The sequence below is a fragment of the Nyctereutes procyonoides genome, unplaced genomic scaffold (genome assembly GCF_905146905.1).
Source record: "Nyctereutes procyonoides isolate TBG_1078 unplaced genomic scaffold, NYPRO_anot_genome, whole genome shotgun sequence".
Classification (NCBI taxonomy): Eukaryota; Metazoa; Chordata; class Mammalia; order Carnivora; family Canidae; genus Nyctereutes; species Nyctereutes procyonoides.
The window spans coordinates 64,480,018-64,548,609 of NW_026575135.1; the positions used below are offsets into that span (position 1 = coordinate 64,480,018).

Sequence of the window (68,592 nt, forward strand, 5' to 3'; positions counted from 1 at the left end):
CCAGGTAACAAAAAAATGATTTCAATTGATTCTGGCAAAAGCTTTCCAAGAGTTTGTTTCCCTTAAAACAATTTGATCACTCTCATTCTCATAGGATGCTAAAGCACAAAGTCCCATATGTACTTAATGCAATATTCAAAAGATCCTTGGGGTTTTTTTTCCGCAGCTCTGACTATACCTCTTGAGCTTACCTGTCACTGAAGACAATCAGTGCTGTGAGGATTGAAAATGAAGTCCATGATGCAATTGCTCTGAATATTACAAACTAAGAAGTTGAAATTTTCATCATGCCTGGGGGAAAGAAAACTTAATATGCAGGAGCTAATTAATATGAAAACAACTAACTGAATTAAGAGTTCTCTGTGGCTGACTTGCTAAAATAAAGCAGGTTATAGGGATCCCTGGGTGGCGCAGCGGTTTGGCGCCTGCCTTTGGCCCGGGGCGCGATCCTGGAGACCCGGGATCGAATCCCACGTCGGGCTCCCGGTGCATGGAGCCTGCTTCTCCCTCTGCCTGTGTCTTTGCCTCTCTCTCTCTCTGTGACTATCATAAATAAAAATTTAAAAAAAAAATAAAGCAGGTTATATACAGGAAAGAACCAAAATCAATCCCATTCTTCTCGTGCCCTAATTATCAAATCTTCACATGCACATAGAGCCTAACTGTTGGGTGTGGTCTGCAATCACCTGTGCTACCATGTTATGCCATCAAGTAGTTGGTACAATTCTATAGGTCAGATATACTTTACAGCTGCTACAAATTATTAGAGCTTCGATGCCTCTGGCATCCAGATGTTCACAGAACGAGGTCAGTCTTACCAAGGGAACAAACCCCTGTGGCCACGTTGTTTTAAAATCTGCATTCACCCATGCAGTTGGTGAGCACTAAGAAACCTAGATTTGGCGACACCTGAGTGGATTAGTGGTTGAGTGTCTGCCTCCGGCTCAGGGTGTAGTCCCAGAGTCTGGGGATCGAGCCCTGCACCAGGCTCCCCTCGAGAAGTCTGCTTCTCCCTCTGCCTGTGTCTCTGCCTCTCACTCTCTGTGTCTCTCATGAATAAATAAAATCTTAAAAAAAGAAAGAAAAGAAAAGAAAAGGAAAAGAAGGAAGGAAGGAAGGAAGGAAGGAAGGAAGGAAGGAAGGAAGGAAGGAAGGAAGGGAAACCTAGATTTCTAGAAGAATGAAATTTCCTCCCAGAGAACAGCTATCGGCTCAGCAAACAAATGTCTCACTTCAGTCAAGGAGGTACACCAAAGCCAGGGTAAACCGCCCTTTCTAGAGCCATGTCAGTCAGTTCAGGAATTCAAAATCCAGAGAAATGTTTTAAGTAGAAATCAATTTGCTTCTCCAGCTTTACTGAGGACCACAGGTGAAGCATCTACTGAATGACAAAATATTTTGCTATCACTTCCAATTTAATTTGTGTTGGGTCACATGCTAGGGGCAGGGAGGTAAGGAAGCCAGGGAGATGGCTCGAAAGTACAAGTCCAGTTAGGGAAAAAAAGAGTAGCACCTGGGGATTAAAAACCATATCAAGTTGGCCAGGAACAGGAGGGAGTGCAAGGTCTGGCCACAGACTAGGGAAGAGAGAGACATCACAGGATCACATGACAGATATTTTGAGGGCGAAGACGAGTAGTAGGCACATAACTCCTACCAACCTTTCATGGCCCCACCTAACTCTGAAATACAGTCCAGCCATGTGAGTAAATAGAAGATATAAGTGGATTTTAGAAAATTGGATTTCATGAACACAAGACAGTCTTTGACACATCAGTCTTGAATTTAAAATTTTTTTACAGCTATCCATCCATCACAGCTTCATACAAATCCAACACTCCTCCAAAAGTTTTATGTTCCACCACAGTCCAGCTTCTGGACACAAACACTAATCTCTCGTTTGGCGAATAACCTCATCTTGTGATTTCTCTTTACTGTTATCCTATGGGCTATCCAATTTTCATGTTGCTTTTAATATTCTTTTTTTAAAATATTTTATTTATTTATTTATCCATTTTAGAGAGAGGGAGAGAGAGCACAAGCAGGGGGAGTGGCAGAGGGAAAGGGAGAAGTAGGCTCCCTTCCGAGCAGGGAGCCTGATGCAGGACTCGATCCCAGGACCTTGGGATTTTAACCTGAGCCCAAGCCAGACACTTAACCAACTGAGCCACCCAGCAGTCCTGTTTTTAAGATTCTAACAGAAGTTTTGCTTCTCTGAATAGATAATATGCCACTAATCTGCCACTTATAGGCAGGGAGTATGATGGATCTTTAGCTCAGAAACATGTAAACACATACACACACACACACACACACACACACACACATTTCCTCTGTCCCTTACTCAGATTAGGTATTTTACAGGAAAATGGAGAGTGAGGGCATGCAGATCAGGATGTATAAAACTAATCTATCATTGCTAAATCATATTCGGCTTGCAAATGCAAAGGTCAGTGTTTGGGGTGCCTGGGTGGCTCAGTGTTTGAGCATCTGCCTTTGGCTCAGGGTGTGATCTTGGGTTCCTGGGATCAAGTCCCACACTTGGGCTCCCTGCATGAAGCCTGCTTATCCCTCTGCCTGTGTCTCTGCCTCTCTCTGTGTGTCTCTCATGAATAAATAAATAATTAAAAAAAAAGATCAGTGTTTAGAAAGCTAAAGCTACAATGGATATCAACCATGGTCTATCTCCCCAGTGGACTTTATGATAATGGAATATAGGCATGAAGTGATTTCTTTCATTAGCAAATAGGAAGTTCCACATCAAATGGTGGTATTTAAGAAGATGGTGAGCAGATTGGGAAGTGGCAAAATGACTCAAAGCCCAAAGAAAGCTGAGCCTGCAGAGGAGGATACTGATGAGAAGTCTTGAGAACTCTGCAAAGCCCTCAGGACCTGGAGGTGCCAGGTACCTTGGGAGGCAGAGCCAAGGACAGAACCGTATAAGGACCCTAGATGCCCCTTCCACCCTGTGCCAGGTTAATTCCCTCCCCATTGTTTAAAGAGAAGAGAAAAACATCTTCTCTAGAGAAATCGAGTCTCTGATGATTTGGGACTTAAAGACGTCAGGTTTGGCAGAGTGAGAGAAAGCTACTATGTTGAGAACAGGGATTTAATGAATGTGTATTGTTAACGAAAAAATTATTCTTTTCATTCTTGTTAAAGACAGTAAAGCAGACTTTATCTAGGGAGACCAGACTATTCCAATGCAATTTTGTAAAAAGGAGAGAGACATTCAATACAATCTTATATTTGTATGAACTTCTTAGTTTCTGTCATAGTAACCTGATAATTCTTCTTTCAGTTTTTCCATAAAACCACTTACATTGTGTTCAAGGGGGCATGAAAAGAAAATCCTGTTTCTTATTTAGTTGCCATATTAATATGTTAAATCACTTTTTGTTGAATAATAGACCCCTTACTCACACTAACTTGGCAAACAAAGGAATTTACTGGATCACTAGAATTAAAAATTTATATCTGACTTGAATCCAGGGCTCAACCTATGTCAGCAAAACAAGGCTCTACCCTTCTCTTTGCCCTGTTCCCTAATGGGATGGCTTATTGGCAAGTTCCACGAAGAGGCAAGAGGGCTAATCCACACCTTTCATGTTCAAGTCTAGCAGAAAATAAAGAGCATATTTCACAGAAAGCTCAACTCACAACCCAAAAACTTCACTTTGATTGGCCCCCTTAGATGTCTTTCTGCAAAATGAACATGATATCTTGGGAAATGAGGGTCTCATTTTTCATGTGTAGACTTCTACCTGGACACTTGACCAATGAATGGGGAATCCAGTTCCCCAAAGGAAAACTGGGGTACTTTTTCCAGTAGTGTGGGGATGGATGTTGGACAAAACAAAAATAGTATGTATCTATTACAGCTTTGAATATATTCAAAAATCTATTGTTCTCTTGTCTCCAAAGAGCAAAATTCCCAGAAAAGGACTTCCCCTCCAGCCAACTTAATGTTTCTCTTGGTAAAGAGACCCTGAGAACTAACAAATCATCTCTTTTTTTAGATTTGTGATCAAATCACACACAAATGTACATTTTCAAGTTCTATCACTTGGAGCCTTTAGAGTCCTTGCTCAATGTCTATACTGGTTTGTAGTTATGAATGAGACCAATGGTAATTGTGCTGATAACTTGATTTTCTTCCCCCAGAGCATATGCATTTCTACCTGAAGCTTTGCCCTGAATATCATCACATTCCACCCTTAGCTTTGAAGATAAAATTAAAGCTTTTTTTTTTCATATCCACGCCCCCTGGGCTGCCAGCCATAATCAGCCTCAGCAGGAAGCTGGGTATTATGGAAAGCTATGTTGTGTATCTTTGAAATCAAGCAGGAGAGCAGCCCCATGTAGGCCTCCTACATACTCCAGTAAATGGCTAAAGTGATGTGGTTTTCGGTTTCCAAATAAAGAAATTAGTTTTCAAAAATTGGCACAAGATTCTGCCATTTCTGTTATTTGTGTGAGATAAACCAGTCTTGTCATGTTCATCAACAAATTTGCCTCTGGAGCAAACCCCTGTGGTTGCCACCCATGAAGACCTGATGGGGCCTTCAGGGCTTTATTTTTACAGAAACAATCCATGCTCTGCCATTTCATTTGAAGCTCAGAGAAACCAGCATAACTTTTCTATTTTTCAAGCCTCACATTTTCTTCTCCCAATGACAATGCATCACACTTGTTTATTGAGTACCTACTAAGCTTAGCAGATCCCTGTCCTTAAGGGGATCATAGTCTGGTAAAGAGTCTGATTAGGTTACATGGTGATTTAGAAATGTACTCTGGAATCTTAGGAACCACCTCTGAAGTGTATAGCTAACTTCTTAGATAAAAATTTCTCTTTGATATTAATCACCAAAAATATTCTTATGTGTTCATGGCTATGTGGTGACAATGAGTTCTAAGGGATATATCTAACTATACATATATATGGTTTCTAGTAAGGAGATATCTATCTCTCCCTTGATATGACACATAGATACAGATATAGAAATACACTTGTTTCTCCTTAGTAGAAAATTTTTTTCTCCTGTTGAACAAACCTTGCTCTTTGGTCTCTCCAAATAATAATTATAATAATAATTTACAAATTTAAAAAATAAAAATCATTTTTAAACCTCCTTTGGGTATAAACGGTTTGATAACTCTTTCTGTATCTCTAGCTGCTATTCTCAAGCCCTCATAATTTTCTCCTGATAAGAGTAGATTGGGGTTGAACAGGAAAGAACATGAGAAGCAAGAGAGGCACCTGGATGGCTCAGTCAGTTAAGCGTCTACCCTCAGCTCATGATCTCAAGGTCCTGGGATCTGATCCCAAATAGGGCTCCTTGTTCAGTGGGGAGTCTGCTTTTCCCTTTGCTCTGCCCCTCCCTCTTGCTTGTGCTTTCTCATTTTCTCTCTCAAATAAATTAATAAAATCTTTTTTTTAAAAAAAAAAGAGAAGAAAAGCAAGATTTCTTTTTCATTTTTGTCTCTCAGCCATTTCTTGAATAGGATTTCCCATGTGCAGCATGGAGCTAGCAGCTAAAGAGAAGTAACTTGTGGAGAAACATATTTAAGGGCTAATTAACTTGTATAACACAAATAAATCCAAGACAAGAAGAGACCTTTAGGACTATAAATCATAGCGTTTTCCTCCTATTAAGGATCCAAGTATAACAAATAAAAATTGGGATGTATTTTCCCAGGGTTTAAAAGTACCAGAGAAGAATTTTCCACTTGCTTTTGGAACTTGCTCTTGGGCACAGCATCAGATTTCTCCCTTGATGTTATAAGGCAAAAATACCCCAGCAGAATCAAAACCACAAGTATCTCTAATGTCCTAGCCCTAACGGCTTTTAGTCTTCTCACAAAAGCATTTTAACCCTATAAACAAAATAATTATCTGAAGCTTGCTGTCTATAATCCTTTGCAAGGTTTTTAAAATACTTCCAAATGTGATATAACCTAACTAAAGAAACAATAGTTCAGATTAGGATGTGAGGCTGCAACAGTAACTATATACCCACCGCTGGTTATTTAACACCAAAGAATTGGTCTGGAGAAGGCTGATATTAGAGGAAATTAAATTACAAGATACATTCGTTAGACAAATCTACTTGCACTAGATTTTGGAAAAAGAGTATCTGAATGATGAAAACATCATCTGCTACCATCTGTTCTGCCAAGCCCAAAAGTCTTCTCTCAATATTAGGGTCAGCTGTATATTTATCAACTTGCATGCACTCTGAAAGGATAAACCAAAACACAGGGAATAGACCGTTTAAACCGGGACTTTATGTTACAGAACAGGGAAACCATGTAAGTCTTTGAAGATCGACCCTGAAGATAGAATTTAAAACTCTCAGTGGCTTCTAGAAGGCTAAGGAAATCCTAGGAAATCTAGTTCTAATAAATGAGAAAATAGAAATAGCCATTGAAATGCACCTAAAACAACAAAACATCCAACTTTGTAAGACAAAAGCTGATAAAAACGTAAGGAGAAAGAGATGAATCCATGATTATAGCTGGAGACTTCTACATCCCTTCACTGTAAATGGATAGATCAAGCAGGCAGAAAATCAAAATATAGCTGAATTCCACAACACCATCAACCAAATGTATCTAACAAACATCTATAGACCACTTCATTTAACAGTAGAATATATGTCTTAAGCTCATGTGGAATATACACCAAGACAGACCATATTCTGGGCCCTAAAACACAACATGACAAATTTAAAACAATAGAAATCATAATGTTTGTTCTCAGACCACAGTGAAACTAAATGAGGAATCAAGAACAAATAAATAGCTATAAAATCCCCAAATACTTGGGAGATTAAACAACACACTTCTAAATAATGCATAGGTCAAAAAAATCCCAAGAGAACTTTTTAAAATATTTTGAACAAAATGAAAGTGAGAACAGATTAAAACTTGTGGGATGCAGCAAAAACTGAGCATAGGGGGAAATTTATAGCATTGGATGTGTAATTAGAAAAGAAGAAATATCTGAAATCAATCACCTAAGCTTCTACCTTAAGAAACTAGGAAAAGAAGATCAAATATAATCCAAAGTAAGCAGAAAAAAAAGAAATAGTAAAAATCAGAGAAATTAAAAACAGAAAATTGGGACACCTGGGTGGCTTAGCAGTTGAGAGTCTGCCTTTTGCTCAGGGCATGATCCCAGGGTCCAGGATCCAGTCCTACATCAGGCTCCCTGTGGGGAGCCTACTTCTCCCTCTGCCTATGTCTCTGCCCCTCTCTCTCTGTGTGTCTCTCATGAATAAATAAATAAATCTTTTTTTTAATAAATAAATCTTAAAAAAAATAAAAATAAAAACAGAAAATCAACAAAGTCAACAAAACCAAAATCTGATTCTTTGAAAACATAAAATTTAAAAGGTTCTAGTCAGATCAATGAGAGAGAGAGAGAGAGAGAGAGAGAAAGAGAGGACAAACTATTGAGATCAGAAATGGAGGACAGAACACCGTCAATGCATATCCCATGGAGATTAGAAGGATAGTGAAGGAATACCATGAGCAACTCTATGCCTACACAGTTGAGAAGGATCTGGATGAAACAGACCAATTCCTGGAAAAAAAATCTCTGAAAACTCACACAAAGAGAAATAGATAATCTGAATAAGCCTATATTTACTTTTAAAATTGAATCAATAATTAATTAACTCTCAAAACAAAAAACTCCAGACCCAGATGTTTTTACTGATTAACTCTACCATTTAAGGAAGAAATTATACCAATTCTCCACAATATCTTTTAGAAGATTAAAGCAGGGGGAATATTTCCTAACTCATTCTATCAGGCCAGCATTATGCTATTATCACACATAACGGTGAGAAACTAAAATCTTTCCTGCTAAGGTTAGGAACAAGATAGGAGGTTTCCACTCAATACTCCCTTTCAACATTTGCCAGAAATTCTAGCTAATGCAATGAGCCAAGAAAAGGAAATAAAATGAGTACAGATGGAAAAGGAGAAACTAAAACTGTCTTCATTTTTGCAGATGACATGACTGTCTAATATGTGAAAAAAAATCAGAAAAAAATCCAAAAACTTCTGAAACTAATAAGTGATCAGAGGTAGGTTGTCCATACCTATTAGAAAGGCCAGCCTCCAGAACACTGACAACATCAAATGCTGACTCCCGTCAACAATGTAGAGCAACACAAAGTCTTGTTCATTGTTAGTTGGAGTGCAAAATGGTGCAGCTACTTTGGAAGATAGTTTGGTGATTTTATATAAAGTAAACATACTGTTAAAACAAATGAATAAATGAACAAACAAAAAGTGGAATCCTATAAATACAGAGAACAAACTGATGGTTGCCAGAGAGAAGGGGGTATGGAGATGGACAGAATGTGTGAAGAGGAGTGGGAGAATGAAGTCACAGGAATTAAAGGTAGAACATAGAAAATACAGTCAATGATATTGTAATGATGTTGTATGGTGACAGATGGTAGACACACTTGTGGTGAGCACAGCATAATCTATAGAGATATTGAATCACACTATGTTATACACCTGATACTAATGTAATCTTGTGTGTCAACTAGACTCAAATAAAAAAAATTAAAAAGCAAACAAGAAAAACTAAACATTTTCTTGCCATACAACCTAGCAATTGCTCTCCTTGGTATTTACCCAAAGAAGTTGAAAAGTCCACATAAAAAGCTGCATACGGATGTACACAGTAGCTTTAATTGCCAACACTTGTTATCAACCAAGGTATACCTCAATGCGTAAATGGATGAATATCTGTGGTACATCCAGACACTGGAATACTATTCAGTTCTAAGATACAATGGGCTCTCAAGCCATGAAAAGGCATGGAAGAAACTTAAATGCATAGTGCTGAACCAAAGAAGCCAATCTGAAAGACTACACATTATATGATTTCTACTCTATTACATTAGAATACATAAAAGTATGGAGACAGTAAAAAGGTCAATAGTTTTCCAGGGATTAGGGTCAAGAAAGGGATGAAAAGGCAGAGCAGAGAAGATTTGGGGGGCAGGGAAATTATACTACAGAGGTAGATATATGTCATTATACATCTGTCCAAACTCATAGAATATAGGACACCAAGAATAAACCAATGACTGTCGACTTGAGCCATAATAATGTTTCGATGTAGGCTCATCAATTATAACAAATATGCCACTCTGGTGTGGGGAGTTGATACTGTGCTTACATGGGGGCAGAAGAGATATGTGAACTCCCTACTTTCTGCTCAGTTTTGCTATGAACCTGAAACCATTCTAAAAAATAAAGTCTAATTTTAAAGGAGAAAACAAAAGACTTATATCAAGGCTATTTTGCACAGTGCTTGCCCTCCTCCTGTCGTGTAGCTGACAATAAAGAGCAAGAATCTCTTCCATGCCTTGGCAAAGTCTCATACTCCATTCTGAGTCTGGTATCCACTTCTGACATTTTATCCTTTGTGCTTTTAATGTGGGGAAATATATCTGAAAGTTCCTTTAGTGTGAAGCTTTTGGCTGACATCATTTACTCTGTGACATCTTCATCCTTTTGTCTTGACCCCTTTCCACAGGTACTGATTGTGCCTTTACTAAGTAGCTTTGGTTGCATATTTACTCTCACTGTGCCTGCAGATTCAACATTCAGAGGCAGCTATTCTATAGTGGTTCCTTCATATTCTGTGAGAATTGCACCTCCAAAGAACCACTTTCTGTTCCCTTGTGACACGTGTGTCTTTTTTGTCTCTCCCTCCCACTCAAGATTATCCAGTTTTGTGATCTGTGATGTGGATGTTCAAGAGGAGGACAAAGAAGCAGCAGAATGACATGTTTGCTGTCTGGGTATCTGTGTGTGAACTGAATAACGTGCATGGGGACCAAGCAATGCCTGACTGAGAAGGAAGTAACTGCTGATCATGACGCACATCTGTTATCTGTATGGTAATTTTAGTTCTGAGGAATTAGCTATGAAGTTTGTACTTCATGTATTTTCTCACCCTTAATATATGGTGGTAACTGAAATGTGAATTGTGTTGCCCTGGAACTGAGATTATTTAACTAAATAGTGGTAACTGAAATTTGTGCAGAGGCGTGCAATGCAGAGCAAAAACTGCCTGTATAGCATGCATTTGGTAATATTTTATTGTAAGAAAAAGATAATGTAGAGGAATGTAAGGTAGGATGAGAAATACTGTTCTTATTATAATGAAGTCTTTGCCAAAGCAGAACATGAAAGTGAGATGTCAGAAAGGACCAGACAGTGGATTGGACTTTGTGTAACTTAAAAAATTCTACATGGCAAAAAGTAATCTAAACAGAGTTACATACAGATACAGTGAAACGTGGGAACACCTGCACCCCAATGTTTATAGCCAAACTGTGGAAGGAGCCTTGGTGTCCATCGAAGGATGAATGGATAAAGATGTGGTCTATGTATACAGTGGGATATTACTCAGCCATTAGAAACGACGAATACCCAACATTTACTCCGACATGGATGGAACTGGAGGGTATTATGCTCAGTGAAGTAAGTCAATCGGAGAAGGACAAACATTATACGGTCTCATTCATTTGGGGAATATAAAAAATAGTGAAAGGGATAAAGGGAAGGGAGAGAAAATGAGTGAAAATAGCAGTGAGGGTGATAGAACATGAGAGACTCCTAACTCTGAGAAATGAACAAGGGGTAGTGGAAGGGGAGGTGGGTGGGGAAGTGGGGGGTGACTGGGTGACAGGCACTGAGGGGGGCACTTGATGGGATGAGCACTGGGTGTTATGCTATATGTTGGCAAAATGAACTCTAATATAGATAAATATATATATATATATATATATATATATATATATATATATATATATATAGAGAGAGAGAGAGAGAGAGAGAGAGAGGGAGAGCATTTCTCAATGGATTCAGGTGCTACCTGAAATTAACATTTCAACCAGATTATTATTTCTAGGTCTTACTACCAGCAATTTCTGAAACTTAAATCTTCTCTAGTTTCTGCACTGATTCATTTCCTCATTTCTCTCTTCTGCTTTGAGTTCATGCTTGTCAACTTAGTCCTTTTCCTAAACACAGTTTATAATAAGGTAACACAGCAAAGTGATTAAAGTCTAGAGGGTCTGGTTTTAAATCCTGGGTTTTGCTACCAACTTACTGTGTGACTTGGACAAGCTATATAACCTTTCTGGTTTCCCCCAAAAAGTGGATATTATGAATAATACCTATAGGGTTGCTATTATGAGGATTAAGTGAGTTAATATTTGCTAAGTACTTGTCATAGTGTAAGCACTACAAATACGTTTGTTAACAATGATAAATGCAAAATCCAAGCATGTAACTTTCTCAACGTTCTGTCATAAGTTTTTTAAGGGGAACAGAAAGATATTTCTATCCAGAAAAATATTTTTGAGTGATTGTCCATGTGGTTAACTTAGGTATTAGCCAGTGTTTCCAAATTTCTGTATGACAGCCTTGATTAGTCTAATGGAAAACTAGAAACTGAAATTCTGTTTTAAAGCCTTTACCTCAAGGCCCTTCACTGCCATCTCTTTATGCATAAACTTACATTCGTCCTCCACATTATGAAAATCTACTTCTAACTCTCTGATGTCAAGCTCAGCATGGATTTAACAAAAAGACACTACATCAGAGAGAAAGTTTTTCAGGCTTGGTTTTGTCTTGTTTTGTTTGGTTGCCCTCCTTGCACCTGTAGCCTCAGACAAAATCAGGAGATCCACATCATGGCTCTAATTCTTAGCACCTGTTTCATTCTGCCAGCCTCAGTTCTCCTAATCTGGAAGGGATATCTGAGGACACCACTGTCTTGGGACTCCTAAAAAGAACATTTCCAGCTCTGTCTCAGGTGAGGTGTCAACTGCTGCTGGAAGCCTGGTTACATCACATGACCCTGGGATCTTAGCAGTGATTGGGTCAGGAAGAGCCTGCACAGGCTCATCACACTCAGGTAGTTTCTAGATCTCTAAAATGAATATATTTAGGACTAGAGAGATATGCATACATGAGTCTGAACCACTGAAATTTTTCACAAGCTAACTTTTAGTTCTTGAGAAATATATGTAGGGAAAATGTCCTGCATATTACTAACTGGAATTGTAGCCCAACATGCCATATAAAATGTTTAATCTTGTAAAATGTATGGGCCCTTTGGTGAACTCTCACTTAAGGCCCAAACCAGTATTTGGTATAATATGGAAAGGGGACTATTTGGATCATAATTACCTGGAGTGCTGGTTGAAATCCAGATTGTTGTTTCTCCCAAGAGCAACAAACTTAGGATAGTTGAGCCAAAATTATGCATTTTTCATAATTAGTGATTAGTGACCATTTCTGGCCTAACCTAAAAGCAGTTTGAATGGCCTCTTTAGCTCCCTTTCTCTTAGAATCATGCCTTACTTTGATCTTGTATCTTCCAAACTCAGAAGGGGAGGGGCAGAGGTTTCTAGGAAAGGAAAGGACTTGTCCACGCAGTAAACACTACTGAGTTTGAAAATAAAATAGTTTAGGGCACCTGAGTGGCTCCGTCCATGAAGCATTGCCTTCAGTCAGGTCATGATCTTGGGGTCCTGGGATTGAGTCCCGAACCAGGCTCCTTGCTCAGCAGGGAGCCTGCTTCTCCCTTTCCCTCTGCCTACCATGTTCTCTCTCTCTCTGTCAAATAAATAAATCTTAAAAATAGAAAATAAAATTATTAATGAGCGAGGGAGCAGTGCAAGGATTTAAAAAAGAGGGAAACAATTCAAATTTTGGGAAAAATCATTTAAAATGCATGAGAAAATAGTAGATGAAATATCAAGCAAACTAAAACAGAGCTTGATTTTAAACAAGGAATAGTAAAGACAAGTAGCAGTGCTCTACTGACAGAGTAGAAAAGATAATCCTACCGCATTATTTTCCCCAGGACTAAGCAATACTTAGTCAATACAGGCTGTTGGTTTTCAGCCCTTAGAGCCAAGCTGTGGATAAAACACAGAACGCTTTGCTACAATTGTATGGAAACATGTGAATACTAACAGCACAAACAAAAGCAAACATGTTATTGATAAAAAGTGAGTCAAGTGAGTTAGTTATGCAAGGGGAAAGGCAAGGCAGAGGAGCCATGGCACACAGGCTCATGCATAGAGAAAAATCACGAGATTAGGGCGAAGGTAGGTAACACAAGAAATAAATAATTGTTCATATTTCTTGAGCTGTCCTGTCTGTTAGACACTAAAGGCTGAAGTACGTTGCTATTTGCATTATCATAAGCAACCCCACAAGATAGGTTGTGATTCTAATTCAAGTGGTGCATCATCAGAACCACAGCTTTTAGCCCTTTGCTACCCCTTCCTTCACCAATAAACCCAGCGCAGTTACATGAAGGTACAACAGGGAAGCAGCAAATGAATTGAATGCGATGTTTGGAAAGGAAGAGGGAGGGAAAACAGTGGGAGTGGAGTTTATCTTCCTCCATCATGTTAGAGTGGTAAAAACATGGTCTGAAATGAGTATGTCATGATACAGCAGGATAAGCATAACGTTTAGAATTATGGGGGTGACATCAAAGTAGCAAGAAACTGACTCTGGAGAGGGGACCTTGAGGGGAAGGGCTGCATTTCCCTATCATTCAAGTTGCTATTAGGCTCGTGTATTATTTGCATAAAAATAAAATGTCTCCTTAGAAATTGCTTCTACTGTGTAAGTGCATCAAAACATGATATTCAAAATCATCTTTACCTCTACCACATGTTTGTTAAATATTTGCCTTATTCAGGGCATTGCTTTTAGCTTGAAGGCTTAAAAAAAAAAAAGTCAAGAAGTACGAAGTTTTAAAAGTTGTCCCTGGTAACATTAGCAGACAGGGCTGAGAGAGGGTGCAGGACTATTAGAAGCAAACTGGATTTCAACCCTGCTTCTGAGAGGCAGTTCTGCCTACAAAGGGTAGGCAGTTCTTTGCAGCCAGGGAGCAGGAACTTTGATCCTCTGGGACTGTAATAAACAACTTAGAGTAAATGGATCGGGCAGAGGGTGCCCGGAGGGGTCCAGCAGCCTCTGTGCCCTGGTGTTCTTTGTTTTTACGGGGCTGATCTCAGCCCTGTTCCATGGGATCTCCTTTTTGAAAGGCCTGCTGAAGGCAAGGCAAGCACTACTGGCCTAAGGAGCTCATTAGCATGCACATATATGTACATGCCCGATCCCCATCCTCTCTCTCTCTGTATATCCTCTTCCTTATCTACCTACCTACCTACCTACCTACCTACCTATCCTCTGTGGATCTACCCTTATTTATAGAATAACAACAACATGGGTTATAAGTTACTTATTTTAGCCTTCCAAAACTCTTGCAACGTAAATAGGCCACGGAGAAAGCACTGAGTCCACGGAGACTCTTGAAGGTTGGTCTACCATTTGTCACCGCACAGCCAGTAAATGGTGCAGAGTATTCAACCCACGTCTTCTCTTTCCTCCCTTTGCTGACCCTATGCCAGCCACCCACATTAGTTTGTAACTGCTCCCTGAGGGTGTCCGGTACCCTTCTTATGGGTCTTTGCAGTGATTATTCCAACTATTTACAACGCTTTTCCCTCAGATATTTGATTCGTTCCCTCCCTCTAGCCTGATCAAATCCCACTTTCTAGTGAGGCTTATCCTGTCCACTGTTAAAATCGAAAGCTGCGCTCCTCTCTGCCTACAGCCTCAATGCTCCGTATGCTACTTGGTTTTCCACAGGGGTTGTGAGTGACTAACCTACCAGATCGTCGACACGGATGTATGTTTCTCCCCTCCAACTAGAATGCAAGCCCCACAAAGTCAGCAATTTTGCCTCTATTAAGTCTAGTGGAGATCCAGAAAAGTTTAGGGTCAGCCAGAACCGGGAATAATAACACAGGTGATCTGATATTTTGGTGATTTAGATCAGAGCTGGGCTGCTTATCGAAAGGGATCTGTTCTACTGCGCTTAAGCGGCACAATAAGTTCTAAATAAACTGACATTCCTAACACTTCCAGAGCAGGCATGCATGTACTCTTTTTCCACTTGTTTCTCCGGGCTCAAATCTGTCTCCTCTGGGTGAAGTGGGAATGTGTAAGAAAGATTGGCCTAAGTCTAACCTAAGAAGGCACCCAAGAAAACATTTAAACATTCTTAAAAACTAAAATCACAGGGTGGTTTCCTTGCACCCATCAAGGGTTATTCAACCTCTACTGAGGTCAGAGTCGGGGGAGAGGAGAGCGAAGCACAGAGGGTAGAGGCAAGGACGAGTCACCTCATCTCTCCCTCCTTTGGACCTTCCTTCCTCCTGGATTCCCATCCCTTACACTCAAAATGCACATTTCAGGGGTCTGTGCGTGCAGCCAGAACCTGTGGCTACTTCCACATTCCAGTCACTGAGATGCAGAAACCTTGGCATAAAGTCTGGTTCAACCCACCACACTCACATCGGTTAATTCTTTCTCTACTGCCGAGACAAAAAGACACACGAGCAAAGGCAGATTAGTAAGAACAAAGTTTTATAGATGTAGAAGTATATCTACGTAATCTGGGACAGATAAGTGCCCATTGAGGCTCTGATACAGCAAAACCCATTTACTGTTCCATATAATATGTGGAGGAGTATCTGTTCCGTTTATGTTGAGATTCATGACAAAAGGAAGGAACCAGTGGGTGGCGGTTTCTAGACAGGTTATGAAGGTAGCCTAGCCACGCCCAGAGCACAGAACAGTGGACCAAGAACTTGCACACACAGTGCTGGCTCACCAAAGTCAGAGGGGTGCCCTGACTAGGGGCAGGTCCACGTGTTCCGAGAGTAGAGAGTTCTCTCTAAGATGCATGGTGGTATCCCCCATGGCACCACCAGTGCTGTGGCTTGGGGGGGTTCTGTGTGCTCTGTAGGAATGGGGGACCACTATTTGGTCCAGTCACAGCAGGTATGGTGCTGTTCCCCGTAGCACCAGTTGCCTTAGAGACAGGTAGGCCCCCAGGGTTCCGAGGGCGGTTGCTGATACAGAGGGCTGCCATCATAGACACGATGAGGGTTTCATCTGTGTTTGCATCAGGTGGGCCCCCATTATGCTGACATAAAGCAGGAATTCCAGGTCTTCCAGTCTTGGGAGTGATGTTGTTCCCTTCCTTCACACCACTCACACGCTGGGCAGGTGGGCCCCGCGTGCCTGGCAGGAAGGTAGAACTAGAAGTGCATCGAAGCACTGATATCTCGGTGCTGGTGCTTGCAACTACAGCTGAGGTCGTGTGGCCAGGCAAGGCCCTGGTGCTCTTTAAGACAGTAGTGGTTGCAGGGACTGTAGGCCCAACAAAGGCCTTTGGGCAAGTAGTGGTAGAAGGGACTGCAGGCCCCACAAAGGTCTGTGGGCCTGTGGTGTTAACCGTGAGGGGTGGGCCACGGGGGACTGTAGTCCCCACAAAGGTCTGTTGGCCTGTAGTGGTAGCAGGGACTGCAGGCCCCACAAAGGTCTGTGGGCAAGTAGTGGTTGCAGGGACTGTAGGCCCCACAAAGGTCTGTGGGCAAGTAGTGGTTGCAGGGACTGTAGGCCCCACAAAGGTCTGTGGGCAAGTAGTGGTTGCAGGGACTGTAGGCCCCACAAAGGTCTGTGGGCAAGTAGTGGTTGCAGGGACTGTAGGCCCCACAAAGGTCTGTTGGCCTGTAGTGGTAGCAGGGACTGCAGGCCCCACAAAGGTCTGTTGGCCTGTAGTGGTAGCAGGGACTGCAGGCCCCACAAAGGTCTGTGGGCAAGTAGTGGTTGCAGGGACTGTAGGCCCCACAAAGGTCTGTGGGCAAGTAGTGGTTGCAGGGACTGTAGGCCCCACAAAGGTCTGTGGGCAAGTAGTGATTGCAGGGACTGCAGGCCCCACAAAGGTCTGTGGGCAAGTAGTGGTAGCAGGGACTGCAGGCCCCACAAAGGTTTGTGGGGCTGTGGTGTTAACCGTGAGGGGTGGGCCACGGGGACTGTAGTCCCCACAAAGGTCTGTTGGCCTGTAGTGGTAGCAGGGACTGTAGTCCCCACAAAGGTCTGTTGGCCTGTAGTGGTAGCAGGGACTGCAGGCCCCACAAAGGTCTGTTGGCCTGTAGTGGTAGCAGGGACTGCAGGCCCCACAAAGGTCTGTGGGCAAGTAGTGGTTGCAGGGACTGTAGGCCCCACAAAGGTCTGTGGGCAAGTAGTGGTTGCAGGGACTGTAGGCCCCACAAAGGTCTGTGGGCAAGTAGTGGTTGCAGGGACTGCAGGCCCCACAAAGGTCTGTGGGCAAGTAGTGGTAGCAGGGACTGCAGGCCCCACAAAGGTTTGTGGGCTGTGGTGTTAACCGTGAGGGGTGGCCACGGGGACTGTAGTCCCCACAAAGGTCTGTTGGCCTGTAGTGGTAGCAGGGACTGTAGGCCCCACAAAGGTCTGTGGGCAAGTAGTGGTTGCAGGGACTGTAGGCCCCACAAAGGTCTGTGGGCAAGTAGTGGTTGCAGGGACTGTAGGCCCCACAAAGGTCTGTGGGCAAGTAGTGGTTGCAGGGACTGTAGGCCCCACAAAGGTCTGTGGGCAAGTAGTGGTAGCAGGGACTGTAGGCCCCACAAAGGTCTGTTGGCCTGTAGTGGTAGCAGGGACTGCAGGCCCCACAAAGGTCTGTGGCAAGTAGTGGTTGCAGGGACTGTAGGCCCCACAAAGGTCTGTGGGCAAGTAGTGGTAGCAGGGACTGTAGGCCCCACAAAGGTCTGTTGGCCTGTACTGGTAGCAGGGACTGCAGGCCCCACAAAGGTCTGTGGGCAAGTAGTGGTTGCAGGGACTGTAGGCCCCACAAAGGTCTGTGGGCAAGTAGTGGTTGCAGGGACTGCAGGCCCCACAAAGGTCTGTGGGCAAGTAGTGGTTGCAGGGACTGCAGGCCCCACAAAGGTCTGTGGGCAAGTAGGGTGGGCCACTGGGACTACAGACCACACAAAGGTCTGTGGGCCTGTGGTGTTAACCGTGAGGGGTGGGCCACTGGGGACTACAGACCACACAAAGGTCTGTGGGCCTGTGGTGTTAACCGTGAGGGGTGGGCCACTGGGGACTACAGACCACACAAAGCTCTGTGTTCCCGTCATTGTAGCTGTGAGTGATGAGCTAGTGTTCCCAGTCGGACCTCGAAAGCCAGTGGTGGTAGAGTGAGGAGTGTGGAGAATACCTGGCTGGTTACCAAAGGCCGTCTGCTTGTTGACATTGGTGCCAAAAGGAGAGCCCGCGAAAGCTGCCTGCATTGTGCTGCCTCCGGGTGGGTGAGTTATAGGAGGGGCCAGGCCGACAGCCTGTGTTGGGGCTACTGTTTTCCCTAACAGGTAGGAATTGTTAGGCTGTTGCCCACTGTGACCTCCAATTGTGGGCTGAGAGGCCATTCCTGCGTTAGAGTGCTTCGGAACGGGGGTCTGTATGCTGGCTGACTTTTGAGGTAAATTGGTAGAGCCGTGGGCCAAGGCAGTGCTGCTCGAAGGTGGTGTGTTGCCAGAACCAGGAAGTGCCTTGTAAAATGACAAATGGTTCTTCTGGGACCCAGGGTGGGAGTGAAAGACGACAGCCCGGGAGGGAGATGTGGTATCCATGGCATCGGGGTCAGAGTGAGCGTTGAGGTTTGCAGAGGTGCTGCCTACTGGAGTGGTGGTGGCTCCAGAACTGAGGTTGGGCAAGCCAGTGGCGATAGGAGCACTGGGAAGAAAAGCTGTTTGCTGCCTCCCAGCCAGAGTCCCATGTGTGGGCTGAGGGGTGACCTGGAGGCCGAAGAGTTGATGAAGAAGTGGGGTGGGGCCGGGGGCCACCGATGTCGGTGGACTGGTGGATGCTGCGACTTTCGCAGGGCATCTCTGCGTCGTACTGCCACGGCCCCGCGAAAACGGAGGACAGCTCATCCTGCAGTGCGGGGACGTGCTGAAGATGACAGCCCGGGAAGGAGGCGTAGTGTCCATGTCCACGACACCAGGGTTTGAAATAGGCTTGGGGGTCAGAGTAGATGACTTTGCTGCGATGGTAGAAGACGTCGGCTTAGAGGTGCCAGGCTGGACTACACCGACGGAGCTATCTGTGCAGTGGCCTGGACGAGGGGTTGTCCGGGAGAGCGGGGGAGAGTCCACACACATAGGGGCTGGGGATTCTTTCGTGCAGGAGGCTGGGTGTAAGGGGGTTGAGGTGTTAGGAGGTGGGGGGCGGTCAGAGGCAGGTGCTGCAGCGCTGCCTGGTGGAAGAGGGCCTCCCCGAGGGGGAGTTTCCCCAGTGGGACTGGAAGTAAGCGGAGGAAGAGAATCAGCAGGAACAGCAAGAGGAGGAGATTTAGGACCTCCGTGTCCTGTTTCCGGGCCACCCTGTTGTGTTGGGGAAGACGGAGGGACAGATAGGATCGGGGGCCCGGCAGAAGGCTCGGCCGCGGCGGTGGGAGGCACAGGGACCTGGGCAGCGGGAGCGGCCAGGGGCGCGGAGCCTGCGGTGTCCCAGGCCAGCGGGGGGCAGGCAGGGGCAGGCTGAGCGGCCCGGCAGTCGGCCAAGGTCTTTGTTCTGCCCTTCAAGGCCCTGTTCCTCGGACGCTCGGTGTTCTGCACGGTGCCTAGGTCCTTGTCAACAGCAACGCAAGGAAGCTTAGGGGGTGGGGGCACGTCCCCTCGATCCCACAGCAGCGGTAGTGGCGGCGGCAATGGCAGACAGAGGGGCATGCCCAGTTTCCTTTTGTTTCGCCCGCTGCTGGCAGGTGCTGGCGGGCCACGGCTCCGGGGTGAGACGCCTGAGGGCTCCTCAGCCTGCGGGTCCTTCCTCGATGCGTCCCGCACGCTCTGGACGGGCTGATGGTTTTCAGTCGCCGCCTCCTCCGCGGATGTCTCCTGCGGCAAGGGGCAGCATGGGCGTGGGCCCGGGAGCACCGCCGCATCCCTGTCGGCCTTCCCGAGGCCATCTCCCGCGGGACCGCATGAAGAGGTGGCCGCACGGCCTTCCGAGGAGGACACCGGAGACATCTGGGTGCTGTGCCACGAGCTCTCTCCTGAGGGGACGAGGCGTCGGTCCAGAGGTGCAGGGCTGGCTCGGTGGAGGCTGAGAACGCCACTGGTCTCCGGGCGCTCGCATGTCCCCTGTGTATCCCCGCGGCTGTGGGGGCGGCCACTCCCACCATCCGGCCCTTTGGCCTCTGCAGGAGCCTCCCTCTGTCCTGCGGGGTGCTCTGGGACCTCCTCCTCCATGCCCTGTGGGATCGAAGCGGGGAGGGGCGGGCATGGTACCTGACTCGCAGCCCTGGCTACCTGCGCAGGTAGTGAATGCAGGAGAGCGACCTTGCGCACGGGAGGAGGGATCCTCGCAGTCCTCGAGGGCCGGAGCACCAGGGAACTGCGCGCAGGCAGCGCACGGCCACCCGGAGGGCTCCTCCAGCTCACCGCGGGGAGGAGGCCCAGAGGGGGGCCCGCGGCCTGGGGGAGCGGATGCCGCCTCCCGGGCTCCCCGTGGCAGCGAGCTGGTACAGGCCTGCGAGCCCGCTGGAACGGCCTGCGCCCAGAGCAGGCGGCAGGTGCAGGAGCGGCAGGGTGGTCGCGGCCAGCATGGGCGGTGTCACAGGCAGGAGTGACCAGCGGGCGACTCCGGCGGGGCAGGGGCCGGCGGCGGGGAGGGCGAAGAAACTTGGAAAATAAATGGCCCATTCAGGGCTAGCTGTGCGCCAGGGTCGGAGGTTGGAGCGGAAGGCCTTGGACAGGGTCTCCAAGGCGTCTGACTCCTCTCCAGGTCAAGCACACACTGAGCCTCTGAGCGGTGCACCCACGTGCACGTGCTAAGGGGTCACAAAGCCGCCCACGGGGGCCTGTGCAGCCCCGCCCACCAGCGGGGGGGGGAGGGGGGAGGGACAGGGGGAGGGGCGGGGGAGGGGGCGGGGCCCACCTTCCAGAGGCGGAGGCCATACAGCCCCACCATGGTTGCCTCAGGTGGGGGGGGGGGGGCGGGGCCTGGGACTGCAGAGGCCCGGGGCACTCAGACCCCAGGGTGTCGTGGCCAGCCCTGCCCCGGGGAGGCCCTGCGGGGCCAGCTCAGGAGCCTCCCAATGCTTAGAGGGCGAGGGTGGCCTGCTTCGCGGAGGGCCTGCCCTGCTGACCTGCCAGACCTGCTGCCCTGCTGTCACGTGAGGCCTCGGCCCTGATGCCCTTCGAGGCCTGCAACCCTGCTGCACTGCTGCCCTGCGAAACCTGCTGCCCTGCTGCCCTGCCGCCCTGCCAGGCCTGCTGCCCTGCTGCCCAGAGATGCCTGCTGCCCTGCTGCCCTGCTGCCATGTGAGGCCTGCACCCTGCTGCCCTGCGAGGCCTGTAGCCCTGCTCCATGTGAGGCCTCTGCCCTGCTGCCCTGCGAGCCCTGCAGCCCTGCTGCCCTGCGAGGCCTGCAGTGCTGCTGCCCTGAGACACCTGCTGCCCTGCTGCGCTGAGAGGCCTGAAAACATGCTGCCCTGTGAGCCCTGCAGCCCTGCTGACCTGAGAACCCTGATGCCGTGCTGCCCTGTGAGGACTCAGCCCTGCTGCCCTTCTGCCCGGCGATGCCTGCAGCCCTGCTGCCCTGCGAGCCCTGCAGCCCTGCTGCCCTGTGAGGCCTCAGCCCTGGTGCCCTGCTGCCATATGAGGCCTGCTGCCTGCTGCCCTGCAAGGCGTGCAGCCCCGATGCCCTGAGACGCCTGTTGCCCTGCTGCCCTGCGAGTCCTGCTGCCCTGGGAGCCCTGCTGCCATGCTGCCCTGTGATGCCTGAAGCCCTGCTGCCCTGAGATGCCTGCAGCCCTGCTGCCCTGCTTCCATGTGAGGCCTCTGCCCTGCTGCCCTGCGAGGCCTGCAGCCCTGCTGCCCTGAGACACCTGTTGCCCTGCTGCCGTGTTAGGCCTACAGCCCTGCTGGCCGACTTCCATGTGAGGCCTGCTGGCCAGCTGCCCCGCGAGGCCTACAGCCCTGCTGCCCAGCGAGTCCTGCAGCCTTGCTGCCCTGAGACGCCTGGTGTCCTGCTGCCCTGCTGCCCTGCATGGCCTGCAGCCCTGCTGCCCTGAGATGCCTGCTGCCCTTCTGCCCTGCAGCCCTGGGAATCAGGCTGCCCTGCTCCCCTGCGATTCCTGCAGCCTTGCTACCCTGAGAAGCCTGAAAACATGCTGCCCTGTGAGCCCTACAGCCCTGCAGCCCTGCTGCCTTGAGAGGCCTGCTGCCCTGCTGCCTTAGGAGGCCTACAGCGGTGTTCCCCTGAGTCGCCTGCTGCCCTGCTGCCCTGTGAGACCTGCAGCCCTGTAGCCCTGCTGCCCTGGGAGACCTGTTGACCTGCTGCCATGGGAGGCCTCTGTCCTGCTGCCCTGTGAGGCCTGCAACCCAGCCGCCCTGAGTGGCCTGCTTCCCTGCTGCCGTGCGAGGCCTGGAGGCTGCTGCCCTGCAGCCCTGTGAGGCCTCTGCCCTACTGCCCTGCGAGGCCTGCAGCCCTGCTGTCCTGCGAGGCCAGCAGCCCTACTGCAATGCGAAGCCTGCTGCCCTGCTGCCCTGCTCCCCTGTTGCCCTGGGAGGCCTACGGCGCTGTTAACCTGAGACGCCTGCTGCCCAACTGCCCTGTGAGGCCTGCTGCCATGCTGCCTTGCGAGGCCTGTTGCCCTGCTGCACTCGAGACCTCTAGCCCTGCTGCCCTGCTGTCCTGAGATGCTTGCTGCCCTGCTGCCCTGTGAGGCCTGCAACCCTGCTGTCCGGCGAGCCCTTCAGCCCTGCTGCCCTGAGAGGCTTGCTACCCTGCTGCCCTGAGAGGCCTGCAGCCCTGCTGCCATGTGAGACCTGTTGCCCTGCTGCCACGTGAGGCCTCTGCCCTGCTGCCCTGCGAGGCCTGCAGCCCTCCTGCCCTGCTGCAATGTGAGGCTTGCTGCCCTGCTGCCCTGCGAGGCCGGCTGCCCTGCTGACCTGAGATGCCTGCAGCCCTGCTGCCCTGTGAGGGCTACAGCCCTGTTGCCATGTGATGCCTCTGCCCTGCTGCCATGCGAGGCCTGCAACCCAGCTGTCCTGAGACACCGGCTGCTCTGCTGCCCTTTGATGCCTGCAGCCCTGCTGCCCTGCTGCCATGTGATGCCTGCAGCCCTGCTGCCCTGTGAGGCCCGCTACCCTGCTGACCTGAGACGCCTGCGGCCTTGTTGCACTGAGAGACTTGAAGCCCTGCTTCCCTGATCGCATGTGAGGCCTGCTGCCCTGCTGCCCTTCGAGACCTGCAGCCTTCTACCTTGCTGCCCTGAGAGGCCTGTTGCCCTGCTGCCTGGGACGCCTGCAGCCCTGCTGACCTGAGACACCTGCTGCTCTGCTGCCCTTCTTTGCCAGCAGCCCTGTTGCCCTGCTGCCATCTGAGGCCTGCAGCCCTGCTGCCCTGAAAGATCTGCTGGCCTGCTGCCCTGCAAAGCCTGCAGCCCTGCTGCCCTGCTGCCCTGCGAGGCCTGCAGGCCTACTGCCCTGAGATGCCTGCTGCCCTGCTGCCCTCCGAGCCGTGCAGCCCTGTTGCCCTGCTGCCATGTGAGGCCTGCAGCCCTGTTGCCCTGAGACGCCGGGTGCCATGCTGCCTTGCGAGGCTGCTACCCTCCTAACCTAAGATGACTGCTGCCCTGCTGCCCCGTGAGGCCTACAGCCCTGTTGCCCAGAGAGGCCTGCTGGCCTGCTGCCCTGTGAGGCATGCAGCCCTGTTGCCGTGTGAGGCCTCTGCCCTACTGTCCTACAAGACCGGCAGCCCTGTTGCCCTGAGTGGCCTGTAGGCCTCGTGTCCTGCTGCCATGGGAGGCCTGTTGCCGTGCTGCCCTGCGAGGCCTGTAGCCCCGATGCCCAGAGACGCCTGCTGCCCTGCTGTCCTGCGAGCCCTGCAGCCCTGGGAGGCCTGCTGGCCTGTTGCCCTGTAAAGCTGCAGCCCTGTTTTCCTCCTGCCCTGTGAGGCCTGTAGACCTGCTGCCCTTCGAGGCCTGCAGCCCTGCTGCCCTGTTGCCCTGGGAGGCCTACGGCGCTGTTGACCTGAGACACCTGCTGCCCTGCTGCCCTGCGAGGCCTGCACCCTGTTGCCCTGCTGCCATGTGAGGCCTGCTGCTCGGCTGCCCTGCGAGGCCTGCAGCCTTGCTGCCCTGAGATGCCTGGTGTCCTGCTGCTCACGAGGCCTGCAGCCCTGCAGCCCTGCTTCCCTGAGAGGCCTGCTACCCTGCTGCCCTGCGAGGCCTGCAGGCCCTGCCGACCTGAGAAGCCATCTGCTCTGCTGCCCTGCAATGCCTCAGACCTGCTGCCCTGCTGCCATGTGAGGCCTGCTGCCTTTTGCTCTGGGAGGCCTACGGCGCTGCTAACCTGACACGCCTGTTGCCCTGCTACCCTGCTGCCCTGCGATGCCTGCAGCCCTGTTGCCCTGCGACGCCGGGTGCCCTGCTGCCCTGCGAGCCCTGCAGCCCTGCTGACCTGAGACGCTTGCTGCCCTGCTGCCCTGCTCCCTTGTGAGGCCTGCTGCCCTGCTGCCCTGTGAGGCTTGAAGCGCTGCTTCCCTGCTGCCATGTGAGGCCTCTTCCCTGCTGCCATTCAAGGCCTGCAACCCAGCTGCCCTGAGACGCCCGCTGCCCTGCTGCCCTGCGAGGCCTGCTGCATTACTTCCCTGAGATGCCTGTTGCACTGCTGCCCTGAGAGACCTGCTGTCCTGCTGCCCTGCGAGGCCTGCTGCTCTGCTCCCTGCGATGCCTGTAAACATGCTGCCCTGCTGCCATGTGAAGCCTGCCGCCCTGCTGCCCTGAGATGCCTGCTGCCCTGCTGCGCTCGAGACCTCCAGCCCTGTTGCCCTGCATCCATGTGAAGCCTGCCGCCCTGCTGCCCTGAGATGCCTGCTGCCCTGCTGCCTTGCGAGGCCTGGAGCCCTCCTGTCCTGCTGCCATGTGAGGCCTGCTGCCCTGCTGCACTGCAAAGCCTGCAGCCCTGCTGCCCTGCTGCACTGTGAGCCCTGCGGCCCTAGGAGGCCTGCTGCTCTGCTGCCCCTCGATGCCTGCAGCCCTACTGCCCTGCTGCCATGTGAGGACAGTTGCCCTGCTGCCCTCGGAGGCCTGCAGCCCTGCTAACATGTGAGGCCTCTGCCCTGCTGCCATGAGAGGCCTGCAGCATTACTGACCTGAGGTGCCTGCTACCCTGTTGCCCTGGCAAGACCTGCAGCCCTGCTACCGTGCTGCCCTGGAGGCCTGCAGCCCTGCTGCCCTGAGACACCTGCTGCTCTGCTGCCCTTCGATGCCTGCAGCCCTGGTGCCCTGCTGCCATGTGAGACCTGCTGCTCTGCTACCCTGCGAGGCCTGCAGCCCTGCTTCCCTGCGAGGCTTGAAGTGCTGCTTCCCTGCTGCCATGTGAGGCCTGCTGCCCTGCTGCCCTGAGGGCTACAGCCCTGTTGCCATGTGAGGCCTCTGCCCTGCTACCATGCAAGTCCTGCAACCAGCTGCCCTGAGAGGCCTGCTGCCCTGCTTCCCCAAGAGGCCTCCTGCCCTGCTGCCCTGAGTCACCTGCTGCCCTGCTGCCCTGCGATGCCTGCAGCCCTGCTGTCCTGCTGCCTTGCAAGGCTGCAGCCCTGCTGCCCTGAGAGGTCTGCTGCCCTGCTGCCCTGCGAGGCCTGCAGCCCTGGTATCCTGAGAGCCAGCTGCCCTGCTGCCCTGCGATCTTGTATCTTCCAAACTGAGAAGGGGAGGGGCAAAGGGTTCTAGGAAATCAGGAGACCTGGACAAGCAAACTCTACTGAGTTTGAAAATAAATATTTTAGGGCACCTGAGTGGCTCCGTCCATGAAGCATTGCCTTCAGTCAGGTCATGATCTTGGGGTCCTGGGATTGAGTCCCGAACCAGGCTCCTTGCTCAGCAGGGAGCCTGCTTCTCCCTTTCCCTCTGCCTACCATGTTCTCTCTCTCTCTGTCAAATAAATAAATCTTAAAAATAGAAAATAAAATTATTAATGAGCGAGGGAGCAGTGCAAGGATTTAAAAAAGAGGGAAACAATTCAAATTTTGGGAAAAATCATTTAAAATGCATGAGAAAATAGTAGATGAAATATCAAGCAAACTAAAACAGAGCTTGATTTTAAACAAGGAATAGTAAAGACAAGTAGCAGTGCTCTACTGACAGAGTAGAAAAGATAATCCTACCGCATTATTTTCCCCAGGACTAAGCAATACTTAGTCAATACAGGCTGTTGGTTTTCAGCCCTTAGAGCCAAGCTGTGGATAAAACACAGAACGCTTTGCTACAATTGTATGGAAACATGTGAATACTAACAGCACAAACAAAAGCAAACATGTTATTGATAAAAAGTGAGTCAAGTGAGTTAGTTATGCAAGGGGAAAGGCAAGGCAGAGGAGCCATGGCACACAGGCTCATGCATAGAGAAAAATCACGAGATTAGGGCGAAGGTAGGTAACACAAGAAATAAATAATTGTTCATATTTCTTGAGCTGTCCTGTCTGTTAGACACTAAAGGCTGAAGTACGTTGCTATTTGCATTATCATAAGCAACCCCACAAGATAGGTTGTGATTCTAATTCAAGTGGTGCATCATCAGAACCACAGCTTTTAGCCCTTTGCTACCCCTTCCTTCACCAATAAACCCAGCGCAGTTACATGAAGGTACAACAGGGAAGCAGCAAATGAATTGAATGCGATGTTTGGAAAGGAAGAGGGAGGGAAAACAGTGGGAGTGGAGTTTATCTTCCTCCATCATGTTAGAGTGGTAAAAACATGGTCTGAAATGAGTATGTCATGATACAGCAGGATAAGCATAACGTTTAGAATTATGGGGGTGACATCAAAGTAGCAAGAAACTGACTCTGGAGAGGGGACCTTGAGGGGAAGGGCTGCATTTCCCTATCATTCAAGTTGCTATTAGGCTCGTGTATTATTTGCATAAAAATAAAATGTCTCCTTAGAAATTGCTTCTACTGTGTAAGTGCATCAAAACATGATATTCAAAATCATCTTTACCTCTACCACATGTTTGTTAAATATTTGCCTTATTCAGGGCATTGCTTTTAGCTTGAAGGCTTAAAAAAAAAAAAGTCAAGAAGTACGAAGTTTTAAAAGTTGTCCCTGGTAACATTAGCAGACAGGGCTGAGAGAGGGTGCAGGACTATTAGAAGCAAACTGGATTTCAACCCTGCTTCTGAGAGGCAGTTCTGCCTACAAAGGGTAGGCAGTTCTTTGCAGCCAGGGAGCAGGAACTTTGATCCTCTGGGACTGTAATAAACAACTTAGAGTAAATGGATCGGGCAGAGGGTGCCCGGAGGGGTCCAGCAGCCTCTGTGCCCTGGTGTTCTTTGTTTTTACGGGGCTGATCTCAGCCCTGTTCCATGGGATCTCCTTTTTGAAAGGCCTGCTGAAGGCAAGGCAAGCACTACTGGCCTAAGGAGCTCATTAGCATGCACATATATGTACATGCCCGATCCCCATCCTCTCTCTCTCTGTATATCCTCTTCCTTATCTACCTACCTACCTACCTACCTACCTACCTATCCTCTGTGGATCTACCCTTATTTATAGAATAACAACAACATGGGTTATAAGTTACTTATTTTAGCCTTCCAAAACTCTTGCAACGTAAATAGGCCACGGAGAAAGCACTGAGTCCACGGAGACTCTTGAAGGTTGGTCTACCATTTGTCACCGCACAGCCAGTAAATGGTGCAGAGTATTCAACCCACGTCTTCTCTTTCCTCCCTTTGCTGACCCTATGCCAGCCACCCACATTAGTTTGTAACTGCTCCCTGAGGGTGTCCGGTACCCTTCTTATGGGTCTTTGCAGTGATTATTCCAACTATTTACAACGCTTTTCCCTCAGATATTTGATTCGTTCCCTCCCTCTAGCCTGATCAAATCCCACTTTCTAGTGAGGCTTATCCTGTCCACTGTTAAAATCGAAAGCTGCGCTCCTCTCTGCCTACAGCCTCAATGCTCCGTATGCTACTTGGTTTTCCACAGGGGTTGTGAGTGACTAACCTACCAGATCGTCGACACGGATGTATGTTTCTCCCCTCCAACTAGAATGCAAGCCCCACAAAGTCAGCAATTTTGCCTCTATTAAGTCTAGTGGAGATCCAGAAAAGTTTAGGGTCAGCCAGAACCGGGAATAATAACACAGGTGATCTGATATTTTGGTGATTTAGATCAGAGCTGGGCTGCTTATCGAAAGGGATCTGTTCTACTGCGCTTAAGCGGCACAATAAGTTCTAAATAAACTGACATTCCTAACACTTCCAGAGCAGGCATGCATGTACTCTTTTTCCACTTGTTTCTCCGGGCTCAAATCTGTCTCCTCTGGGTGAAGTGGGAATGTGTAAGAAAGATTGGCCTAAGTCTAACCTAAGAAGGCACCCAAGAAAACATTTAAACATTCTTAAAAACTAAAATCACAGGGTGGTTTCCTTGCACCCATCAAGGGTTATTCAACCTCTACTGAGGTCAGAGTCGGGGGAGAGGAGAGCGAAGCACAGAGGGTAGAGGCAAGGACGAGTCACCTCATCTCTCCCTCCTTTGGACCTTCCTTCCTCCTGGATTCCCATCCCTTACACTCAAAATGCACATTTCAGGGGTCTGTGCGTGCAGCCAGAACCTGTGGCTACTTCCACATTCCAGTCACTGAGATGCAGAAACCTTGGCATAAAGTCTGGTTCAACCCACCACACTCACATCGGTTAATTCTTTCTCTACTGCCGAGACAAAAAGACACACGAGCAAAGGCAGATTAGTAAGAACAAAGTTTTATAGATGTAGAAGTATATCTACGTAATCTGGGACAGATAAGTGCCCATTGAGGCTCTGATACAGCAAAACCCATTTACTGTTCCATATAATATGTGGAGGAGTATCTGTTCCGTTTATGTTGAGATTCATGACAAAAGGAAGGAACCAGTGGGTGGCGGTTTCTAGACAGGTTATGAAGGTAGCCTAGCCACGCCCAGAGCACAGAACAGTGGACCAAGAACTTGCACACACAGTGCTGGCTCACCAAAGTCAGAGGGGTGCCCTGACTAGGGGCAGGTCCACGTGTTCCGAGAGTAGAGAGTTCTCTCTAAGATGCATGGTGGTATCCCCCATGGCACCACCAGTGCTGTGGCTTGGGGGGGTTCTGTGTGCTCTGTAGGAATGGGGGACCACTATTTGGTCCAGTCACAGCAGGTATGGTGCTGTTCCCCGTAGCACCAGTTGCCTTAGAGACAGGTAGGCCCCCAGGGTTCCGAGGGCGGTTGCTGATACAGAGGGCTGCCATCATAGACACGATGAGGGTTTCATCTGTGTTTGCATCAGGTGGGCCCCCATTATGCTGACATAAAGCAGGAATTCCAGGTCTTCCAGTCTTGGGAGTGATGTTGTTCCCTTCCTTCACACCACTCACACGCTGGGCAGGTGGGCCCCGCGTGCCTGGCAGGAAGGTAGAACTAGAAGTGCATCGAAGCACTGATATCTCGGTGCTGGTGCTTGCAACTACAGCTGAGGTCGTGTGGCCAGGCAAGGCCCTGGTGCTCTTTAAGACAGTAGTGGTTGCAGGGACTGTAGGCCCAACAAAGGCCTTTGGGCAAGTAGTGGTAGCAGGGACTGCAGGCCCCACAAAGGTCTGTGGGCAACGTAGTGGTGGCACGGGACTGTAGGCCCAACAAAGGTCTGTGGGCATGTAGTGGTAGCAGGGACTGCAGGCCCCACAAAGGTCTGTGGGCAAGTAGTGGTTGCAGGGACTGTAGGCCCCACAAAGGTCTGTGGGCTGTGGTGTTAACCGTGAGGTGGTGGGCCACGGGGGACTGTAGGCCCCACAAAGGTCTGTTGGCCTGTAGTGGTAGCAGGGACTGTAGGCCCCACAAAGGTCTGTGGGCCTGTAGTGGTAGCAGGGACTGTAGGCCCCACAAAGGTCTGTGGGCAAGTAGTGGTTGCAGGGACTGTAGGCCCCACAAAGGTCTGTGGGCAAGTAGTGGTAGCAGGGACTGCAGGCCCCACAAAGGTCTGTGGGCAAGTAGTGGTAGCAGGGACTGCAGGCCCCACAAAGGTTTGTGGGCTGTGGTTAACCGTGAGTGGTGGCCACGGGGACTGTAGTCCCCACAAAGGTCTGTTGGCCTGTAGTGGTAGCAGGGACTGTAGGCCCCACAAAGGTCTGTGGGCAAGTAGTGGTTGCAGGGACTGTAGGCCCCACAAAGGTCTGTGGGCAAGTAGTGGTTGCAGGGACTGTAGGCCCCACAAAGGTCTGTGGGCAAGTAGTGGTTGCAGGGACTGTAGGCCCCACAAAGGTCTGTGGGCAAGTAGTGGTAGCAGGGACTGTAGGCCCCACAAAGGTCTGTGGGCAAGTAGTGGTTGCAGGGACTGTAGGCCCCACAAAGGTCTGTGGGCAAGTAGTGGTAGCAGGGACTGTAGGCCCCACAAAGGTCTGTTGGCCTGTAGTGGTAGCAGGGACTGCAGGCCCCACAAAGGTCTGTGGGCAAGTAGTGGTTGCAGGGACTGTAGGCCCCACAAAGGTCTGTGGGCAAGTAGTGGTTGCAGGGACTGTAGGCCCCACAAAGGTCTGTGGGCAAGTAGTGGTTGCAGGGACTGTAGGCCCCACAAAGGTCTGTGGGCAAGTAGTGGTAGCAGGGACTGTAGGCCCCACAAAGGTCTGTGGGCCTGTACGTGGTAGGCAGGGACTGTAGGCCCCACAAAGGTCTGTTGGCCTGTAGTGGTAGCAGGGACTGTAGGCCCCACAAAGGTCTGTGGGCAAGTAGTGGTTGCAGGGACTGTAGGCCCCACAAAGGTCTGTGGGCAAGTAGTGGTTGCAGGGACTGCAGGCCCCACAAAGGTCTGTGGGCAAGTAGTGGTAGCAGGGACTGCAGGCCCCACAAAGGTTTGTGGGGCTGTGGTGTTAACCGTGAGGGGTGGGCCACTGGGGACTACAGACCACACAAAGGTCTGTGGGCCTGTGGTGTTAACCGTGAGGGGTGGGCCACTGGGGACTACAGACCACACAAAGGTCTGTGGGCCTGTGGTGTTAACCGTGAGGGGTGGGCCACTGGGGACTACAGACCACACAAAGCTCTGTGTTCCCGTCATTGTAGCTGTGAGTGATGAGCTAGTGTTCCCAGTCGGACCTCGAAAGCCAGTGGTGGTAGAGTGAGGAGTGTGGAGAATACCTGGCTGGTTACCAAAGGCCGTCTGCTTGTTGACATTGGTGCCAAAAGGAGAGCCCGCGAAAGCTGCCTGCATTGTGCTGCCTCCGGGTGGGTGAGTTATAGGAGGGGCCAGGCCGACAGCCTGTGTTGGGGCTACTGTTTTCCCTAACAGGTAGGAATTGTTAGGCTGTTGCCCACTGTGACCTCCAATTGTGGGCTGAGAGGCCATTCCTGCGTTAGAGTGCTTCGGAACGGGGGTCTGTATGCTGGCTGACTTTTGAGGTAAATTGGTAGAGCCGTGGGCCAAGGCAGTGCTGCTCGAAGGTGGTGTGTTGCCAGAACCAGGAAGTGCCTTGTAAAATGACAAATGGTTCTTCTGGGACCCAGGGTGGGAGTGAAAGACGACAGCCCGGGAGGGAGATGTGGTATCCATGGCATCGGGGTCAGAGTGAGCGTTGAGGTTTGCAGAGGTGCTGCCTACTGGAGTGGTGGTGGCTCCAGAACTGAGGTTGGGCAAGCCAGTGGCGATAGGAGCACTGGGAAGAAAAGCTGTTTGCTGCCTCCCAGCCAGAGTCCCATGTGTGGGCTGAGGGGTGACCTGGAGGCCGAAGAGTTGATGAAGAAGTGGGGTGGGGCCGGGGGCCACCGATGTCGGTGGACTGGTGGATGCTGCGACTTTCGCAGGGCATCTCTGCGTCGTACTGCCACGGCCCCGCGAAAACGGAGGACAGCTCATCCTGCAGTGCGGGGACGTGCTGAAGATGACAGCCCGGGAAGGAGGCGTAGTGTCCATGTCCACGACACCAGGGTTTGAAATAGGCTTGGGGGTCAGAGTAGATGACTTTGCTGCGATGGTAGAAGACGTCGGCTTAGAGGTGCCAGGCTGGACTACACCGACGGAGCTATCTGTGCAGTGGCCTGGACGAGGGGTTGTCCGGGAGAGCGGGGGAGAGTCCACACACATAGGGGCTGGGGATTCTTTCGTGCAGGAGGCTGGGTGTAAGGGGGTTGAGGTGTTAGGAGGTGGGGGGCGGTCAGAGGCAGGTGCTGCAGCGCTGCCTGGTGGAAGAGGGCCTCCCCGAGGGGGAGTTTCCCCAGTGGGACTGGAAGTAAGCGGAGGAAGAGAATCAGCAGGAACAGCAAGAGGAGGAGATTTAGGACCTCCGTGTCCTGTTTCCGGGCCACCCTGTTGTGTTGGGGAAGACGGAGGGACAGATAGGATCGGGGGCCCGGCAGAAGGCTCGGCCGCGGCGGTGGGAGGCACAGGGACCTGGGCAGCGGGAGCGGCCAGGGGCGCGGAGCCTGCGGTGTCCCAGGCCAGCGGGGGGCAGGCAGGGGCAGGCTGAGCGGCCCGGCAGTCGGCCAAGGTCTTTGTTCTGCCCTTCAAGGCCCTGTTCCTCGGACGCTCGGTGTTCTGCACGGTGCCTAGGTCCTTGTCAACAGCAACGCAAGGAAGCTTAGGGGGTGGGGGCACGTCCCCTCGATCCCACAGCAGCGGTAGTGGCGGCGGCAATGGCAGACAGAGGGGCATGCCCAGTTTCCTTTTGTTTCGCCCGCTGCTGGCAGGTGCTGGCGGGCCACGGCTCCGGGGTGAGACGCCTGAGGGCTCCTCAGCCTGCGGGTCCTTCCTCGATGCGTCCCGCACGCTCTGGACGGGCTGATGGTTTTCAGTCGCCGCCTCCTCCGCGGATGTCTCCTGCGGCAAGGGGCAGCATGGGCGTGGGCCCGGGAGCACCGCCGCATCCCTGTCGGCCTTCCCGAGGCCATCTCCCGCGGGACCGCATGAAGAGGTGGCCGCACGGCCTTCCGAGGAGGACACCGGAGACATCTGGGTGCTGTGCCACGAGCTCTCTCCTGAGGGGACGAGGCGTCGGTCCAGAGGTGCAGGGCTGGCTCGGTGGAGGCTGAGAACGCCACTGGTCTCCGGGCGCTCGGATGTCCCCTGTGTATCCCCGCGGCTGTGGGGGCGGCCACTCCCACCATCCGGCCCTTTGGCCTCTGCAGGAGCCTCCCTCTGTCCTGCGGGGTGCTCTGGGACCTCCTCCTCCATGCCCTGTGGGATCGAAGCGGGGAGGGGCGGGCATGGTACCTGACTCGCAGCCCTGGCTACCTGCGCAGGTAGTGAATGCAGGAGAGCGACCTTGCGCACGGGAGGAGGGATCCTCGCAGTCCTCGAGGGCCGGAGCACCAGGGAACTGCGCGCAGGCAGCGCACGGCCACCCGGAGGGCTCCTCCAGCTCACCGCGGGGAGGAGGCCCAGAGGGGGGCCCGCGGCCTGGGGGAGCGGATGCCGCCTCCCGGGCTCCCCGTGGCAGCGAGCTGGTACAGGCCTGCGAGCCCGCTGGAACGGCCTGCGCCCAGAGCAGGCGGCAGGTGCAGGAGCGGCAGGGTGGTCGCGGCCAGCATGGGCGGTGTCACAGGCAGGAGTGACCAGCGGGCGACTCCGGCGGGGCAGGGGCCGGCGGCGGGGAGGGCGAAGAAACTTGGAAAATAAATGGCCCATTCAGGGCTAGCTGTGCGCCAGGGTCGGAGGTTGGAGCGGAAGGCCTTGGACAGGGTCTCCAAGGCGTCTGACTCCTCTCCAGGTCAAGCACACACTGAGCCTCTGAGCGGTGCACCCACGTGCACGTGCTAAGGGGTCACAAAGCCGCCCACGGGGGCCTGTGCAGCCCCGCCCACCAGCGGGGGGGGGAGGGGGGAGGGACAGGGGGAGGGGCGGGGGAGGGGGCGGGGCCCACCTTCCAGAGGCGGAGGCCATACAGCCCCACCATGGTTGCCTCAGGTGGGGGGGGGGGGGGCGGGGCCTGGGACTGCAGAGGCCCGGGGCACTCAGACCCCAGGGTGTCGTGGCCAGCCCTGCCCCGGGGAGGCCCTGCGGGGCCAGCTCAGGAGCCTCCCAATGCTTAGAGGGCGAGGGTGGCCTGCTTCGCGGAGGGCCTGCCCTGCTGACCTGCCAGACCTGCTGCCCTGCTGTCACGTGAGGCCTCGGCCCTGATGCCCTTCGAGGCCTGCAACCCTGCTGCACTGCTGCCCTGCGAAACCTGCTGCCCTGCTGCCCTGCCGCCCTGCCAGGCCTGCTGCCCTGCTGCCCAGAGATGCCTGCTGCCCTGCTGCCCTGCTGCCATGTGAGGCCTGCACCCTGCTGCCCTGCGAGGCCTGTAGCCCTGCTCCATGTGAGGCCTCTGCCCTGCTGCCCTGCGAGCCCTGCAGCCCTGCTGCCCTGCGAGGCCTGCAGTGCTGCTGCCCTGAGACACCTGCTGCCCTGCTGCGCTGAGAGGCCTGAAAACATGCTGCCCTGTGAGCCCTGCAGCCCTGCTGACCTGAGAACCCTGATGCCGTGCTGCCCTGTGAGGACTCAGCCCTGCTGCCCTTCTGCCCGGCGATGCCTGCAGCCCTGCTGCCCTGCGAGCCCTGCAGCCCTGCTGCCCTGTGAGGCCTCAGCCCTGGTGCCCTGCTGCCATATGAGGCCTGCTGCCTGCTGCCCTGCAAGGCGTGCAGCCCCGATGCCCTGAGACGCCTGTTGCCCTGCTGCCCTGCGAGTCCTGCTGCCCTGGGAGCCCTGCTGCCATGCTGCCCTGTGATGCCTGAAGCCCTGCTGCCCTGAGATGCCTGCAGCCCTGCTGCCCTGCTTCCATGTGAGGCCTCTGCCCTGCTGCCCTGCGAGGCCTGCAGCCCTGCTGCCCTGAGACACCTGTTGCCCTGCTGCCGTGTTAGGCCTACAGCCCTGCTGGCCGACTTCCATGTGAGGCCTGCTGGCCAGCTGCCCCGCGAGGCCTACAGCCCTGCTGCCCAGCGAGTCCTGCAGCCTTGCTGCCCTGAGACGCCTGGTGTCCTGCTGCCCTGCTGCCCTGCATGGCCTGCAGCCCTGCTGCCCTGAGATGCCTGCTGCCCTTCTGCCCTGCAGCCCTGGGAATCAGGCTGCCCTGCTCCCCTGCGATTCCTGCAGCCTTGCTACCCTGAGAAGCCTGAAAACATGCTGCCCTGTGAGCCCTACAGCCCTGCAGCCCTGCTGCCTTGAGAGGCCTGCTGCCCTGCTGCCTTAGGAGGCCTACAGCGGTGTTCCCCTGAGTCGCCTGCTGCCCTGCTGCCCTGTGAGACCTGCAGCCCTGTAGCCCTGCTGCCCTGGGAGACCTGTTGACCTGCTGCCATGGGAGGCCTCTGTCCTGCTGCCCTGTGAGGCCTGCAACCCAGCCGCCCTGAGTGGCCTGCTTCCCTGCTGCCGTGCGAGGCCTGGAGGCTGCTGCCCTGCAGCCCTGTGAGGCCTCTGCCCTACTGCCCTGCGAGGCCTGCAGCCCTGCTGTCCTGCGAGGCCAGCAGCCCTACTGCAATGCGAAGCCTGCTGCCCTGCTGCCCTGCTCCCCTGTTGCCCTGGGAGGCCTACGGCGCTGTTAACCTGAGACGCCTGCTGCCCAACTGCCCTGTGAGGCCTGCTGCCATGCTGCCTTGCGAGGCCTGTTGCCCTGCTGCACTCGAGACCTCTAGCCCTGCTGCCCTGCTGTCCTGAGATGCTTGCTGCCCTGCTGCCCTGTGAGGCCTGCAACCCTGCTGTCCGGCGAGCCCTTCAGCCCTGCTGCCCTGAGAGGCTTGCTACCCTGCTGCCCTGAGAGGCCTGCAGCCCTGCTGACCTGAGACGCCTCCTGCCCTGCTTCCCTGCGATACCTGCAGCCCTGCTGCCATGTGAGACCTGTTGCCCTGCTGCCACGTGAGGCCTCTGCCCTGCTGCCCTGCGAGGCCTGCAGCCCTCCTGCCCTGCTGCAATGTGAGGCTTGCTGCCCTGCTGCCCTGCGAGGCCGGCTGCCCTGCTGACCTGAGATGCCTGCAGCCCTGCTGCCCTGTGAGGGCTACAGCCCTGTTGCCATGTGATGCCTCTGCCCTGCTGCCATGCGAGGCCTGCAACCCAGCTGTCCTGAGACACCGGCTGCTCTGCTGCCCTTTGATGCCTGCAGCCCTGCTGCCCTGCTGCCATGTGATGCCTGCAGCCCTGCTGCCCTGTGAGGCCCGCTACCCTGCTGACCTGAGACGCCTGCGGCCTTGTTGCACTGAGAGACTTGAAGCCCTGCTTCCCTGATCGCATGTGAGGCCTGCTGCCCTGCTGCCCTTCGAGACCTGCAGCCTTCTACCTTGCTGCCCTGAGAGGCCTGTTGCCCTGCTGCCTGGGACGCCTGCAGCCCTGCTGACCTGAGACACCTGCTGCTCTGCTGCCCTTCTTTGCCAGCAGCCCTGTTGCCCTGCTGCCATCTGAGGCCTGCAGCCCTGCTGCCCTGAAAGATCTGCTGGCCTGCTGCCCTGCAAAGCCTGCAGCCCTGCTGCCCTGCTGCCCTGCGAGGCCTGCAGGCCTACTGCCCTGAGATGCCTGCTGCCCTGCTGCCCTCCGAGCCGTGCAGCCCTGTTGCCCTGCTGCCATGTGAGGCCTGCAGCCCTGTTGCCCTGAGACGCCGGGTGCCATGCTGCCTTGCGAGGCTGCTACCCTCCTAACCTAAGATGACTGCTGCCCTGCTGCCCCGTGAGGCCTACAGCCCTGTTGCCCAGAGAGGCCTGCTGGCCTGCTGCCCTGTGAGGCATGCAGCCCTGTTGCCGTGTGAGGCCTCTGCCCTACTGTCCTACAAGACCGGCAGCCCTGTTGCCCTGAGTGGCCTGTAGGCCTCGTGTCCTGCTGCCATGGGAGGCCTGTTGCCGTGCTGCCCTGCGAGGCCTGTAGCCCCGATGCCCAGAGACGCCTGCTGCCCTGCTGTCCTGCGAGCCCTGCAGCCCTGGGAGGCCTGCTGGCCTGTTGCCCTGTAAAGCTGCAGCCCTGTTTTCCTCCTGCCCTGTGAGGCCTGTAGACCTGCTGCCCTTCGAGGCCTGCAGCCCTGCTGCCCTGTTGCCCTGGGAGGCCTACGGCGCTGTTGACCTGAGACACCTGCTGCCCTGCTGCCCTGCGAGGCCTGCACCCTGTTGCCCTGCTGCCATGTGAGGCCTGCTGCTCGGCTGCCCTGCGAGGCCTGCAGCCTTGCTGCCCTGAGATGCCTGGTGTCCTGCTGCTCACGAGGCCTGCAGCCCTGCAGCCCTGCTTCCCTGAGAGGCCTGCTACCCTGCTGCCCTGCGAGGCCTGCAGGCCCTGCCGACCTGAGAAGCCATCTGCTCTGCTGCCCTGCAATGCCTCAGACCTGCTGCCCTGCTGCCATGTGAGGCCTGCTGCCTTTTGCTCTGGGAGGCCTACGGCGCTGCTAACCTGACACGCCTGTTGCCCTGCTACCCTGCTGCCCTGCGATGCCTGCAGCCCTGTTGCCCTGCGACGCCGGGTGCCCTGCTGCCCTGCGAGCCCTGCAGCCCTGCTGACCTGAGACGCTTGCTGCCCTGCTGCCCTGCTCCCTTGTGAGGCCTGCTGCCCTGCTGCCCTGTGAGGCTTGAAGCGCTGCTTCCCTGCTGCCATGTGAGGCCTCTTCCCTGCTGCCATTCAAGGCCTGCAACCCAGCTGCCCTGAGACGCCCGCTGCCCTGCTGCCCTGCGAGGCCTGCTGCATTACTTCCCTGAGATGCCTGTTGCACTGCTGCCCTGAGAGACCTGCTGTCCTGCTGCCCTGCGAGGCCTGCTGCTCTGCTCCCTGCGATGCCTGTAAACATGCTGCCCTGCTGCCATGTGAAGCCTGCCGCCCTGCTGCCCTGAGATGCCTGCTGCCCTGCTGCGCTCGAGACCTCCAGCCCTGTTGCCCTGCATCCATGTGAAGCCTGCCGCCCTGCTGCCCTGAGATGCCTGCTGCCCTGCTGCCTTGCGAGGCCTGGAGCCCTCCTGTCCTGCTGCCATGTGAGGCCTGCTGCCCTGCTGCACTGCAAAGCCTGCAGCCCTGCTGCCCTGCTGCACTGTGAGCCCTGCGGCCCTAGGAGGCCTGCTGCTCTGCTGCCCCTCGATGCCTGCAGCCCTACTGCCCTGCTGCCATGTGAGGACAGTTGCCCTGCTGCCCTCGGAGGCCTGCAGCCCTGCTAACATGTGAGGCCTCTGCCCTGCTGCCATGAGAGGCCTGCAGCATTACTGACCTGAGGTGCCTGCTACCCTGTTGCCCTGGCAAGACCTGCAGCCCTGCTACCGTGCTGCCCTGGAGGCCTGCAGCCCTGCTGCCCTGAGACACCTGCTGCTCTGCTGCCCTTCGATGCCTGCAGCCCTGGTGCCCTGCTGCCATGTGAGACCTGCTGCTCTGCTACCCTGCGAGGCCTGCAGCCCTGCTTCCCTGCGAGGCTTGAAGTGCTGCTTCCCTGCTGCCATGTGAGGCCTGCTGCCCTGCTGCCCTGAGGGCTACAGCCCTGTTGCCATGTGAGGCCTCTGCCCTGCTACCATGCAAGTCCTGCAACCAGCTGCCCTGAGAGGCCTGCTGCCCTGCTTCCCCAAGAGGCCTCCTGCCCTGCTGCCCTGAGTCACCTGCTGCCCTGCTGCCCTGCGATGCCTGCAGCCCTGCTGTCCTGCTGCCTTGCAAGGCTGCAGCCCTGCTGCCCTGAGAGGTCTGCTGCCCTGCTGCCCTGCGAGGCCTGCAGCCCTGGTATCCTGAGAGCCAGCTGCCCTGCTGCCCTGCGATCTTGTATCTTCCAAACTGAGAAGGGGAGGGGCAAAGGGTTCTAGGAAATCAGGAGACCTGGACAAGCAAACTCTACTGAGTTTGAAAATAAATATTTTAGGGCACCTGAGTGGCTCCGTCCATGAAGCATTGCCTTCAGTCAGGTCATGATCTTGGGGTCCTGGGATTGAGTCCCGAACCAGGCTCCTTGCTCAGCAGGGAGCCTGCTTCTCCCTTTCCCTCTGCCTACCATGTTCTCTCTCTCTCTGTCAAATAAATAAATCTTAAAAATAGAAAATAAAATTATTAATGAGCGAGGGAGCAGTGCAAGGATTTAAAAAAGAGGGAAACAATTCAAATTTTGGGAAAAATCATTTAAAATGCATGAGAAAATAGTAGATGAAATATCAAGCAAACTAAAACAGAGCTTGATTTTAAACAAGGAATAGTAAAGACAAGTAGCAGTGCTCTACTGACAGAGTAGAAAAGATAATCCTACCGCATTATTTTCCCCAGGACTAAGCAATACTTAGTCAATACAGGCTGTTGGTTTTCAGCCCTTAGAGCCAAGCTGTGGATAAAACACAGAACGCTTTGCTACAATTGTATGGAAACATGTGAATACTAACAGCACAAACAAAAGCAAACATGTTATTGATAAAAAGTGAGTCAAGTGAGTTAGTTATGCAAGGGGAAAGGCAAGGCAGAGGAGCCATGGCACACAGGCTCATGCATAGAGAAAAATCACGAGATTAGGGCGAAGGTAGGTAACACAAGAAATAAATAATTGTTCATATTTCTTGAGCTGTCCTGTCTGTTAGACACTAAAGGCTGAAGTACGTTGCTATTTGCATTATCATAAGCAACCCCACAAGATAGGTTGTGATTCTAATTCAAGTGGTGCATCATCAGAACCACAGCTTTTAGCCCTTTGCTACCCCTTCCTTCACCAATAAACCCAGCGCAGTTACATGAAGGTACAACAGGGAAGCAGCAAATGAATTGAATGCGATGTTTGGAAAGGAAGAGGGAGGGAAAACAGTGGGAGTGGAGTTTATCTTCCTCCATCATGTTAGAGTGGTAAAAACATGGTCTGAAATGAGTATGTCATGATACAGCAGGATAAGCATAACGTTTAGAATTATGGGGGTGACATCAAAGTAGCAAGAAACTGACTCTGGAGAGGGGACCTTGAGGGGAAGGGCTGCATTTCCCTATCATTCAAGTTGCTATTAGGCTCGTGTATTATTTGCATAAAAATAAAATGTCTCCTTAGAAATTGCTTCTACTGTGTAAGTGCATCAAAACATGATATTCAAAATCATCTTTACCTCTACCACATGTTTGTTAAATATTTGCCTTATTCAGGGCATTGCTTTTAGCTTGAAGGCTTAAAAAAAAAAAAGTCAAGAAGTACGAAGTTTTAAAAGTTGTCCCTGGTAACATTAGCAGACAGGGCTGAGAGAGGGTGCAGGACTATTAGAAGCAAACTGGATTTCAACCCTGCTTCTGAGAGGCAGTTCTGCCTACAAAGGGTAGGCAGTTCTTTGCAGCCAGGGAGCAGGAACTTTGATCCTCTGGGACTGTAATAAACAACTTAGAGTAAATGGATCGGGCAGAGGGTGCCCGGAGGGGTCCAGCAGCCTCTGTGCCCTGGTGTTCTTTGTTTTTACGGGGCTGATCTCAGCCCTGTTCCATGGGATCTCCTTTTTGAAAGGCCTGCTGAAGGCAAGGCAAGCACTACTGGCCTAAGGAGCTCATTAGCATGCACATATATGTACATGCCCGATCCCCATCCTCTCTCTCTCTGTATATCCTCTTCCTTATCTACCTACCTACCTACCTACCTACCTATCCTCTGTGGATCTATCCTTATTTATAGAATAACAACAACATGGGTTATAAGTTACTTATTTTAGCCTTCCAAAACTCTTGCAACGTAAATAGGCCACGGAGAAAGCACTGAGTCCACGGAGACTCTTGAAGGTTGGTCTACCATTTGTCACCGCACAGCCAGTAAATGGTGCAGAGTATTCAACCCACGTCTTCTCTTTCCTCCCTTTGCTGACCCTATGCCAGCCACCCACATTAGTTTGTAACTGCTCCCTGAGGGTGTCCGGTACCCTTCTTATGGGTCTTTGCAGTGATTATTCCAACTATTTACAACGCTTTTCCCTCAGATATTTGATTCGTTCCCTCCCTCTAGCCTGATCAAATCCCACTTTCTAGTGAGGCTTATCCTGTCCACTGTTAAAATCGAAAGCTGCGCTCCTCTCTGCCTACAGCCTCAATGCTCCGTATGCTACTTGGTTTTCCACAGGGGTTGTGAGTGACTAACCTACCAGATCGTCGACACGGATGTATGTTTCTCCCCTCCAACTAGAATGCAAGCCCCACAAAGTCAGCAATTTTGCCTCTATTAAGTCTAGTGGAGATCCAGAAAAGTTTAGGGTCAGCCAGAACCGGGAATAATAACACAGGTGATCTGATATTTTGGTGATTTAGATCAGAGCTGGGCTGCTTATCGAAAGGGATCTGTTCTACTGCGCTTAAGCGGCACAATAAGTTCTAAATAAACTGACATTCCTAACACTTCCAGAGCAGGCATGCATGTACTCTTTTTCCACTTGTTTCTCCGGGCTCAAATCTGTCTCCTCTGGGTGAAGTGGGAATGTGTAAGAAAGATTGGCCTAAGTCTAACCTAAGAAGGCACCCAAGAAAACATTTAAACATTCTTAAAAACTAAAATCACAGGGTGGTTTCCTTGCACCCATCAAGGGTTATTCAACCTCTACTGAGGTCAGAGTCGGGGGAGAGGAGAGCGAAGCACAGAGGGTAGAGGCAAGGACGAGTCACCTCATCTCTCCCTCCTTTGGACCTTCCTTCCTCCTGGATTCCCATCCCTTACACTCAAAATGCACATTTCAGGGGTCTGTGCGTGCAGCCAGAACCTGTGGCTACTTCCACATTCCAGTCACTGAGATGCAGAAACCTTGGCATAAAGTCTGGTTCAACCCACCACACTCACATCGGTTAATTCTTTCTCTACTGCCGAGACAAAAAGACACACGAGCAAAGGCAGATTAGTAAGAACAAAGTTTTATAGATGTAGAAGTATATCTACGTAATCTGGGACAGATAAGTGCCCATTGAGGCTCTGATACAGCAAAACCCATTTACTGTTCCATATAATATGTGGAGGAGTATCTGTTCCGTTTATGTTGAGATTCATGACAAAAGGAAGGAACCAGTGGGTGGCGGTTTCTAGACAGGTTATGAAGGTAGCCTAGCCACGCCCAGAGCACAGAACAGTGGACCAAGAACTTGCACACACAGTGCTGGCTCACCAAAGTCAGAGGGGTGCCCTGACTAGGGGCAGGTCCACGTGTTCCGAGAGTAGAGAGTTCTCTCTAAGATGCATGGTGGTATCCCCCATGGCACCACCAGTGCTGTGGCTTGGGGGGGTTCTGTGTGCTCTGTAGGAATGGGGGACCACTATTTGGTCCAGTCACAGCAGGTATGGTGCTGTTCCCCGTAGCACCAGTTGCCTTAGAGACAGGTAGGCCCCCAGGGTTCCGAGGGCGGTTGCTGATACAGAGGGCTGCCATCATAGACACGATGAGGGTTTCATCTGTGTTTGCATCAGGTGGGCCCCCATTATGCTGACATAAAGCAGGAATTCCAGGTCTTCCAGTCTTGGGAGTGATGTTGTTCCCTTCCTTCACACCACTCACACGCTGGGCAGGTGGGCCCCGCGTGCCTGGCAGGAAGGTAGAACTAGAAGTGCATCGAAGCACTGATATCTCGGTGCTGGTGCTTGCAACTACAGCTGAGGTCGTGTGGCCAGGCAAGGCCCTGGTGCTCTTTAAGACAGTAGTGGTTGCAGGGACTGTAGGCCCAACAAAGGCCTTTGGGCAAGTAGTGGTAGAAGGGACTGCAGGCCCCACAAAGGTCTGTGGGCCTGTGGTGTTAACCGTGAGGGGTGGGCCACGGGGGACTGTAGTCCCCACAAAGGTCTGTTGGCCTGTAGTGGTAGCAGGGACTGCAGGCCCCACAAAGGTCTGTGGGCAAGTAGTGGTTGCAGGGACTGTAGGCCCCACAAAGGTCTGTTGGCCTGTAGTGGTAGCAGGGACTGTAGGCCCCACAAAGGTCTGTGGGCAAGTAGTGGTTGCAGGGACTGTAGGCCCCACAAAGGTCTGTGGGCAAGTAGTGGTTGCAGGGACTGTAGGCCCCACAAAGGTCTGTGGGCAAGTAGTGGTTGCAGGGACTGTAGGCCCCACAAAGGTCTGTGGGCAAGTAGTGGTAGCAGGGACTGTAGGCCCCACAAAGGTCTGTTGGCCTGTAGTGGTAGCAGGGACTGCAGGCCCCACAAAGGTCTGTGGGCAAGTAGTGGTTGCAGGGACTGTAGGCCCCACAAAGGTCTGTGGGCAAGTAGTGGTTGCAGGGACTGTAGGCCCCACAAAGGTCTGTGGGCAAGTAGTGGTTGCAGGGACTGCAGGCCCCACAAAGGTCTGTGGGCAAGTAGTGGTAGCAGGGACTGCAGGCCCCACACAGGTTTGTGGGGCTGTGGTGTTAACCGTGAGGGGTGGGCCACGGGGGACTGTAGTCCCCACAAAGGTCTGTTGGCCTGTAGTGGTAGCAGGGACTGTAGGCCCCACAAAGGTCTGTGGGCAAGTAGTGGTTGCAGGGACTGTAGGCCCCACAAAGGTCTGTGGGCAAGTAGTGGTTGCAGGGACTGTAGGCCCCACAAAGGTCTGTGGGCAAGTAGTGGTTGCAGGGACTGTAGGCCCCACAAAGGTCTGTGGGCAAGTAGTGGTAGCAGGGACTGCAGGCCCCACAAAGGTCTGTAGGCAAGTAGTGGTTGCAGGGACTGTAGGCCCCACAAAGGTCTGTGGGCAAGTAGTGGTAGCAGGGACTGTAGGCCCCACAAAGGTCTGTTGGCCTGTAGTGGTAGCAGGGACTGCAGGCCCCACAAAGGTCTGTGGGCAAGTAGTGGTTGCAGGGACTGTAGGCCCCACAAAGGTCTGTGGGCAAGTAGTGGTTGCAGGGACTGTAGGCCCCACAAAGGTCTGTGGGCAAGTAGTGGTTGCAGGGACTGTAGGCCCCACAAAGGTCTGTGGGCCTGTAGTGGTAGCAGGGACTGCAGGCCCCACAAAGGTCTGTGGGCAAGTAGTGTTGCAGGGACTGTAGGCCCCACAAAGGTCTGTGGGCAAGTAGTGGTGCAGGGACTGTAGGCCCCACAAAGGTCTGTTGGCCTGTAGTGGTAGCAGGGACTGCAGGCCCCACAAAGGTCTGTGGGCAAGTAGTGGTTGCAGGGACTGTAGGCCCCACAAAGGTCTGTGGGCAAGTAGTGGTTGCAGGGACTGCAGGCCCCACAAAGGTCTGTGGGCAAGTAGTGGTAGCAGGGACTGCAGGCCCCACAAAGGTTTGTGGGGCTGTGGTGTTAACCGTGAGGGGTGGGCCACTGGGGACTACAGACCACACAAAGGTCTGTGGGCCTGTGGTGTTAACCGTGAGGGGTGGGCCACTGGGGACTACAGACCACACAAAGGTCTGTGGGCCTGTGGTGTTAACCGTGAGGGGTGGGCCACTGGGGACTACAGACCACACAAAGCTCTGTGTTCCCGTCATTGTAGCTGTGAGTGATGAGCTAGTGTTCCCAGTCGGACCTCGAAAGCCAGTGGTGGTAGAGTGAGGAGTGTGGAGAATACCTGGCTGGTTACCAAAGGCCGTCTGCTTGTTGACATTGGTGCCAAAAGGAGAGCCCGCGAAAGCTGCCTGCATTGTGCTGCCTCCGGGTGGGTGAGTTATAGGAGGGGCCAGGCCGACAGCCTGTGTTGGGGCTACTGTTTTCCCTAACAGGTAGGAATTGTTAGGCTGTTGCCCACTGTGACCTCCAATTGTGGGCTGAGAGGCCATTCCTGCGTTAGAGTGCTTCGGAACGGGGGTCTGTATGCTGGCTGACTTTTGAGGTAAATTGGTAGAGCCGTGGGCCAAGGCAGTGCTGCTCGAAGGTGGTGTGTTGCCAGAACCAGGAAGTGCCTTGTAAAATGACAAATGGTTCTTCTGGGACCCAGGGTGGGAGTGAAAGACGACAGCCCGGGAGGGAGATGTGGTATCCATGGCATCGGGGTCAGAGTGAGCGTTGAGGTTTGCAGAGGTGCTGCCTACTGGAGTGGTGGTGGCTCCAGAACTGAGGTTGGGCAAGCCAGTGGCGATAGGAGCACTGGGAAGAAAAGCTGTTTGCTGCCTCCCAGCCAGAGTCCCATGTGTGGGCTGAGGGGTGACCTGGAGGCCGAAGAGTTGATGAAGAAGTGGGGTGGGGCCGGGGGCCACCGATGTCGGTGGACTGGTGGATGCTGCGACTTTCGCAGGGCATCTCTGCGTCGTACTGCCACGGCCCCGCGAAAACGGAGGACAGCTCATCCTGCAGTGCGGGGACGTGCTGAAGATGACAGCCCGGGAAGGAGGCGTAGTGTCCATGTCCACGACACCAGGGTTTGAAATAGGCTTGGGGGTCAGAGTAGATGACTTTGCTGCGATGGTAGAAGACGTCGGCTTAGAGGTGCCAGGCTGGACTACACCGACGGAGCTATCTGTGCAGTGGCCTGGACGAGGGGTTGTCCGGGAGAGCGGGGGAGAGTCCACACACATAGGGGCTGGGGATTCTTTCGTGCAGGAGGCTGGGTGTAAGGGGGTTGAGGTGTTAGGAGGTGGGGGGCGGTCAGAGGCAGGTGCTGCAGCGCTGCCTGGTGGAAGAGGGCCTCCCCGAGGGGGAGTTTCCCCAGTGGGACTGGAAGTAAGCGGAGGAAGAGAATCAGCAGGAACAGCAAGAGGAGGAGATTTAGGACCTCCGTGTCCTGTTTCCGGGCCACCCTGTTGTGTTGGGGAAGACGGAGGGACAGATAGGATCGGGGGCCCGGCAGAAGGCTCGGCCGCGGCGGTGGGAGGCACAGGGACCTGGGCAGCGGGAGCGGCCAGGGGCGCGGAGCCTGCGGTGTCCCAGGCCAGCGGGGGGCAGGCAGGGGCAGGCTGAGCGGCCCGGCAGTCGGCCAAGGTCTTTGTTCTGCCCTTCAAGGCCCTGTTCCTCGGACGCTCGGTGTTCTGCACGGTGCCTAGGTCCTTGTCAACAGCAACGCAAGGAAGCTTAGGGGGTGGGGGCACGTCCCCTCGATCCCACAGCAGCGGTAGTGGCGGCGGCAATGGCAGACAGAGGGGCATGCCCAGTTTCCTTTTGTTTCGCCCGCTGCTGGCAGGTGCTGGCGGGCCACGGCTCCGGGGTGAGACGCCTGAGGGCTCCTCAGCCTGCGGGTCCTTCCTCGATGCGTCCCGCACGCTCTGGACGGGCTGATGGTTTTCAGTCGCCGCCTCCTCCGCGGATGTCTCCTGCGGCAAGGGGCAGCATGGGCGTGGGCCCGGGAGCACCGCCGCATCCCTGTCGGCCTTCCCGAGGCCATCTCCCGCGGGACCGCATGAAGAGGTGGCCGCACGGCCTTCCGAGGAGGACACCGGAGACATCTGGGTGCTGTGCCACGAGCTCTCTCCTGAGGGGACGAGGCGTCGGTCCAGAGGTGCAGGGCTGGCTCGGTGGAGGCTGAGAACGCCACTGGTCTCCGGGCGCTCGCATGTCCCCTGTGTATCCCCGCGGCTGTGGGGGCGGCCACTCCCACCATCCGGCCCTTTGGCCTCTGCAGGAGCCTCCCTCTGTCCTGCGGGGTGCTCTGGGACCTCCTCCTCCATGCCCTGTGGGATCGAAGCGGGGAGGGGCGGGCATGGTACCTGACTCGCAGCCCTGGCTACCTGCGCAGGTAGTGAATGCAGGAGAGCGACCTTGCGCACGGGAGGAGGGATCCTCGCAGTCCTCGAGGGCCGGAGCACCAGGGAACTGCGCGCAGGCAGCGCACGGCCACCCGGAGGGCTCCTCCAGCTCACCGCGGGGAGGAGGCCCAGAGGGGGGCCCGCGGCCTGGGGGAGCGGATGCCGCCTCCCGGGCTCCCCGTGGCAGCGAGCTGGTACAGGCCTGCGAGCCCGCTGGAACGGCCTGCGCCCAGAGCAGGCGGCAGGTGCAGGAGCGGCAGGGTGGTCGCGGCCAGCATGGGCGGTGTCACAGGCAGGAGTGACCAGCGGGCGACTCCGGCGGGGCAGGGGCCGGCGGCGGGGAGGGCGAAGAAACTTGGAAAATAAATGGCCCATTCAGGGCTAGCTGTGCGCCAGGGTCGGAGGTTGGAGCGGAAGGCCTTGGACAGGGTCTCCAAGGCGTCTGACTCCTCTCCAGGTCAAGCACACACTGAGCCTCTGAGCGGTGCACCCACGTGCACGTGCTAAGGGGTCACAAAGCCGCCCACGGGGGCCTGTGCAGCCCCGCCCACCAGCGGGGGGGGAGGGGGGAGGGACAGGGGGAGGGGCGGGGGAGGGGGCGGGGCCCACCTTCCAGAGGCGGAGGCCATACAGCCCCACCATGGTTGCCTCAGGTGGGGGGGGGGGGGGCGGGGCCTGGGACTGCAGAGGCCCGGGGCACTCAGACCCCAGGGTGTCGTGGCCAGCCCTGCCCCGGGGAGGCCCTGCGGGGCCAGCTCAGGAGCCTCCCAATGCTTAGAGGGCGAGGGTGGCCTGCTTCGCGGAGGGCCTGCCCTGCTGACCTGCCAGACCTGCTGCCCTGCTGTCACGTGAGGCCTCGGCCCTGATGCCCTTCGAGGCCTGCAACCCTGCTGCACTGCTGCCCTGCGAAACCTGCTGCCCTGCTGCCCTGCCGCCCTGCCAGGCCTGCTGCCCTGCTGCCCAGAGATGCCTGCTGCCCTGCTGCCCTGCTGCCATGTGAGGCCTGCACCCTGCTGCCCTGCGAGGCCTGTAGCCCTGCTCCATGTGAGGCCTCTGCCCTGCTGCCCTGCGAGCCCTGCAGCCCTGCTGCCCTGCGAGGCCTGCAGTGCTGCTGCCCTGAGACACCTGCTGCCCTGCTGCGCTGAGAGGCCTGAAAACATGCTGCCCTGTGAGCCCTGCAGCCCTGCTGACCTGAGAACCCTGATGCCGTGCTGCCCTGTGAGGACTCAGCCCTGCTGCCCTTCTGCCCGGCGATGCCTGCAGCCCTGCTGCCCTGCGAGCCCTGCAGCCCTGCTGCCCTGTGAGGCCTCAGCCCTGGTGCCCTGCTGCCATATGAGGCCTGCTGCCTGCTGCCCTGCAAGGCGTGCAGCCCCGATGCCCTGAGACGCCTGTTGCCCTGCTGCCCTGCGAGTCCTGCTGCCCTGGGAGCCCTGCTGCCATGCTGCCCTGTGATGCCTGAAGCCCTGCTGCCCTGAGATGCCTGCAGCCCTGCTGCCCTGCTTCCATGTGAGGCCTCTGCCCTGCTGCCCTGCGAGGCCTGCAGCCCTGCTGCCCTGAGACACCTGTTGCCCTGCTGCCGTGTTAGGCCTACAGCCCTGCTGGCCGACTTCCATGTGAGGCCTGCTGGCCAGCTGCCCCGCGAGGCCTACAGCCCTGCTGCCCAGCGAGTCCTGCAGCCTTGCTGCCCTGAGACGCCTGGTGTCCTGCTGCCCTGCTGCCCTGCATGGCCTGCAGCCCTGCTGCCCTGAGATGCCTGCTGCCCTTCTGCCCTGCAGCCCTGGGAATCAGGCTGCCCTGCTCCCCTGCGATTCCTGCAGCCTTGCTACCCTGAGAAGCCTGAAAACATGCTGCCCTGTGAGCCCTACAGCCCTGCAGCCCTGCTGCCTTGAGAGGCCTGCTGCCCTGCTGCCTTAGGAGGCCTACAGCGGTGTTCCCCTGAGTCGCCTGCTGCCCTGCTGCCCTGTGAGACCTGCAGCCCTGTAGCCCTGCTGCCCTGGGAGACCTGTTGACCTGCTGCCATGGGAGGCCTCTGTCCTGCTGCCCTGTGAGGCCTGCAACCCAGCCGCCCTGAGTGGCCTGCTTCCCTGCTGCCGTGCGAGGCCTGGAGGCTGCTGCCCTGCAGCCCTGTGAGGCCTCTGCCCTACTGCCCTGCGAGGCCTGCAGCCCTGCTGTCCTGCGAGGCCAGCAGCCCTACTGCAATGCGAAGCCTGCTGCCCTGCTGCCCTGCTCCCCTGTTGCCCTGGGAGGCCTACGGCGCTGTTAACCTGAGACGCCTGCTGCCCAACTGCCCTGTGAGGCCTGCTGCCATGCTGCCTTGCGAGGCCTGTTGCCCTGCTGCACTCGAGACCTCTAGCCCTGCTGCCCTGCTGTCCTGAGATGCTTGCTGCCCTGCTGCCCTGTGAGGCCTGCAACCCTGCTGTCCGGCGAGCCCTTCAGCCCTGCTGCCCTGAGAGGCTTGCTACCCTGCTGCCCTGAGAGGCCTGCAGCCCTGCTGCCATGTGAGACCTGTTGCCCTGCTGCCACGTGAGGCCTCTGCCCTGCTGCCCTGCGAGGCCTGCAGCCCTCCTGCCCTGCTGCAATGTGAGGCTTGCTGCCCTGCTGCCCTGCGAGGCCGGCTGCCCTGCTGACCTGAGATGCCTGCAGCCCTGCTGCCCTGTGAGGGCTACAGCCCTGTTGCCATGTGATGCCTCTGCCCTGCTGCCATGCGAGGCCTGCAACCCAGCTGTCCTGAGACACCGGCTGCTCTGCTGCCCTTTGATGCCTGCAGCCCTGCTGCCCTGCTGCCATGTGATGCCTGCAGCCCTGCTGCCCTGTGAGGCCCGCTACCCTGCTGACCTGAGACGCCTGCGGCCTTGTTGCACTGAGAGACTTGAAGCCCTGCTTCCCTGATCGCATGTGAGGCCTGCTGCCCTGCTGCCCTTCGAGACCTGCAGCCTTCTACCTTGCTGCCCTGAGAGGCCTGTTGCCCTGCTGCCTGGGACGCCTGCAGCCCTGCTGACCTGAGACACCTGCTGCTCTGCTGCCCTTCTTTGCCAGCAGCCCTGTTGCCCTGCTGCCATCTGAGGCCTGCAGCCCTGCTGCCCTGAAAGATCTGCTGGCCTGCTGCCCTGCAAAGCCTGCAGCCCTGCTGCCCTGCTGCCCTGCGAGGCCTGCAGGCCTACTGCCCTGAGATGCCTGCTGCCCTGCTGCCCTCCGAGCCGTGCAGCCCTGTTGCCCTGCTGCCATGTGAGGCCTGCAGCCCTGTTGCCCTGAGACGCCGGGTGCCATGCTGCCTTGCGAGGCTGCTACCCTCCTAACCTAAGATGACTGCTGCCCTGCTGCCCCGTGAGGCCTACAGCCCTGTTGCCCAGAGAGGCCTGCTGGCCTGCTGCCCTGTGAGGCATGCAGCCCTGTTGCCGTGTGAGGCCTCTGCCCTACTGTCCTACAAGACCGGCAGCCCTGTTGCCCTGAGTGGCCTGTAGGCCTCGTGTCCTGCTGCCATGGGAGGCCTGTTGCCGTGCTGCCCTGCGAGGCCTGTAGCCCCGATGCCCAGAGACGCCTGCTGCCCTGCTGTCCTGCGAGCCCTGCAGCCCTGGGAGGCCTGCTGGCCTGTTGCCCTGTAAAGCTGCAGCCCTGTTTTCCTCCTGCCCTGTGAGGCCTGTAGACCTGCTGCCCTTCGAGGCCTGCAGCCCTGCTGCCCTGTTGCCCTGGGAGGCCTACGGCGCTGTTGACCTGAGACACCTGCTGCCCTGCTGCCCTGCGAGGCCTGCACCCTGTTGCCCTGCTGCCATGTGAGGCCTGCTGCTCGGCTGCCCTGCGAGGCCTGCAGCCTTGCTGCCCTGAGATGCCTGGTGTCCTGCTGCTCACGAGGCCTGCAGCCCTGCAGCCCTGCTTCCCTGAGAGGCCTGCTACCCTGCTGCCCTGCGAGGCCTGCAGGCCCTGCCGACCTGAGAAGCCATCTGCTCTGCTGCCCTGCAATGCCTCAGACCTGCTGCCCTGCTGCCATGTGAGGCCTGCTGCCTTTTGCTCTGGGAGGCCTACGGCGCTGCTAACCTGACACGCCTGTTGCCCTGCTACCCTGCTGCCCTGCGATGCCTGCAGCCCTGTTGCCCTGCGACGCCGGGTGCCCTGCTGCCCTGCGAGCCCTGCAGCCCTGCTGACCTGAGACGCTTGCTGCCCTGCTGCCCTGCTCCCTTGTGAGGCCTGCTGCCCTGCTGCCCTGTGAGGCTTGAAGCGCTGCTTCCCTGCTGCCATGTGAGGCCTCTTCCCTGCTGCCATTCAAGGCCTGCAACCCAGCTGCCCTGAGACGCCCGCTGCCCTGCTGCCCTGCGAGGCCTGCTGCATTACTTCCCTGAGATGCCTGTTGCACTGCTGCCCTGAGAGACCTGCTGTCCTGCTGCCCTGCGAGGCCTGCTGCTCTGCTCCCTGCGATGCCTGTAAACATGCTGCCCTGCTGCCATGTGAAGCCTGCCGCCCTGCTGCCCTGAGATGCCTGCTGCCCTGCTGCGCTCGAGACCTCCAGCCCTGTTGCCCTGCATCCATGTGAAGCCTGCCGCCCTGCTGCCCTGAGATGCCTGCTGCCCTGCTGCCTTGCGAGGCCTGGAGCCCTCCTGTCCTGCTGCCATGTGAGGCCTGCTGCCCTGCTGCACTGCAAAGCCTGCAGCCCTGCTGCCCTGCTGCACTGTGAGCCCTGCGGCCCTAGGAGGCCTGCTGCTCTGCTGCCCCTCGATGCCTGCAGCCCTACTGCCCTGCTGCCATGTGAGGACAGTTGCCCTGCTGCCCTCGGAGGCCTGCAGCCCTGCTAACATGTGAGGCCTCTGCCCTGCTGCCATGAGAGGCCTGCAGCATTACTGACCTGAGGTGCCTGCTACCCTGTTGCCCTGGCAAGACCTGCAGCCCTGCTACCGTGCTGCCCTGGAGGCCTGCAGCCCTGCTGCCCTGAGACACCTGCTGCTCTGCTGCCCTTCGATGCCTGCAGCCCTGGTGCCCTGCTGCCATGTGAGACCTGCTGCTCTGCTACCCTGCGAGGCCTGCAGCCCTGCTTCCCTGCGAGGCTTGAAGTGCTGCTTCCCTGCTGCCATGTGAGGCCTGCTGCCCTGCTGCCCTGAGGGCTACAGCCCTGTTGCCATGTGAGGCCTCTGCCCTGCTACCATGCAAGTCCTGCAACCAGCTGCCCTGAGAGGCCTGCTGCCCTGCTTCCCCAAGAGGCCTCCTGCCCTGCTGCCCTGAGTCACCTGCTGCCCTGCTGCCCTGCGATGCCTGCAGCCCTGCTGTCCTGCTGCCTTGCAAGGCTGCAGCCCTGCTGCCCTGAGAGGTCTGCTGCCCTGCTGCCCTGCGAGGCCTGCAGCCCTGGTATCCTGAGAGCCAGCTGCCCTGCTGCCCTGCGATCTTGTATCTTCCAAACTGAGAAGGGGAGGGGCAAAGGGTTCTAGGAAATCAGGAGACCTGGACAAGCAAACTCTACTGAGTTTGAAAATAAATATTTTAGGGCACCTGAGTGGCTCCGTCCATGAAGCATTGCCTTCAGTCAGGTCATGATCTTGGGGTCCTGGGATTGAGTCCCGAACCAGGCTCCTTGCTCAGCAGGGAGCCTGCTTCTCCCTTTCCCTCTGCCTACCATGTTCTCTCTCTCTCTGTCAAATAAATAAATCTTAAAAATAGAAAATAAAATTATTAATGAGCGAGGGAGCAGTGCAAGGATTTAAAAAAGAGGGAAACAATTCAAATTTTGGGAAAAATCATTTAAAATGCATGAGAAAATAGTAGATGAAATATCAAGCAAACTAAAACAGAGCTTGATTTTAAACAAGGAATAGTAAAGACAAGTAGCAGTGCTCTACTGACAGAGTAGAAAAGATAATCCTACCGCATTATTTTCCCCAGGACTAAGCAATACTTAGTCAATACAGGCTGTTGGTTTTCAGCCCTTAGAGCCAAGCTGTGGATAAAACACAGAACGCTTTGCTACAATTGTATGGAAACATGTGAATACTAACAGCACAAACAAAAGCAAACATGTTATTGATAAAAAGTGAGTCAAGTGAGTTAGTTATGCAAGGGGAAAGGCAAGGCAGAGGAGCCATGGCACACAGGCTCATGCATAGAGAAAAATCACGAGATTAGGGCGAAGGTAGGTAACACAAGAAATAAATAATTGTTCATATTTCTTGAGCTGTCCTGTCTGTTAGACACTAAAGGCTGAAGTACGTTGCTATTTGCATTATCATAAGCAACCCCACAAGATAGGTTGTGATTCTAATTCAAGTGGTGCATCATCAGAACCACAGCTTTTAGCCCTTTGCTACCCCTTCCTTCACCAATAAACCCAGCGCAGTTACATGAAGGTACAACAGGGAAGCAGCAAATGAATTGAATGCGATGTTTGGAAAGGAAGAGGGAGGGAAAACAGTGGGAGTGGAGTTTATCTTCCTCCATCATGTTAGAGTGGTAAAAACATGGTCTGAAATGAGTATGTCATGATACAGCAGGATAAGCATAACGTTTAGAATTATGGGGGTGACATCAAAGTAGCAAGAAACTGACTCTGGAGAGGGGACCTTGAGGGGAAGGGCTGCATTTCCCTATCATTCAAGTTGCTATTAGGCTCGTGTATTATTTGCATAAAAATAAAATGTCTCCTTAGAAATTGCTTCTACTGTGTAAGTGCATCAAAACATGATATTCAAAATCATCTTTACCTCTACCACATGTTTGTTAAATATTTGCCTTATTCAGGGCATTGCTTTTAGCTTGAAGGCTTAAAAAAAAAAAAGTCAAGAAGTACGAAGTTTTAAAAGTTGTCCCTGGTAACATTAGCAGACAGGGCTGAGAGAGGGTGCAGGACTATTAGAAGCAAACTGGATTTCAACCCTGCTTCTGAGAGGCAGTTCTGCCTACAAAGGGTAGGCAGTTCTTTGCAGCCAGGGAGCAGGAACTTTGATCCTCTGGGACTGTAATAAACAACTTAGAGTAAATGGATCGGGCAGAGGGTGCCCGGAGGGGTCCAGCAGCCTCTGTGCCCTGGTGTTCTTTGTTTTTACGGGGCTGATCTCAGCCCTGTTCCATGGGATCTCCTTTTTGAAAGGCCTGCTGAAGGCAAGGCAAGCACTACTGGCCTAAGGAGCTCATTAGCATGCACATATATGTACATGCCCGATCCCCATCCTCTCTCTCTCTGTATATCCTCTTCCTTATCTACCTACCTACCTACCTACCTACCTACCTATCCTCTGTGGATCTACCCTTATTTATAGAATAACAACAACATGGGTTATAAGTTACTTATTTTAGCCTTCCAAAACTCTTGCAACGTAAATAGGCCACGGAGAAAGCACTGAGTCCACGGAGACTCTTGAAGGTTGGTCTACCATTTGTCACCGCACAGCCAGTAAATGGTGCAGAGTATTCAACCCACGTCTTCTCTTTCCTCCCTTTGCTGACCCTATGCCAGCCACCCACATTAGTTTGTAACTGCTCCCTGAGGGTGTCCGGTACCCTTCTTATGGGTCTTTGCAGTGATTATTCCAACTATTTACAACGCTTTTCCCTCAGATATTTGATTCGTTCCCTCCCTCTAGCCTGATCAAATCCCACTTTCTAGTGAGGCTTATCCTGTCCACTGTTAAAATCGAAAGCTGCGCTCCTCTCTGCCTACAGCCTCAATGCTCCGTATGCTACTTGGTTTTCCACAGGGGTTGTGAGTGACTAACCTACCAGATCGTCGACACGGATGTATGTTTCTCCCCTCCAACTAGAATGCAAGCCCCACAAAGTCAGCAATTTTGCCTCTATTAAGTCTAGTGGAGATCCAGAAAAGTTTAGGGTCAGCCAGAACCGGGAATAATAACACAGGTGATCTGATATTTTGGTGATTTAGATCAGAGCTGGGCTGCTTATCGAAAGGGATCTGTTCTACTGCGCTTAAGCGGCACAATAAGTTCTAAATAAACTGACATTCCTAACACTTCCAGAGCAGGCATGCATGTACTCTTTTTCCACTTGTTTCTCCGGGCTCAAATCTGTCTCCTCTGGGTGAAGTGGGAATGTGTAAGAAAGATTGGCCTAAGTCTAACCTAAGAAGGCACCCAAGAAAACATTTAAACATTCTTAAAAACTAAAATCACAGGGTGGTTTCCTTGCACCCATCAAGGGTTATTCAACCTCTACTGAGGTCAGAGTCGGGGGAGAGGAGAGCGAAGCACAGAGGGTAGAGGCAAGGACGAGTCACCTCATCTCTCCCTCCTTTGGACCTTCCTTCCTCCTGGATTCCCATCCCTTACACTCAAAATGCACATTTCAGGGGTCTGTGCGTGCAGCCAGAACCTGTGGCTACTTCCACATTCCAGTCACTGAGATGCAGAAACCTTGGCATAAAGTCTGGTTCAACCCACCACACTCACATCGGTTAATTCTTTCTCTACTGCCGAGACAAAAAGACACACGAGCAAAGGCAGATTAGTAAGAACAAAGTTTTATAGATGTAGAAGTATATCTACGTAATCTGGGACAGATAAGTGCCCATTGAGGCTCTGATACAGCAAAACCCATTTACTGTTCCATATAATATGTGGAGGAGTATCTGTTCCGTTTATGTTGAGATTCATGACAAAAGGAAGGAACCAGTGGGTGGCGGTTTCTAGACAGGTTATGAAGGTAGCCTAGCCACGCCCAGAGCACAGAACAGTGGACCAAGAACTTGCACACACAGTGCTGGCTCACCAAAGTCAGAGGGGTGCCCTGACTAGGGGCAGGTCCACGTGTTCCGAGAGTAGAGAGTTCTCTCTAAGATGCATGGTGGTATCCCCCATGGCACCACCAGTGCTGTGGCTTGGGGGGTTCTGTGTGCTCTGTAGGAATGGGGGACCACTATTTGGTCCAGTCACAGCAGGTATGGTGCTGTTCCCCGTAGCACCAGTTGCCTTAGAGACAGGTAGGCCCCCAGGGTTCCGAGGGCGGTTGCTGATACAGAGGGCTGCCATCATAGACACGATGAGGGTTTCATCTGTGTTTGCATCAGGTGGGCCCCCATTATGCTGACATAAAGCAGGAATTCCAGGTCTTCCAGTCTTGGGAGTGATGTTGTTCCCTTCCTTCACACCACTCACACGCTGGGCAGGTGGGCCCCGCGTGCCTGGCAGGAAGGTAGAACTAGAAGTGCATCGAAGCACTGATATCTCGGTGCTGGTGCTTGCAACTACAGCTGAGGTCGTGTGGCCAGGCAAGGCCCTGGTGCTCTTTAAGACAGTAGTGGTTGCAGGGACTGTAGGCCCAACAAAGGCCTTTGGGCAAGTAGTGGTAGAAGGGACTGCAGGCCCCACAAAGGTCTGTGGGCCTGTGGTGTTAACCGTGAGGGGTGGGCCACGGGGGACTGTAGTCCCCACAAAGGTCTGTTGGCCTGTAGTGGTAGCAGGGACTGTAGGCCCCACAAAGGTCTGTGGGCAAGTAGTGGTTGCAGGGACTGTAGGCCCCACAAAGGTCTGTGGGCAAGTAGTGGTTGCAGGGACTGTAGGCCCAACAAAGGTCTGTGGGCAAGTAGTGGTTGCAGGGACTGTAGGCCCCACAAAGGTCTGTGGGCAAGTAGTGGTAGCAGGGACTGTAGGCCCCACAAAGGTCTGTTGGCCTGTAGTGGTAGCAGGGACTGCAGGCCCCACAAAGGTCTGTAGGCAAGTAGTGGTTGCAGGGACTGTAGGCCCCACAAAGGTCTGTGGGCAAGTAGTGGTAGCAGGGACTGTAGGCCCCACAAAGGTCTGTTGGCCTGTACTGGTAGCAGGGACTGCAGGCCCCACAAAGGTCTGTGGGCAAGTAGTGGTTGCAGGGACTGTAGGCCCCACAAAGGTCTGTGGGCAAGTAGTGGTTGCAGGGACTGTAGGCCCCACAAAGGTCTGTGGGCAAGTAGTGGTTGCAGGGACTGCAGGCCCCACAAAGGTCTGTGGGCAAGTAGTGGTAGCAGGGACTGCAGGCCCCACAAAGGTTTGTGGGGCTGTGGTGTTAACCGTGAGGGGTGGGCCACGGGGGACTGTAGTCCCCACAAAGGTCTGTTGGCCTGTAGTGGTAGCAGGGACTGTAGGCCCCACAAAGGTCTGTGGGCAAGTAGTGGTTGCAGGGACTGTAGGCCCCACAAAGGTCTGTGGGCAAGTAGTGGTTGCAGGGACTGTAGGCCCCACAAAGGTCTTAGGGCCTGTAGTGGTAGCAGGGACTGCAGGCCCCACAAAGGTCTGTAGGCAAGTAGTGGTTGCAGGGACTGTAGGCCCCACAAAGGTCTGTGGGCAAGTAGTGGTAGCAGGGACTGTAGGCCCCACAAAGGTCTGTTGGCCTGTACTGGTAGCAGGGACTGCAGGCCCCACAAAGGTCTGTGGGCAAGTAGTGGTTGCAGGGACTGTAGGCCCCACAAAGGTCTGTGGGCAAGTAGTGGTTGCAGGGACTGCAGGCCCCACAAAGGTCTGTGGGCAAGTAGTGGTTGCAGGGACTGCAGGCCCCACAAAGGTCTGTGGGCAAGTAGTGGTAGCAGGGACTGCAGGCCCCACAAAGGTTTGTGGGCTGTGGTGTTAACCGTGAGGGGTGGGCCACTGGGGACTACAGACCACACAAAGGTCTGTGGGCCTGTGGTGTTAACCGTGAGGGGTGGGCCACTGGGGACTACAGACCACACAAAGGTCTGTGGGCCTGTGGTGTTAACCGTGAGGGGTGGGCCACTGGGGACTACAGACCACACAAAGCTCTGTGTTCCCGTCATTGTAGCTGTGAGTGATGAGCTAGTGTTCCCAGTCGGACCTCGAAAGCCAGTGGTGGTAGAGTGAGGAGTGTGGAGAATACCTGGCTGGTTACCAAAGGCCGTCTGCTTGTTGACATTGGTGCCAAAAGGAGAGCCCGCGAAAGCTGCCTGCATTGTGCTGCCTCCGGGTGGGTGAGTTATAGGAGGGGCCAGGCCGACAGCCTGTGTTGGGGCTACTGTTTTCCCTAACAGGTAGGAATTGTTAGGCTGTTGCCCACTGTGACCTCCAATTGTGGGCTGAGAGGCCATTCCTGCGTTAGAGTGCTTCGGAACGGGGGTCTGTATGCTGGCTGACTTTTGAGGTAAATTGGTAGAGCCGTGGGCCAAGGCAGTGCTGCTCGAAGGTGGTGTGTTGCCAGAACCAGGAAGTGCCTTGTAAAATGACAAATGGTTCTTCTGGGACCCAGGGTGGGAGTGAAAGACGACAGCCCGGGAGGGAGATGTGGTATCCATGGCATCGGGGTCAGAGTGAGCGTTGAGGTTTGCAGAGGTGCTGCCTACTGGAGTGGTGGTGGCTCCAGAACTGAGGTTGGGCAAGCCAGTGGCGATAGGAGCACTGGGAAGAAAAGCTGTTTGCTGCCTCCCAGCCAGAGTCCCATGTGTGGGCTGAGGGGTGACCTGGAGGCCGAAGAGTTGATGAAGAAGTGGGGTGGGGCCGGGGGCCACCGATGTCGGTGGACTGGTGGATGCTGCGACTTTCGCAGGGCATCTCTGCGTCGTACTGCCACGGCCCCGCGAAAACGGAGGACAGCTCATCCTGCAGTGCGGGGACGTGCTGAAGATGACAGCCCGGGAAGGAGGCGTAGTGTCCATGTCCACGACACCAGGGTTTGAAATAGGCTTGGGGGTCAGAGTAGATGACTTTGCTGCGATGGTAGAAGACGTCGGCTTAGAGGTGCCAGGCTGGACTACACCGACGGAGCTATCTGTGCAGTGGCCTGGACGAGGGGTTGTCCGGGAGAGCGGGGGAGAGTCCACACACATAGGGGCTGGGGATTCTTTCGTGCAGGAGGCTGGGTGTAAGGGGGTTGAGGTGTTAGGAGGTGGGGGGCGGTCAGAGGCAGGTGCTGCAGCGCTGCCTGGTGGAAGAGGGCCTCCCCGAGGGGGAGTTTCCCCAGTGGGACTGGAAGTAAGCGGAGGAAGAGAATCAGCAGGAACAGCAAGAGGAGGAGATTTAGGACCTCCGTGTCCTGTTTCCGGGCCACCCTGTTGTGTTGGGGAAGACGGAGGGACAGATAGGATCGGGGGCCCGGCAGAAGGCTCGGCCGCGGCGGTGGGAGGCACAGGGACCTGGGCAGCGGGAGCGGCCAGGGGCGCGGAGCCTGCGGTGTCCCAGGCCAGCGGGGGGCAGGCAGGGGCAGGCTGAGCGGCCCGGCAGTCGGCCAAGGTCTTTGTTCTGCCCTTCAAGGCCCTGTTCCTCGGACGCTCGGTGTTCTGCACGGTGCCTAGGTCCTTGTCAACAGCAACGCAAGGAAGCTTAGGGGGTGGGGGCACGTCCCCTCGATCCCACAGCAGCGGTAGTGGCGGCGGCAATGGCAGACAGAGGGGCATGCCCAGTTTCCTTTTGTTTCGCCCGCTGCTGGCAGGTGCTGGCGGGCCACGGCTCCGGGGTGAGACGCCTGAGGGCTCCTCAGCCTGCGGGTCCTTCCTCGATGCGTCCCGCACGCTCTGGACGGGCTGATGGTTTTCAGTCGCCGCCTCCTCCGCGGATGTCTCCTGCGGCAAGGGGCAGCATGGGCGTGGGCCCGGGAGCACCGCCGCATCCCTGTCGGCCTTCCCGAGGCCATCTCCCGCGGGACCGCATGAAGAGGTGGCCGCACGGCCTTCCGAGGAGGACACCGGAGACATCTGGGTGCTGTGCCACGAGCTCTCTCCTGAGGGGACGAGGCGTCGGTCCAGAGGTGCAGGGCTGGCTCGGTGGAGGCTGAGAACGCCACTGGTCTCCGGGCGCTCGGATGTCCCCTGTGTATCCCCGCGGCTGTGGGGGCGGCCACTCCCACCATCCGGCCCTTTGGCCTCTGCAGGAGCCTCCCTCTGTCCTGCGGGGTGCTCTGGGACCTCCTCCTCCATGCCCTGTGGGATCGAAGCGGGGAGGGGCGGGCATGGTACCTGACTCGCAGCCCTGGCTACCTGCGCAGGTAGTGAATGCAGGAGAGCGACCTTGCGCACGGGAGGAGGGATCCTCGCAGTCCTCGAGGGCCGGAGCACCAGGGAACTGCGCGCAGGCAGCGCACGGCCACCCGGAGGGCTCCTCCAGCTCACCGCGGGGAGGAGGCCCAGAGGGGGGCCCGCGGCCTGGGGGAGCGGATGCCGCCTCCCGGGCTCCCCGTGGCAGCGAGCTGGTACAGGCCTGCGAGCCCGCTGGAACGGCCTGCGCCCAGAGCAGGCGGCAGGTGCAGGAGCGGCAGGGTGGTCGCGGCCAGCATGGGCGGTGTCACAGGCAGGAGTGACCAGCGGGCGACTCCGGCGGGGCAGGGGCCGGCGGCGGGGAGGGCGAAGAAACTTGGAAAATAAATGGCCCATTCAGGGCTAGCTGTGCGCCAGGGTCGGAGGTTGGAGCGGAAGGCCTTGGACAGGGTCTCCAAGGCGTCTGACTCCTCTCCAGGTCAAGCACACACTGAGCCTCTGAGCGGTGCACCCACGTGCACGTGCTAAGGGGTCACAAAGCCGCCCACGGGGGCCTGTGCAGCCCCGCCCACCAGCGGGGGGGGGAGGGGGGAGGGACAGGGGGAGGGGCGGGGGAGGGGGCGGGGCCCACCTTCCAGAGGCGGAGGCCATACAGCCCCACCATGGTTGCCTCAGGTGGGGGGGGGGGGGCGGGGCCTGGGACTGCAGAGGCCCGGGGCACTCAGACCCCAGGGTGTCGTGGCCAGCCCTGCCCCGGGGAGGCCCTGCGGGGCCAGCTCAGGAGCCTCCCAATGCTTAGAGGGCGAGGGTGGCCTGCTTCGCGGAGGGCCTGCCCTGCTGACCTGCCAGACCTGCTGCCCTGCTGTCACGTGAGGCCTCGGCCCTGATGCCCTTCGAGGCCTGCAACCCTGCTGCACTGCTGCCCTGCGAAACCTGCTGCCCTGCTGCCCTGCCGCCCTGCCAGGCCTGCTGCCCTGCTGCCCAGAGATGCCTGCTGCCCTGCTGCCCTGCTGCCATGTGAGGCCTGCACCCTGCTGCCCTGCGAGGCCTGTAGCCCTGCTCCATGTGAGGCCTCTGCCCTGCTGCCCTGCGAGCCCTGCAGCCCTGCTGCCCTGCGAGGCCTGCAGTGCTGCTGCCCTGAGACACCTGCTGCCCTGCTGCCCTGAGAGGCCTGAAAACATGCTGCCCTGTGAGCCCTGCAGCCCTGCTGACCTGAGAACCCTGATGCCGTGCTGCCCTGTGAGGACTCAGCCCTGCTGCCCTTCTGCCCGGCGATGCCTGCAGCCCTGCTGCCCTGCGAGCCCTGCAGCCCTGCTGCCCTGTGAGGCCTCAGCCCTGGTGCCCTGCTGCCATATGAGGCCTGCTGCCTGCTGCCCTGCAAGGCGTGCAGCCCCGATGCCCTGAGACGCCTGTTGCCCTGCTGCCCTGCGAGTCCTGCTGCCCTGGGAGCCCTGCTGCCATGCTGCCCTGTGATGCCTGAAGCCCTGCTGCCCTGAGATGCCTGCAGCCCTGCTGCCCTGCTTCCATGTGAGGCCTCTGCCCTGCTGCCCTGCGAGGCCTGCAGCCCTGCTGCCCTGAGACACCTGTTGCCCTGCTGCCGTGTTAGGCCTACAGCCCTGCTGGCCGACTTCCATGTGAGGCCTGCTGGCCAGCTGCCCCGCGAGGCCTACAGCCCTGCTGCCCAGCGAGTCCTGCAGCCTTGCTGCCCTGAGACGCCTGGTGTCCTGCTGCCCTGCTGCCCTGCATGGCCTGCAGCCCTGCTGCCCTGAGATGCCTGCTGCCCTTCTGCCCTGCAGCCCTGGGAATCAGGCTGCCCTGCTCCCCTGCGATTCCTGCAGCCTTGCTACCCTGAGAAGCCTGAAAACATGCTGCCCTGTGAGCCCTACAGCCCTGCAGCCCTGCTGCCTTGAGAGGCCTGCTGCCCTGCTGCCTTAGGAGGCCTACAGCGGTGTTCCCCTGAGTCGCCTGCTGCCCTGCTGCCCTGTGAGACCTGCAGCCCTGTAGCCCTGCTGCCCTGGGAGACCTGTTGACCTGCTGCCATGGGAGGCCTCTGTCCTGCTGCCCTGTGAGGCCTGCAACCCAGCCGCCCTGAGTGGCCTGCTTCCCTGCTGCCGTGCGAGGCCTGGAGGCTGCTGCCCTGCAGCCCTGTGAGGCCTCTGCCCTACTGCCCTGCGAGGCCTGCAGCCCTGCTGTCCTGCGAGGCCAGCAGCCCTACTGCAATGCGAAGCCTGCTGCCCTGCTGCCCTGCTCCCCTGTTGCCCTGGGAGGCCTACGGCGCTGTTAACCTGAGACGCCTGCTGCCCAACTGCCCTGTGAGGCCTGCTGCCATGCTGCCTTGCGAGGCCTGTTGCCCTGCTGCACTCGAGACCTCTAGCCCTGCTGCCCTGCTGTCCTGAGATGCTTGCTGCCCTGCTGCCCTGTGAGGCCTGCAACCCTGCTGTCCGGCGAGCCCTTCAGCCCTGCTGCCCTGAGAGGCTTGCTACCCTGCTGCCCTGAGAGGCCTGCAGCCCTGCTGACCTGAGACGCCTCCTGCCCTGCTTCCCTGCGATACCTGCAGCCCTGCTGCCATGTGAGACCTGTTGCCCTGCTGCCACGTGAGGCCTCTGCCCTGCTGCCCTGCGAGGCCTGCAGCCCTCCTGCCCTGCTGCAATGTGAGGCTTGCTGCCCTGCTGCCCTGCGAGGCCGGCTGCCCTGCTGACCTGAGATGCCTGCAGCCCTGCTGCCCTGTGAGGGCTACAGCCCTGTTGCCATGTGATGCCTCTGCCCTGCTGCCATGCGAGGCCTGCAACCCAGCTGTCCTGAGACACCGGCTGCTCTGCTGCCCTTTGATGCCTGCAGCCCTGCTGCCCTGCTGCCATGTGATGCCTGCAGCCCTGCTGCCCTGTGAGGCCCGCTACCCTGCTGACCTGAGACGCCTGCGGCCTTGTTGCACTGAGAGACTTGAAGCCCTGCTTCCCTGATCGCATGTGAGGCCTGCTGCCCTGCTGCCCTTCGAGACCTGCAGCCTTCTACCTTGCTGCCCTGAGAGGCCTGTTGCCCTGCTGCCTGGGACGCCTGCAGCCCTGCTGACCTGAGACACCTGCTGCTCTGCTGCCCTTCTTTGCCAGCAGCCCTGTTGCCCTGCTGCCATCTGAGGCCTGCAGCCCTGCTGCCCTGAAAGATCTGCTGGCCTGCTGCCCTGCAAAGCCTGCAGCCCTGCTGCCCTGCTGCCCTGCGAGGCCTGCAGGCCTACTGCCCTGAGATGCCTGCTGCCCTGCTGCCCTCCGAGCCGTGCAGCCCTGTTGCCCTGCTGCCATGTGAGGCCTGCAGCCCTGTTGCCCTGAGACGCCGGGTGCCATGCTGCCTTGCGAGGCTGCTACCCTCCTAACCTAAGATGACTGCTGCCCTGCTGCCCCGTGAGGCCTACAGCCCTGTTGCCCAGAGAGGCCTGCTGGCCTGCTGCCCTGTGAGGCATGCAGCCCTGTTGCCGTGTGAGGCCTCTGCCCTACTGTCCTACAAGACCGGCAGCCCTGTTGCCCTGAGTGGCCTGTAGGCCTCGTGTCCTGCTGCCATGGGAGGCCTGTTGCCGTGCTGCCCTGCGAGGCCTGTAGCCCCGATGCCCAGAGACGCCTGCTGCCCTGCTGTCCTGCGAGCCCTGCAGCCCTGGGAGGCCTGCTGGCCTGTTGCCCTGTAAAGCTGCAGCCCTGTTTTCCTCCTGCCCTGTGAGGCCTGTAGACCTGCTGCCCTTCGAGGCCTGCAGCCTGCTGCCCTGCTGCCCTGTTGCCCTGGGAGGCCTACGGCGCTGTTGACCTGAGACACCTGCTGCCCTGCTGCCCTGCGAGGCCTGCACCCTGTTGCCCTGCTGCCATGTGAGGCCTGCTGCTCGGCTGCCCTGCGAGGCCTGCAGCCTTGCTGCCCTGAGATGCCTGGTGTCCTGCTGCTCACGAGGCCTGCAGCCCTGCAGCCCTGCTTCCCTGAGAGGCCTGCTACCCTGCTGCCCTGCGAGGCCTGCAGGCCCTGCCGACCTGAGAAGCCATCTGCTCTGCTGCCCTGCAATGCCTCAGACCTGCTGCCCTGCTGCCATGTGAGGCCTGCTGCCTTTTGCTCTGGGAGGCCTACGGCGCTGCTAACCTGACACGCCTGTTGCCCTGCTACCCTGCTGCCCTGCGATGCCTGCAGCCCTGCTGCCCCAAGAGGCCTGAAAACATGCTGCCCTGTGAGCCCTGCAGCCCTGCTGACCTGAGACGCCTGTTGCCCTGCTGCCCTGGGAGGCCTACAGTCCTGCTTCCCTGCTGCCATGTGAGGCCTGCTGCCCTGCTGCACTGTGAGGCCTGCAGCTCTGATGCCCTGCTAGGCCTTCTACCCTGGTGCCCTGAGAGCCCTGCAGCCCTTGGATGCCTGTGGAACTGATGCCCTGCAAAGCCTGCAGCCTTGCTGCCCTGCTGCCCTGCGAGGCCTGCAGTCCGGCCACCAGTGTCACTCACCAAGCCGTTGAGGTGTCTGAGCAGACACTGGACCCTGACCTGACCGGATGCTGCCTCCTGTGACCTCCCTCACTGTCTGGCATTTTCTTTTCTTTATGGGAATTTGCCAAAACAACATTTACAATGTACACCACTCCTTGGGTCATGGAGATGGTAGTGGCATAGCCGGGTCGAACCCAGCCTGACTGCTCCCAGAGCTCTTACTCAGGAGTGTGTGTTACCATTTTCTTAAAATTAATTTTTATTTTTCGTAGTTCTTAAGGTACTTAGCACGGTGCTGTACTTATTCAAGCACTGCCCAATATTAGGTTTTCTTTTGTTTGATTCATAAATTGATCAGAGACCACACTGGGCTCTGATCTTAAAAGACAGAGGTCATGGACCAGCAGTCGTCAGCATAGCATCATCCCATATTCGTAATTCAGCCTTGCAGCTCCGATGTGGTCTTTGGTCTACTTTGCAGGATCCAAATATGTAAGATTCTATGTAAAGATTTTATGTAATTCTATAAAGATTATATTGTAGATAAATTGTAATCTACCTGAAAAGAATGCACCAGTGGATTGTTGCATATGGATTAGAAGCTGGTTTCTCTGGCCTCTAGGACTATGTCTAGTAAGGCATCTCATTTATGTCTAGAAAGCAAATACAGCATTTATTGTAAGTTAATAGTGGCACAATGTAATGAATGGATTAAAGTAAGATCCTTATCGGTCATTATGAGTATGCCAACCAGGTTCACCCTTCACCTCACATTGTTGGCACTCATAAGTAATTCGAGAAATTCTTATGCCCAAGAGAGGAGACATACTCTTGGGCATCTGACAAGGGAAACATGTATTATTGCCTAGGAGCTGGAAGCTTCAGCACGATGAGGAAGATTTTAAAAATCCTGGCCAAACACGTGGCTTTGCCTAGTTTGAATCTTGTTTCTTTGGCTTACATCATTGAAGTGTTTTCTCTCTCATGGGGCTGATGTTGCGTTTTAGGAACATGACATGCAGAAGTTTCAGAACCAAGAATCCTACCGACCAGTAAGAAATATATATGTACATTTTAAAATGTCATATATTTATTTTTTATATTTAAAATAGCACTGGACATAATTCATATGTACAAAGTTAGTTTTAGTGTTCTGTTGAAGAGATTCCTTTTATGCATGTTAGAGCGAATTTGACTTCCATCCCCAACACATTTTGAGGTTGGTAGGACACAAAAGGTTTCAACCAGACTCACGTTCTGTTTGAAAAAAAGGAGAAATGGTATGAGCCCTTTCTAACCTCTCTAGGAACAGAAATGATTTACAGCTATGACATTTAGCCATAATTCTTTGATATCATTTGGGAAGAGTTCAATAAGGAACAATTTCTTGATTTTGTTTGTTTGAACAAAAATAGCAAGCTTGTACAAATTTTGGGCCAAGATTTCTTATAGGAACTCTGAAAAAGGTGATCATGTCAGACGTATGTGAAAACAATAAATTACAGTCATATTATTTCCATCTTTTTTTTCTCAAGGAGGGAAATTTAAACATATAAGAGTTATTAGTACTTCAGGACAATAAAAGAAAATTTGGACAAGGATATCCCAGAAAAATCTATCTCTTCATTTTTCTTGTGAAATGAGAGAGGAGGGACAAGGTGCTTTGTTGAAATAAAGACCATTCTCTTATTTGTCCTTGTAAGTCAAAATAATAGTAGGTGACAAGTGGTAATTCTGAGATAATTTGGCTTGGCAGAAGCAAACATGTTGAGACAGAATTTGTCAAGGCAAAATATTTTTTTAATGATTAATTTAGTCATTAATAAAAATCTTTTAATAATAACAGCAATTTATAGTTGCCAGCAAGATTACCTCTCGTCTGACAGTTTATAAAGCACAATCTCTGATTACAGCAAAGGAAGCCATGGGCAGGCAGCCTTGATGGAATTTATGGTAGTGACAGTGAACCATAGCTAACAACCTGTGTTTGACCACTCATCCCCTGTTCTCTTGTCTTCCTCACCAACAATCCATTGTAATTCATACAGAGTTAATACGGAGGGCAGACTGAAGGATCCATGCAGCTCGTTAAATGAATTTTTATTCCCTAAAATACCTTTTGTCCCCTTGTTTACAGCCCCTCTTCTCTCTTCTCTTTATTATAACCAAGGCTCAGCAGAAGCAAACTGGCTTTGTGCAGCCCCTTCTTAGGTGGTCTTTTCTTGATCATTTTATCACTCCTACATTTCACTCTTTGCCATCTAGAAATGTATGAAAACCTTTCTGTGGTTGATGACTTCCCCAGTCTCTTGGCATTGATTGCTTTAATTTTGGAATTTCTACACTTTGTTAAATATGCTGTCAAAAGGAACAGAAAGTAAATATGTTTTTCTGGTCTGCCATCTTGAACTGAAAATACGTGTTGATTTTAGCACTCAGCATCCCCATAGGGGGAAAAAAACCCTCAGAATTCACAGATGTAACATTCAAGACTTCAAATTTTCTGGAGAAATCACTAAGGATTTAGCATGTAGTAATTTCTTTTTTTTTCTTTTTTTTAAAAGATTAGTTATTCATTCATGAGAGACATAGAGAAAGAGAGGTAGAAACACAGGCAGAGGGAGGAGAAGCAGGCTCCATGCAAGGAGCCCAATGTGGGACTTTATCCTGGGAATCGGGGATCACGCCCTGAGCCAAAGCCAAACGCTCAACTGCTGAGCCACCCAGTCGTCCCAGGATGTAGCAATTTCTAATGGGAAAATAATACCTGTTTTCATGATAAAATGAGATAATGAACATGAAAATCCTTTGTAAAGTTTAAAGCTCTATAAAAAAATTTTTTTTATTATTTTTTGCTATTTCACTGTGCCTAAAAGTTGTTTCTGACGTTGCTTATGTGAGAAAATGCCTTCTGGTTTTACCGTTTCAAAAAATAGACCGTATTTTTCAGTAGCTCAATGAAAATGACATTGTTCTTCAAGGTTAGGGGTAAAGACACAAATGTTCCTTGACACATATCACTTTATAATATTTTCAGCAACTAAGTTACTCATGTATTCCTCCTTCCAGATTTGTTGAGGACCTAGCACCAGCCAGATGCTTATATTAGGTGTTGGAAACATTTCCCAGGTTTTAAATATTTTAGGCTCTTTGGGCCATGTACAGTTTCTGTAGCTTCTTCAACAACTTCTCAAAATTTAAGAACCATTATTATCTCGTAGATCCTACAAGAACAGGCTGAGAACCCAGTTTGGCCAGGGGACCGTTATTTGCTAACCCCTGTCCTACACCTTCACTGAGTAGAAGGCACATCTTTTTTTTTTATTATTATTTATTTATTCATGAGAGAGGCAGAGACATAAGCAGAGGGATAAGCAGGCTCCCAGCAGGTATCCTGATGTGAGACTTGATCCCAGGACCCCGGGATCACAACCTGAGCCAAAGGCAGATGCTCAACATCTGAGCCACCCAGGTGTCCCAGAAGGTCATCTTTAGAAATTCACTTCTTTAAACTAGTCATTGGTTTTCCTGATCTTGTCTTTACTCCCCTTCAGTCTCTAATAACATGGCATCCAGAGAGCTTCTGTTAAAACATAGTTCAAATTGTATCACTTAAATCTCTTTAGTTGTCACTCAAGGCAAAAACCGAAGTCCTCAAAATGCCCCTACAGACTTAGCAATCTAGGCCTCCCAACTTCCTTTCTGAATCCATTTCCTTCTTCTCTACACTTTGCTCACTCTGGCCTCCACACACTGAGATTCTTTCTGTTCCTTGACTATTCCAGGTACGTTCTTGCCTCTCTGTGTGTAACATTCAGTCCACAGATATGTACTTGCTGACCTGCCCATCCTGGCAGGACAATTATAGTGTTTATCAAGTTTTTACATTAGTAGACTCAGTTTTTGTGATTCAGTGTTACAGAAAGGATTAAATTATACTTTTTTTCATTGCATATGATGTCGTTTGGAAAATCTTTGAAATCTCTAAAACCTGGAGGCAATCAAGATAGTAAATTATGAAATAATCCGTAGCTCCTGGAACTTTTGGTAGTAGCTCCTGAGAGCAAAGGAAAATAGTCACAGGAATTGTCAGGTGTTATTTGGAGCTTTAATTTCAGAAATCCTAGATTTGTACATTGGGAAGGGACCTTAAAAATTTTACCCCTTCTTCCATCCCCAACACATTTTGAGGTTGGTAGGACACAGAAGGTTTCAACCAGACTCACATTCTGTTTGAAAAAAAGGAGAAATGCAGAAACCAGCTAGTGGCCCCACCTGACAGCAGATCACAGCCAGCACCGACTCGAGAGCCCACCCAGCAGCCCCACCTGAACATGTAGCACAGCTGGCAGGTCCTCTTAACCATGGTGCCCAACTAGTGGTAACTCCCCTGACCTCAGAGTATGAGCTTCGCCCAAATTTAACCAAAGGGGTGAAAGATCTATACACTGAAATACATTATATGTAGTTAGCAATACTATATTGTATACACAGAACTTGTTAAGAGAGTAAATCTTGAAAGGCCTCATCATAAAAAAAAAAGTTATGTAATGTGCTGGATGTGTTAACTAACACTGCTGTGGTAATCATTTGCCATATATACTTCTGTCAATTTATCATGTTGTATGTCTTAAACATGTAATGTAACATGTCAATTACACTTAAACTAGAAAAAAATTTTAACACACAAGAATTTCTATTTCTCTCCCTCTCTCATACACACACACACATACACACCAGTCCTCAGCCCTGCTCCTAATCAACTGCTTTAATCAGATCCTAGATTATCCAGGATAATCTCCCATAGGTAAAGCCAACTGAATAAATATTTCAATCACATCTGC

The 68,592-nt window shown here is 54.1% G+C and overlaps 4 protein-coding genes across 4 annotated transcripts; all 4 read right to left on the reverse strand.

Annotated features, from left to right (window-relative positions):
• Positions 1-15,814: 15,814 nt before the first annotated feature.
• On the reverse strand, positions 15,815-20,642 carry LOC129494633 (nuclear pore-associated protein 1-like). Its single transcript, XM_055301529.1, has 2 exons — positions 17,948-20,642; positions 15,815-16,428 (listed from the first exon to the last, which is right to left on the reverse strand). Exons 1-2 carry the CDS (start codon positions 20,640-20,642, stop codon positions 15,815-15,817), a joined length of 3,309 nt encoding a protein of 1,102 aa, XP_055157504.1.
• Positions 20,643-29,027: 8,385 nt separating this feature from the next.
• LOC129494634 (nuclear pore-associated protein 1-like) lies at positions 29,028-33,586 on the reverse strand. The gene is made up of 2 exons (XM_055301531.1): positions 30,842-33,586; positions 29,028-29,480 (listed from the first exon to the last, which is right to left on the reverse strand). Exons 1-2 carry the CDS (start codon positions 33,584-33,586, stop codon positions 29,028-29,030), a joined length of 3,198 nt encoding a protein of 1,065 aa, XP_055157506.1.
• Positions 33,587-42,018: 8,432 nt separating this feature from the next.
• LOC129494635 (nuclear pore-associated protein 1-like) lies at positions 42,019-46,801 on the reverse strand. The gene is made up of 2 exons (XM_055301532.1): positions 44,074-46,801; positions 42,019-42,632 (listed from the first exon to the last, which is right to left on the reverse strand). Exons 1-2 carry the CDS (start codon positions 46,799-46,801, stop codon positions 42,019-42,021), a joined length of 3,342 nt encoding a protein of 1,113 aa, XP_055157507.1.
• An 8,327-nt stretch (positions 46,802-55,128) lies between these two features.
• On the reverse strand, positions 55,129-59,699 carry LOC129494636 (nuclear pore-associated protein 1-like). The gene is made up of 2 exons (XM_055301533.1): positions 56,924-59,699; positions 55,129-55,799 (listed from the first exon to the last, which is right to left on the reverse strand). Exons 1-2 carry the CDS (start codon positions 59,697-59,699, stop codon positions 55,129-55,131), a joined length of 3,447 nt encoding a protein of 1,148 aa, XP_055157508.1.
• Between the last annotated feature and the right edge of the window lie 8,893 nt (positions 59,700-68,592).

Excerpts from the sequence above, each read along its gene's own strand:
- LOC129494633 (XM_055301529.1), bottom strand. The coding sequence starts at position 20,642 with ATGGGCCATTTATTTTCCAAGTTTCTTCGCCCTCCCCGCCGCCGGCCC. Across the intron at positions 16,429-17,947 it reads CCTCACGGTTAACACCACAG|GCCAACAGACCTTTGTGGGG; the intron begins GCCCACAGACCT and ends CTACCACTACAG.
- LOC129494634 (XM_055301531.1), bottom strand. The coding sequence starts at position 33,586 with ATGGGCCATTTATTTTCCAAGTTTCTTCGCCCTCCCCGCCGCCGGCCC. Across the intron at positions 29,481-30,841 it reads CCAGTGGCCCACCCCTCACG|AGCACCAGGGCCTTGCCTGG; the intron begins GTTAACACCACA and ends ACTGTCTTAAAG.
- LOC129494635 (XM_055301532.1), bottom strand. The coding sequence starts at position 46,801 with ATGGGCCATTTATTTTCCAAGTTTCTTCGCCCTCCCCGCCGCCGGCCC. Across the intron at positions 42,633-44,073 it reads TGTGTGGTCTGTAGTCCCCA|GCCAACAGACCTTTGTGGGG; the intron begins GTGGCCCACCCC and ends CTACCACTACAG.
- LOC129494636 (XM_055301533.1), bottom strand. The coding sequence starts at position 59,699 with ATGGGCCATTTATTTTCCAAGTTTCTTCGCCCTCCCCGCCGCCGGCCC. Across the intron at positions 55,800-56,923 it reads AGCCCACAAACCTTTGTGGG|GCCAACAGACCTTTGTGGGG; the intron begins GCCTGCAGTCCC and ends CTACCACTACAG.